The following is a 72,089-nucleotide window of genomic DNA, read 5'->3' on the forward strand; positions in this document are numbered from 1 at the left end:
TTAAACAGAAAACGGGGAAAAAAATAAACAAGGGGGTGAATAATTCAGAGCAAATTATTAGCCTGAATTATTAGCCACCCCCTGAATTATTAGCCACCGTTTATTTTTTCCCCAATTTCTGTTTAACGGAGGAAATATTTTTTCAACACATTTCTAAACATAATAATTTTAATAACTCATCTCTAATTATTGATTTATTTTATCTTTGCCATGATGCCATGATTTAAGACAGTTCTATACTGCTAACTAGGCAGGTTAGGGTAATTAGGCAAGTTATTGTATAACGATGGTTTGTTCTATAGACTTTGGTTTGCTAAAAAAAAAAAAAAAAAAAAAAAAAAAAAAATATATATATATATATATATATATATATATATATATATATATATATATATATATATATATATATATATATAGTTTAAAGGGGCTAATAATATTGACATTAAAATGTTTTTTTTTTTATTTTATTAAAAATTGCTTTTATTCTAGCTGAAATAAAACAAATAAGACTTTCTCCAGAAGAAAACATATTAGCAGACATACTGTGAAAAGTTCCTTGCTCTGTTAAATATAATTTGGGAAATATTATATACACACACACACACACACACACACACACACACACACACACACACACACACACACACACACATATATATATATATATATATATATATATATATATATATATATATATATATATATATATATATATATATATATATATATATATATATATATGGTCTTTTAAAATTGTAGTTTTTTCTACGATAACAGTACAAAATCTTAAATGGTGCGGGTTATAATATTGACCTTAAAAATTATTTTATGTTTAAAAAAAACAATAAAATTATTAATTTATTTTTAAAAAGGATATATATCCTTAACATCTAATGAAATGAACTCATGAAACGTCCAGAAGTTGTGAATATTTAAATTGGATATGCGTATGGTGGCTGAGCGAGCTCAAATGAGCTTTAAATTAAGTAAACATGCAAATAGAAATTCACTCACAAATTTGATTTGATTACAAAAGTGTTGTCACGATGCTGAATTTCGGTACCAATCAATACTGAGTTTTTAAAAAGGTCCTTTTCTCACTAACATTTGAGCGCTGTTGGGCACGTTCTTAAACAGCGCTGATTTGTCACTGTTCAAGTGCTCAACTGAAATGACTGTGATTGGCCGTGAAGGTCATCAGTTTGCTGCACTTCATTGTGGTTTATTGAGTGCAAACACAGATACATAGACCACAATGGAAATGTGTCGGGGATGCCCAAAAAGTGACGGACTTGGCTGCTTCCTGTTTAGATTCTGCAGCCCATTTAATGCTAATTGTAACTGTATGGATGTCAAAATAAGCAAAACTCTTACCTCTCAGGGTCCCCCGACACATATCTGTTGTGGTCTGTGCAATTTGCAGAGAATTTTTGTATTTGCATGTGAATTTGGATGCACGCGTGTTCAAACTGAAAATGTTTTCTCCATTTTGTTAATGTTTTCTTATTTGCATTTGTCTTAAGTTGCAGTGCTTTTGAGCTTGGTCATCATAGATTTAGGTTTCAGAATTCATTGTGGCAAAAAGGCTCATTTGTGCCAATTCAACAAAGTCCACCTCGAGGTATGTTCCATATATAGTTAAGACAAATGTAATGTCCCAACACTTACAAAAAGATTTCTTGTCTTGGAGCAACATCTGGAATGCAGCAGGAAATAAATTGTTTTGAAAATGCTGTGCAAAAGTTTTAGCATTTTTAACAAACTCCTTCAGGATATAATTAGATCAACACAAATTTTGGGCAGCATATGTTACGTTGCATTTTGTGATGTTTAATCCCAAGTACTATAGTTTTCATTTAAGGGTGTTTCTCTGACAAATTTTGATGCATCACCATGAAAGAGGACGTTGTTATAAATGAAATACATATACCACCTGACAAAAGTCTTGTTGTCTATAGAAGTTTTAGGAACACTATAATAGCTTGACTTCTAGTTGATCATTTGGTATCAGAAGTGGCTTATATGAAAGACAAAGGCCTCTAGATTATGCTCATTTTGCTAAAATAAAATATAACCATGCCTTGATTTTTAATTCTTTAATTAGGACAGCAAGGCTTAGACAAAAGTCTTGTCACTTAACAGAAATAATGTAGAGTATAGAGTATAAAGTCATGCTGCAGTGGAAAAAGAATTAATATTGTGCATGACTTCCATGAGCTTAGGATCCATACATCTCTGCAATGACTCTGACAACTCATTAATAAAGTCATCTGGAATGGCAAAGAAAGTATTTTTGCAGGACAATGCCTCTTTCAATGCCTCCTCCATCTTACCCCAGACATGCTCAATAATGTTAATTTCTGGCGGCTGGGCTGGCCAATCCTGGGGCATCTTAATCTTTGCTTTCAGGAACTTTGATGTGGAGGCTGAAGTATGAGAAGGAGCGCTATCCTGCTAAAGACCTCAGGCTGTTGGTTTTGCCATCCACTCTGCAGATCACTTGCACGCCCCCATACTGAATGTAACTCCAAACCATGATTTTTCCTTCACCAAATTGATTGATCTATGAGAATCATGGGCCCATGCATGTTTCAATAGGTCTTCTGCAGTAATTGTGATGATTAAGATGCAGTTCAACAGATGATTCATCAGAAAAATCTTCCTTCTGCCACTTTTCCAAATGATCAACTAGAAGTCAAATAATTTTTTGTTGCTCTTATAACTGGGATCGACGACAAGACTTTTGTCAGGTAGTGTATGTCCAATCTACCCCAAAATGTACGTCTACATGTCCTAAGGTCAAATCTGACTCCAAACTTAGTTTAGTATGGTTTTAATTAGAAGTTTGAAATATTTTTCATATACAGGACCAGTATTTGAGTAAAAAATATATAATTGTGAGTCAGATGCTCAATATTCATACAATATTCAAAATAATGTCCAAAAATGTAACCAGGAAGGCCATATGAAATATATATATATATATATATATATATATATATACACACACACACACACACACACACACACACACACACACACACACACACACAAATGAAGTCAGAAATATTAGCCCCCCTACCTGTTTATTTTTTACCCCAATTTCTGTTTAATGGAGAGCAGATTTTAATAACTCATTTCAAATAACAAATTTATTTTATCTTTGCCATGATGACAGTAAATAATATTTGACTAAATATTTTTCAAGACACTTCAATGACGGCTTAAACGCTTAACTAGGTTAATTAGATTAACTAGGCAGGTTAGGGTAATTAGGCAAGTTATTGAATAATGATCGTTTGTTCTGTAGACTATCGAAAAAACTGTAGCTTAAAGGGGCTAATAATTTGACCTTTAAATGGTTTTTAAAAAATTTTAAACTGCTTTTATTCTATTCGAAATAAAACTATATTTCTATAATTAAAAATATATAGACTATAAAACTATAATTAAAAAATATTATCAGATACTGTAAAAAATTCCTTGCTCTGTTAAACATAATTTGGGATATATATATATATATATATATATATATATATATATATATATATATATATATATATATATATATATATATATATATATATATATATATATAAATTAAAGGGGGGCTAATAATACTGACTTTAACTGTACGGTAGTTGTAATTTAAAAATGATAGCATGATGTCCAACCTCTTAAATCAACAACAACATTTAGAAGATAGTGACGCACTTGTGTTATTTGTAGTTGAGTGATGATGTAACTGCACAAAAGGGATGTCACTTTTACGGCTGCTTTACATGGGGATTTTGTGAGGGCAAAGATATTATTTGTTATTATTCTAGTCCCAAGAATAAAAATTAAGTATAAAAATAACTTTTTTTAATATTATATGCAAAATTCTTTATCCACAAACAAAATTTTTTTAAACCCTCTCCCTCATGTGCCCATTTTTTAAACTGAAATTGATTCCTTGCTTAAAGCTATACGTCTATCTAACAACAAAAAATTCTGCAAGTTAATAGAAACTTATGAAAATATCATGCTTCCAGTATGTTAGTAATTAATGATTTCTGTATTTTTTTTTATTTAATTTAATTTTGTACTTCCCCTTTCTTTATTTTGTTCTTTTTTCTTTCTATTACTTCTTTTTTTTACTTATTGTTTTTATCATTTTGTAATTGTATATTCTTGTATTCCAGTCTTCTAAAGATTACTTCCTGATTTATATTGTACATTTCTTCTTTTCTAAATAATAGTTTTTATAAAAAAGTGTGTTTTTATGAGGGTAACAGCAGGTAAAATCATTTACATTTTATTAAAAAAGGCACTTGTGCCAAAAACATTGCCTAAATGTTTATTTCTGAGTTCGAACAACATGTTATTATAATTGTTGTATCATTCCGCCTTCAACTTGCAAATTAAAAGTTCAGCTAAAAAAGTAAAAAGGAAAGGAATGCGAAGATTCAAATAACATTTAATCGACTCTAATTTAAAACAACATTGATAAAACAATAATGTAACAATAATGTTTGATTATTTCTCAGGTAAAAACGGGATTCATTTTATGCAATGACTCTAATGTATTATCATTAATTAACTTTATTCTTATCACAGCCTAAGTCAACACAAACAGACTTGCTTTCTTGTGTCATGAATTCATGTAGCGTACCAGTGCTTTCTAATGTTTTCCTGATGATTCAATATGTTCCCCGATGACCCAGTAATTCATATTCTTCATATGGAGAGCCAGCGATTGCTCCTTTTCCCCATACAGTTTCCTGTGGAGCAGAGAAAAGCAGTTTTAATTAGGAAAGTGTGACAGATTATATGTTTAAAGCGTATTTCATAACAGCCGTGGATATTTTTAGTTGTTTCAGTGCTATCTGGAACGGGTGTTTTGCTGAGTGACAAGTATTAAATCAGCAGAGTTGTGTGAAATGGTTCGTTTCTAGTGGCGTTAAATAGAAAAAGGTTTAAAAAAGAAGTCTGAATGTTTTGCAGTCGTATGTCGCCATCTGGAGGAGAGAGTGTGAAATGGCACAAAAAAATTCTGTGATGAAAAATGTTCAGATGAAAACGAAACTAAATAAAATGTCAGCATTTAAACACAACAATCTTTGGTTTTCATTCATTTTCAGTAATTCTAGTTTTGGTTGAGTAAATTAAATATGTTGTTGGTTATCATGCGTCTCATGTTTTTATGGTAATAAATTCATTCATTCGTTTTCCTTCGGCTTAGTTACTTTATTCATCAGGGGTTACCACAGCAGAATGAACTGTCAACTTATCCAGCAAATGTTACACAGCGAATGACCTTCCAGCTGCAACCCAGTACTGGGAAACATCCATGCACATTCATCCACACACATACACTACAGCCAATTTAGTTTATTCAATTCACCTTTAGCACATGTCTCTGGACTTGTAAGGGTAACCAGAGTAGCTAGGGGAAACTCACGCCACCATAGGGAGAACATGCAAACTCCACACAGAAATGTCAACTGACACAGTTGAGATTATAACCAGTGACCTTGCTTTGAGGCAATAGTGCTAACCACTGAGCCACCATGTCGCAATGGTAATAAATTAAATAACTTATTTATTGTGATTGTTATGTTTCAATTTGGCAAACAATATTAAATAAAAGCCCCTTCTGTTCCTAACTAATCAGATTATATATTCATTGTTGTGCTTTTAGTGTAATATTATTGAAAGTTTTAATGATAGTCATTTTGTCATTCTTCGTTTTAATTTATATCTGTTTTTTTTCTTTTAGCTGTAGTTTTTTATTTTATTTTTGTTATTTTACTTTAAAATTTAATTAGAAAAAATTACAACTAACTGATGGAACTGTTGTGTTAGTGTGATGACTTTTAATAGAATTTTTAGTTATTTTAGTTTTAAGTTAACTAAACTAATATAGAGAAATAATAAAGAACTATTTTGTAGCTGATATAAAATAATATCTAATTGTGTTGTTGCTTTTTCCCTCTCTATATGTTTTTATTAGTTTATATTTATATATTATGAGTATTATATACTCGAAGTCAGAATATTTAGCCCCCCTGTTTATTTTTCCCCCAATTTCTGTTTAATTATGAGAAGACTTTTTCAACACATTTCTAAACATAATAGTTTAATTAACTAATTTCTAATAACTTATAACTTAATAATTTATTTTATCTTTGTCATGATGACAGTAAATAATATTTGACTAGATATTTTTCAAGACACTTTTATACAGCTTAAAGCGATATTAAAAGGCTTAACTAGTATAATTAGATTAACTAGGCAGGTTAGGGTAATTAGGCAAGTTATTGTATAATGATGGTTTGATCTATAGACTATCAGAAAAAATATAAAACTTAACGGGGCTAATAATTTTGTCCTTAAAATGATTTTTAAAAAATTCAAAACTGTTTTTATTCTATCCGAAATAAAACAAATAAGCCTTTCTCCAGAAGAAAAAATGTTATCAGACATACTGTGAAAATTCCCTTGCTCTGTTAAACTATTATTAGCTAAAAATTCTGACTTCAACTGTATGTACTGTAAAATTTATTTAATTTGTTTTTTAATAGTTGTCTAAGTTAAATTTGTTTTAACTTTATAGACTTTTTGAAAACGTAACACAACGTTATCTCAAGTGTTATTACCCGATACAAACAAGCACCAAAACAATAGTAAACAATATAGCAATTATAGTAACAGCAACAAACAAAAAACAAACAAACAAAAAAAGAAAAAACTCACCAGACTAATGGAATCCGTTAGAAAAGAAAATGACATGTGAAAAGAAGAAAAATATATTAAAAAATAATAATTACAGCTACATTATAATATATATCCAAGGAAAGGACTCCATATTTTGCCATACATCTTCTGTTTGCCAAATCTAGAGAAATGTAAGCTTCCAAGCTTTAGGGCTACTTGAAGGTGTCATGGATTTCCACTCCATTAGAATCACTCTCTTGGACAGCACCATGCCAAACATAAGGGAGAGTTGTTGATGTTAAGTTAAAGCCTGGTCTGAACATCCAAACAATGCTAATTCCACATCAATTTTAATGTCCAATTCAAAAGCCTGGGTATAAAGTCCGAAGATATTTCAAGCTTACTCTTAACATTTGCTGAATATTCTTGAGATTTGTACACTGATGACATTGCTTGTTTTTCTGCAATGCACATGTTGACTATCTCCCACAACAAAGCAAAAACAATGTGACAGGCCGATAGAAACCTTTTTCCCTACAAGTAAGAGACCATGTGCTGAATTTTCAACCTCAGCACATAAACTCTTACTGTTTAGGGCTTAGGGCATCATTCAGAGATGAACACACATACACACACAACATCTCTAAGAATAATTAATTACAAAACAGACAATGTCGGCTATTTAAGCAGCAAAAGAAGCAAAAACATTTTAGAAATGATAAACACCACTGACTATCATGCATTAAAAGCAATGACTAGAACACATTATCTCTAAATTATTATCATTTTCAGGAGACCTGGAATTAGGCATGGGCTGGTATAAGATTCTGATGGTATGATAATCTTGGATAAAAATATCACGATTTCACAGTATTGTGATTACTGTTCTAAAATATTTTCTTTTAAAATGTCTGGGTAAAAAAACTACAACTTTCCCTCCTATTGAACACAATACATTTTATTTTAAGAAACATTTATAATATTTTGTAACAGTAGCTAAATAAATAAATAAATAATAAATTAAATAAATAGATAGACAGATAAAAAAATAAAGAAAGAAAAGAGTAAAAAAGAGAAATAATAAAAAAAGAAATACTGAAAGTTTAAAATAAAGAAAAAAAGACAAGAATAAAGAAAGAAATTAAGAAAGAATGAGTAAAAAAGAGAAATAATAAAAAAAGAAAGACTGAAAGTTTAAAATAAAAAAGACAAGAATAAAGAAAAAAATTAAGAAAGAATGAGTAAAAAAATAAACATTTTAAGAAAAAAGAAAGAAAAAGTAATAAAAAGGAAACGTAAATAAAAAGTGAAGAAAAAACAAAAGTGAAAAAAAAGAAAATGAAGAAAGAAAGAAAGAAAGCAAGCAGGAAAAAGAAAAGTAAAGACTTTTTTAAAGAAAAAAGTTAATTGAAAGAAAGAAGGAAAGAAAGAATGATGTAAATAAATGAATGAATGAATAAATAAAGAAAAATAAAATAAAATAAAATAAATAAATAAATAAAAAAGGGTAAAGAAAGAGAATAAGTAAATTCGAAGAAAGAAAGAATAAAAAAGTTCTAAATAAAGGAATAGTAAAACGAAAAGTGAAAAAAAGAAATTAGGAAAGTATAAAGAAAGAAAAAAGAAAGGAAATGGTGAAAGAAAGAAAAAGCAATAAAGAAAGAAAATGTAAAGAAAGACAAGTGAAGAAAAGAAAGGAAAATAAAGAAATAAAGAATGAAAGAAAAAAGGAAAAAATAAAGGAAAAGTAACAAAGAAAATGTAAGAAAAAGTTTAAGAAAAAATTGAGAAAAGTGAAGAAGAGAAAGAAGTGAAAACATTAATAAAGAAAATGTAAAGAAAGAAAAGTGAAAGAAAGAAAATAGAAAGAAAAGTGAAAGAAAGAAAAAAAGAAAGAAAAGAAAAGAAAGAAATTAAGAAAATATAAAGAAAAAAGAAAGAAAATAGTAAAAGAAAGAGCAATAAAGAAAGAAAATGTAAAAAAAACTAAAGTGAAGAAAAAAGAAAAGTGAAGAAAGAAAGAAAGAAAGAAAAGTGAAGAAAGAAAGAAAGAAAGAAAGAAAGAAAGAAAGAAAGAAAGAAAGAAAGAAAGAAAGAAAGAAAGAAAAAAGGGACATTGGCTCTTGGTACACTGTGTCCACATAAACAGGAAACCCGGGAGCAGCAGGACTGTGTTTTTGGATCAGACTTGAAATAAATAATAAGTAACTCAAACCACACTCTGCTGGACCGATTCCAACATTCCCGGGTTATAAGACACAGCCTGATGGCGACCCTCCAAAACAGAAAAAAACATCAAGAAAAACACATAACAAACCCACAACAATCCCTCAGCTCTGAATATCAGACTTTTTCCACTGGAAAATGTTTCGCTTTAAGTCTCTCTCACTGCCTGTTTGTAAATACGCACCATGTGCTTCATCGCAGTGATGTCATTGTGGTGTTTAGGTTAAATGATTTACTCCGCCCCCGCGTCCCTTCTCTCAGTGCTGAGATCTGATTGGTCAGTCCGGCCACACCAGCAAAACAGAGTATTCCAATTGACCTCTTAACCAAAACAAATTTCCTGGAATCAACCTTCATCTGCTCTTCTGGGAAACCTCATAATGCTATTTTGTTCTTGCCCAACGTTAAGTATGAACTTTCAATCAGATTCATCACTTTATATTCTACACCATGAATAAATAAATAGACAAACATCCATATTTATTTGTGGGATTGTGAGATTTTTAAGCATCACAATTAGTTGTAATACAGCTTTAAAAATGTAATTCTATAGAATGCGCCCTGTTTATTTGACTTTTTTCTGAGCCAAAATAATATTTTATTTACACAATTTACAGAAGACACCCAAGAAAATGTAATGGGCTCTATGCACAGCTAGAGTTTTAAAGCCAACGATAAACTTCCAGTGAAAGCTTAATGCGAGTATTTCCAATTTCACAAGGTTGTTTTTACAGCATAGATGTTGTAATGTAATTACTAAACATTCATTTAAATAGACTTAACAGTTCATTTAGTTGTTCAAGCGTAAATCGAAATGAAAGACCATTGTAACCGCTAGTGCTGTCAGTAGCAACAGGCTATCGCAGAAATACCATTGAAAATACTGGGGTAAAATCAAATTTTAAAGACATGGCAGGAGGAAATGGACTTTATTGCAGTGATTCTTGTCTGATCTGAGATCCACTTCATATCATATATCAGGCAGTGAAGATCGCTGATTTTTAAAGAAATCTGATCCTAAACGTGACAATGTTGTAATGGAAAGACAGCTCACCGGAAGCCCTGCCTGGCTGAAGATTAAAAGTCTGTGTGCATATAGCCCATTCAGTATATTTATATAGCATTCTTGTCAGTCATATTTCCATGCAGAAATCGTTAGATGACATATTAAAAGACTTTCATAAAGAATGTCAGAATGCACATTTGAAATCTTTATAAAATTTAGGTTTTACGCATTTGTCAATATAGTTTTAATAAGTTGAAATATAATAAAGGTTTTATTATAGTTTTTTATTATAAAATATATATTTTTATTATTTAAATTAATAAACAAGTCACATTATTTTACCCATATTTGTAAATTATTTAACCTAATTAAATATAATATATATAATAATGTAATTTATTTGATGCAAATACCAAAATGGGACTCCCACCTTTGACCCACTATACAAAGCTTTAAAAATGCTATTTAAATTTTCCATAATTATGCGCTTCAGTAAATTATAATTAATGTTTTATTCTGTAAATTACTGGTGACATTTATTTAAAAAAAACAACAACAACTTAGTTGTGAAGGAAGAAATATTATTAGGACTTTATAGAATAATACAAATGTTAACATTTTACTCAAACCCATACCTAATTCATCTAAATCATATATACAGTCATAATTACCCCCCCCCCCTTCTTTCTTTTTAAAATATTTCCCAAATGATATTTAACAGAGCAAGGAAATCTTCACAGTATGTCTGATAATATTTTTTCTTCTGGAGAAAGTCTTATTGGTTGTAATTCAGCTAGAATACAAGCAGTTTTACATTTTTAAAAGCATATTTTATGGTGCAAAATTATTAGCCCCTTTAAGCAATTTTTCACCATTATTCTACAGATTCAACAATCATTATATAATAACTTGCCAAATTACCCTAACCTGCCTAGTTAACCAAGTTAAGCCTTTAAATGTTACTTTAAGCTTTATAGATGTGTCTTGTAAGACATCTAGTAAAATATTATTTAATGTCATCATGGTAAAGATAAAATAAATCAGTTATTAGTGATAAGTTATTAAAACTATTTTGTTTAGAAATCTGTTGTAAACAATCTTCTTTCCATTAAACAGAAATTGGAGAAAAAATAAATGGGGCTCATAATTCAGGGTGGCTAATAATTCTAACTTCAACTGTACATACATGCAAACATACATACATACATATCTGGCATGCCACTGTGATTCTGGCCTGCCGTTTTCATATATTTACGATAAATCACCAACAAACGCTGCAAAAAAATTATTAATTAATTTATACTTAATGTAAACAAATGGGCATTTTTTGTCAAGTCTTACCACCATTATACAACATCTCTAAAGTGAGGCCATATGTGACTGACTGACACACACACACACACACACACGAATCCAACATGTGACCCACTAGACACCAAAAATAATCACTTCACCAAACGCATCACCCCGCAGAATCGTCCATAAGGATATATATTTCCTTTAAGAGACAGAAAAATTAAAGTAGAAGCCAATAGTCCATGTGTATAATAGTCCATAATAGCAAGTCTTTAGAATGAGGCAATAGAACGCGAAAGAATTTCACAGCGCGGGATTTATAAAAACATTCTGAAGCTCCGCCCACATTCTAAAAAACACGCCTTCATTCCTTAAAGAACACGTTCGTTTCAACACAGGATGCTGGCAACGTCCAACTTTCTACTAAAGCCCACCAAGAGTCAAAATATAGCCTGATGCTCCACTCGCACCCTTGGTCTTTTCTTACACAACGCTCTCCCTCTCACCCCTGCCCGCCGCCGTTGTGTAAGAGGATTCCTGAGGCCGGGAGTCACGGAGGAGCTGTTGTAAAACTTACTGGCAAGAAGGAGTTTTTTCTGTGTTTCTCTTCTCTTGTCTTCCATTTATCAAAACCATGTGTCTGAGCGGAGAAAGAGACACGTGGCACTGAGAGGAAAAGCCGAGAAAAACAACAGGGCGAGTGATGTGGGAAGAACTGACAGAGAGATGATGGGGAAAAACAAATTAAGGAGGGAAAGGAAAAAGCTGTGATGGGATTGGTAGCTAATTGTGTTCTTTAATGAAATGATTAGTAAAATGAAGTCTATAATGTTCATAATAGTTATAAAGTTGTCTTTTAAAAGACAGGAACAAATCAATTGACTGGGAAAACAAATGAGGGAGGGAAAATAGACAAAAACACTGTGAATTTGCCTGCCAAGATGCTACGGAATCCTAAAAGGGTCATGGTTGTTGGCTAAAAAAGAAATTAGGATGAAGACGGTGACGCTATTATTATACTCACAAATAATTAGTGTAGCCTAAAATGTGCCCTACTCAGAAAATGATGTAAATTCTAACTACTTATTTAGGGAAACGTAACTACATGAAAATAATGTGAAATTAATGTGAAATAATTATGAACTGTTGTGAGACTGTTTGTGGGTCAAAAGGTATTTGCATTTTATTGCGAAACGTTCGTTCTCCCTGAAAAATATTTTGTACTTGCAACATCTGCATTCTCTTGTAAAGGTATAAAAAAATTAGGCAAAAGCATTCATCTTATTTCCAAATCAAGTTTTGATATCTATTTCAATAATTTTGTGTTATATCATACAACTTTAAATTAACTCATACATGTTTGACTTTTCCATATAATTATGAGTTTAGATGTAAATTGGCAATAGTGGGAAAGTCAGAATTGTGAAATAAAATTCTAGCTAGCAATTTTTATTTCCCAGAACATTGTGGGAATGTTGGTTTTCAGAGCAGAGATGCCCAAAGGGCCTGTGGGCCAAAGTTGGCCCATAACCTTTGATTTGGCCCGCCATCCCATCTGAAAGGGAGAATGAGGGGGATGGTTTAGAGATTGTCAATTCAAATTTGATATAACCAATTGTTTGTTTTAAGCTTTGTTTGTTTGTGGAAAGCTAACTGAAATTAAATTCTTTAATAATTAAATGGTGTAAATTAATCAGATTTTGTTTAAATCTATATACTGTCACCTGAAAACGCAAAGACTTTTGTGAGCGAATCAAGTCAAAGGCAGACTCCATTGTGATATAAATGTGATTAGAGAGGGAGAATGATAGGGAGGTGAATGGAGTAAATATCTTTGACAATCAGGTCTGGTTTTTGGCCCTTCATAAGAAAAAGTTTGGGCACCCCTGTTCTTGACAGTTTTCTGCAGGTTAGCCAGCAAAGTTTTACAAGCAAAACAAAACAACTTTCTGGAAAGGTTTGTTTTTGCTTAAAAAACACAGAACACTGAGAGAACATTCCCAGAACATTCCAATTAGGTTCTCAAAAATAACCAAACAGAAACCATATAGGAATGTGCTGTTTTGTGGGAATGACATTTTTTATTTTTTATTTCATGATTGGAAGAAGCTTCCACAGTCATTCAATCGTTCATTGTCCTTCTGTTTAGTCCCCTTTATTTATCAGTGGTCGCCACAGCGGAATAAACCACCAGCTTCCACCATATACTACCGTCATGCATGGCCAGTATTTATGATAAATGTATTTCAAATACATATTTCAAATAAAAAAACTGTATTTTGTAATTTGTGTTTAACAGAGCTGATGAAAATGGGTTTATATTTATCAAAATACTTTAGTATATTGTATTTTTGAAATACTGTAAAATACTTTGTAAAAATCTACATCAATCTACAGTACATCATGTAAATGCACTCTTTGATTGGTGCTTTGGATGTTATTGACTTCCATTTAAAGAAGAATTGAAAAAAACTTAGGAGTAAAAGTATACTGTACAAATAATAGTAGTTTTGGATGGATTGCTGATGCTAAATGTTTGTTAAAACAAACAACATAAAAATAAGTCCTACAGTGGCGATTCCTACAATACTTCATTGGCTGTTTCAAATGCCAGTAGTTGATCTGTAGGTCTTCATAGTTAATTAAGATGAAAAATGTAAACCTTTAGATGTCACAACGTATGAAACACAAATATTTAATTATCAAAAGAGCTTGAATAATCATTGTACAGAAATGATGGCAATTTTACTGGCAATTTAACATTCTTTACTATACTAAATCAGTTTAATGGCGAAGGGATTGATGGAATAGGCCTAATTGATGGAAGATTTGCAAAGAAATGTCCTCCTTTGTAAAAGTATTTTGTAGTATTTCAAAAATACAAAAAACACCTAAAATTAAGGTATTTAGTATTTTATTTGAATATACATTTCAATGTATTTTTGCCCAACCCTGACTACTGTTTTCCTAGTTAGGCTGGCTTGTGTAGCAAGCCATACTATTGTTATCCTATTTTTCCTCTGAGACTAAAAATTAAACTCTATCTCCTCCTAGAGCTTTCAAGCTATGACCACCAAACTCACACCAGACCTCCAAACTGGTCTGACTCGTTGCTATATCTTTTCCGACTGATCCGACTTTTGGTTTTTCGAAAAACGTCCCGGGACCGTCTGAAAAATCCCATTGACTTAACATTGGACCAAACTTTGTGACCTCATAACTCTGCATCAGACTGTCCTACAGGCTTCTAACTGAGCTCATTTAACTCAGACTACCTAACTGCCAATAACTGATGAGCTTTTTACTTTCTGGCCACACCCTAGCAACCACTTTTGGGACCCTAGAAACTGTCCCATAGACTTCCACTGCAAAAGACTCTCATTGACTTTACATGGGGTCAAACTTTGTGAGCTCATAATTCTACATCAGACTGTCGCACAGACTTCTAACTGGGCTCATTTAACTCAGACTACCAAACTACCAATTACTGATGAGCTTTTAACTTTCTAGCCACACCCCTAACAACCAGATACGGCACCCTAGCAACGGTCCCATAGACTGCCATTATAGAGGTTCAGATTGATATCGTCATGCTGCAGTGTGATAGAGACATGGGTGTTGCTTTTAACTGTTCATACTGGCAAGAAGCTTTGATACATCATCAGTCTAAGCTGTCAATCCACTCCATAGCAACAAAACAGACTAACCTAGCAACAATATAACAGCAGCTATATCTTAGTATTAGAACATCGTAGAGAAGCGGGGGTTGACTTGTTTGACTTATGCTAACACACCATCCATCTATCCCTCTATCCCTCTATCCCTCTATCTATCTATCTATCTATCTATCTATCTATCTATCTATCTATCTATCTATCTATCTATCCATCTATTCATACTTTTTAAAACTGTTTAAACTAAATAAACTATTACCATCAGGCTTTCACAAGCCAGCCTCAAAGTTTGTACTCAAACTTTAAGAATCTAGTTTATTTTAGCACACCAACAAAACCACTGCATTGGGGCATTTTCACAATGGATTTACAGAGACTTAATTCTTACAGAGCTGTTTTATTCTCGTTTGCAAGAATAAGAGACGGATGGAACAAGGAGAGTGAGCAAAAAGTAAAGCAACAGTGAGAGATTGGGTCAATGGGAAGGTGTCGACGCTCTGACTGCACTGGAAAGAGTGAGTGAGAAGAGAGGAGTGCTTTCCACAAACATCTGGAAATCATCACGAATACAATCCTGCGCGCCAAACTCCCTTTAAGCTACAGGAGAACACAGAGTTCTCAATCTGCCTGAGAGACCGCGCAAACACACGGAAACTGACAGAAATCAAAATGATAAACAGCTGCAGGGGGAAAGACACTCGCTAATGCCCCCGCTGGTAACTGGAGGTACTGCATATGTTGGCATTAAAGGGACAGTTCACCCCAAAATAAAAAATGTGGATGTAGTTTATATAAGCCTCAGGCCATCAATGACTTTTGTATATTATTTTCTTTAGAACACTACAATTTAAAAGCTAAAACTGTGGTTCTTGGTGGCTGAGAAATTGCAAGTTGACAGCAACCAGGAGCCTGTACTATGAAGCTGGATTAGCTGGCTAGCCAGTTAAGTTTTAGTTTAGTATGCAACAATCTTGTTTTTAAGAACCATAAAGTAGCGCAACTTTAATCATTCTTTGTTGCCATGGTATTATGGAGCAGCTGAGCTACCTTCACTGTACCTAAAACCCAGAATTGGTGCAAACTAAAAAAAAAAGTAAATACGTTAATCCATGTGGCTCCTGATACATTGAACAGTTATGAAGTGAAAATCATTCCGGGCAAAAACAACCCCTAAATTTACACCATTATTCATTTCAAAATTTTATTATAAATATATAGTATATAATCAATTATTAAATTATAAACATACACTCACCAGCCACTTTATTAGGTACACCTGTCGAATTGCTAATTAACGCAAATTTCTTATCAGCCAATCACATGGCAGCAACTTAATATATTTAGGCATGTAGACATAGTCAAGATAATCTGCTGCAGTGCAAAACAAACATCAGAATGTGGAAGAAACAAGATTTAAGTCACTTTGATCATGGCATGGTTGTTGGTGCCAGACGGGCTGGTCTAAGTATTTCAGAAACTGCTGATCAACTGGGAATTTCACGCACAACCATCTCTAGGGTTTACAGAGAATGGTCCAAAAAAGAGAAAATATCCAGTGAGCGGCAGTTCTGTGGACGCAAATGCCTTGTTGATACCAGAGGTCAAAGGAGAATAGCCAGACTGGTTCAAGCTAATAGAAAGGCAACAATAACTAAAAATAAACACTCGTTACAACCGAGGTCTGCAGAAGAGCATCTCTGAATGCACAACATGTCCAACCTACAGCAGCAGAAGACCACACCGGGGGCCACTCCTGTCAGCTAAGAATAGGAAACAGACTACAACTACACAGGCTCACCAAAATTGGACAATAGAAAATTGAAAAAATGCCTGATCTGATGAGTTTCGATTTCTGCTGCGACATTCGGATGGTAGGGTCAGATTTTTGCACCAACAACATGAAAGCATGGGTCATCTCAGACTGAACATGACAATGAGTTCACTTTACTTAAATGGCCTCCACAATCACCAGATCTTAATCCAATAGAGCACCTTTGGGATGTGGTGGAACAGGAGATTCGCATCATGGATGTGCAGCCGACAAATCTGCAGCACCTGCGTGCTGCTATCATGTCAATATGGACCAAAATCTTTGAGTAATGTTTCCAGTACTTGTTAAATCCATGCCACGAAGAATTAAGGCAGTTCAGAAGGCAAAGGGGGCTCCAACCCGGTACTAAAGTGTACCTAATAAAGTGCAAACTGGCCAGTGAGTGCATGTCGTGTTTTGCTATGAATTTTTAAATGATTTTTATAAGGTACATGTTTTATGTTGTAATGATTTGTGATGAACGTGTGTAACTGTACTCTCTTGTGCTCTGCCTTGTGTAGTTAAGGACGAGAGAACACCATTTTGAGTCTGCACAGAGAATGTTATTATGACAGATCGGCAGCTTCAGCTCATTACATTAAATGTACACTCCATAGTTCAAGGTAAAGGTGGAAAAGACCGCTCAAACAATAGTGCAACAGGTATGTCTGCTTGGAATATACCAAGGGGGGGAGAAGAGGTGAAACCACTGTCTCTTTAAAGACTCTTTTTACATTTATATTGTGAACACAAAACAATTTTATATGAACAGTAAGTAAACAGGAGCAAAATATAGTGAAATCAATATGCCTGAAATAATCCTGTTACACGTGCAATGAACTGAAAAAAACTTACTTGATTATACATAAAATAAAATAAAAAACCTTGTTAAAATCTATAAAATTTGTCCCCACTAATACAAAGTTAATTTCAACTATAGTCTCAAATATATACATAAAGTCTGTGTGAAATCAAAACTTATTATGTTTATTTTGCTAGCACACATGGTTATCCTTAGTTAAACAATTAATATGTGCAAGTTAATCCACTGAAAAAAAAAGTTTGTTTTGGTTATCTGATCATTTGCTTTCACGTTTGTAGTGGCTGTCCTTCTGTTGACATCAATTTGACTGCTTCAGCACAATATTCTTAACCACACCCCTCTTACTGTTAGTTTGCTATAAAAAACAATGAGCAAAATCAAAGCCCCGCCCCCTACTTAATATTCAGTTTCAGTCGGAAGAACATAAACATACTGAAAAGTCTCAGCAATTTCCTATTTGCACAGACTTTAAGAGCAAAGTCAATCAAATGAGCTGAAAAACAAACAAAACAGAACTGCACATTTGTTGACAGTCTTTATTCAAGTAAACATTTCCCTGAGAACAGCATATAAATTCCTTACAGGCCTCTGAGCTACTTCATAATAGCTAAAACTCACTTATAATAGGAAATGTTTCACTGAAATCTCTTGAGGAAGTCTTGATACGTCTGTCTGTGCGAGGACGCAGCTGGAATAAAGTGTCCACCTGGATGGAGAAGGACTTGAGCTCCATCAAACGCTGGCAACAGATCCCGACTCATCTCCTCTGGAATCACACGATCGTCCTGTCCAAACACGTGCAGGGAGGGGATGGTTATCGCTGGGCCTTCGTAAAAACGCTGATGTTCTAAACAAGCGCTGCGGAATCCGGCGACTAGAACGGCGAAGCGGAAATTAAAATCTGGCTCTAGTTTTTGTTCTTGCAGTGCACACAGCATGGCCACCAGGGCGGCGCCTTGACTAAAACCAAGGATGCCACTGAAGGGGCCGAGATCCTTCAGCGCAGCTTTTACAGCCTCGATACTCTCCTCCAGACCCAGGCTGCTTTCACAATCCTGCTTGGCGTTAAAACTTCGTGCCTGGACGTCAGAAAACCACCAGCCCCTCTGATCCTCATCTCCAACACTGACTGTCCTTCCTGGCTGCTGATTGGCTGATGGTATTTAAAAAATTTGTGAGAGAAAGAAAGGGGAAAAAGACACCTTTAACACACTTTTATTTTTGTTTACATTATGGAAATATCTCAGCAAATAATTAACCTTTTCATTTATAGAATAATAAAAATTCACATGTATATCATTCTCACAAAATGTCAAAAAAGTGTCTCAGAAGGTGGCAGTCTATGGAGACTACATTGTTCATATGTGCATACTAAAACTCAATATATACCATGTATTGCCACTTAGTCGCTGACATTATTTTAGCAGGTACAACTTGAAAACTGTAATGGCAAATGGCTGCTTCTCACTCAGGGCTGTTTATGCTAATGAGGTAGAGATCATCACTATTGGATGGGACTTTTCCACTCTGATGACATATACAAAGGGAGAATGTCATTCAAAGTGTTTCTGAAGACTGTTTTGAACAATGTGATTATATAATGTGATTAAAAAATAGAATTAATTAACTGTTACTAGAGGCTGGCTATATTCACACACTTCGGCCACACAACTGCGTTTAACCCTCTTATTAAAGTTATTTTCACATAATGGGTGCTCTTTAAGATTTTAGTTTTTGAAAATGCTTTTTACAACTGACTTTTTAAAAACACAGATAAAAACTAATTTCGTGAAATATTAATACACCTAAAAAAAGAGTTTGATGCATTTTATTTCTATAAAGCTTAAAAGTCCCATAAAGTGAAATATGCATTTTATTCAATGTTTGGTATAATATGAAACCAAAACATGAAAGAGTGGGAATCACGGCCCATTATGTTAGCTGACCAATCAGAGCCAATTGAGGGCAGGCCTTTCGGAGGAACTAGGAAATATGACAGTCTTTTCATGTTAGCTGAGTAGCTGTATGTAATCAAATTAAAATATAGGAAAAAATCTAATCTTGGAATTTGTTTCTTTTATTACATGATTTACTCGCCTACAAAATCATCCTGAAGTATCAATCTAAAATGAATAAAGTATTTCCAAATAGAGCTACACAAATCATCAGGTGAAATTGTATATATTGTGTGTGTACTGCAATTTATATTACAGAAATACAAAATATTGCAATGAAATATTTTTCCAACAACAACATCAAAACAACAACAACAAAACCTCAAAACAAAAAGACATGCAAATTTGTAAATGTTTCAAGGACATTTTCGATACAATTATAATTTATTTACGTGAATGCAAATCTGATAAGGACCAGTGGTTCTCAATTTTTTTTTCACCAAGTACCACCTCAGAAAAAAAAAGTCTCTCCAAGTACCACTATAATGACCAGTATTGAAATACAGTAGCGTAGTAGACCAAATTAAGCAAAAAATAAAAAATTCCAGTTCAAAAACGTGGCAGATTAATTCTTCTTATTATAAATATTTATTATTGTCAGCAACTTTAAACATTATAAACAGTTTGAACATTAGCACTGTACTGTGTTAAAAGTTAATTATAAATGACACTGTTCATAAAGAGTAAAAAGAAAACTGCTGTACTTACATGTAAAGTATTATCATAAAGTAGCCTATTCATCAAAACATGGAAATGTTCATATTCACATAAACTCTTTTTGATACATTTTGAAATATATGATGCATGTATATATGACTTATTTGTATATCTAAACATTAACTTGTGTTTTAGATATATGAATTGGATTTACATATTTAAATTTAGAAATTAGATCTGCTCACTGCATGTTAGAGTAGGCTATTTGTGTCAGAAAAGCAAGTGACTAAGCTATAACTGTCAACAATGGGATGTAAAAATATAAGATGCGCCCAACAACCGTTACAAATATGGGGAGGAAATTAGCTTCAAATGATAGAATACACAACAAACATTAAAAATTTCTAAATAAAACAAATGGTTTAGCTTATTATAATCAATTTACTGATCACATCAGTGTTATATGCATCAAAGGGTTAAAAGTAAGTCCTTTTTTTTAACTTTAATTATTCAGCAAATTCTTAACGTCCAACAAGAAGGAAGCTTGCGTACCACTAGATAGAGAACCACTGATGTGGACAATTATTATTCAAAGTTCAAGGATTTTCATTTTATTTTTTTATCATAGTTTCTACCTACCTATGGTTCCAATTACTTGCACAAAAACGGCTTTTGTGGATGTGACATTTGCAGTAAAAACTCAACACATAAATTTGCATAGAAAGTATGTTAATGTTATATTAAAACTTTTGTTTATATTTTACAGAATAACTTACCAAAGAGTGTGGATGTGACAAAAACATCTGCGGGGTTAACAGTATACAACATTGTAGAAATTGTGAATTAAACTGCACCCCCCAAAAAAAAAAAAAAAACTATAATCATTAAAAGAGTCGGCTCTCTATGAAACTAAAATAAAATGTATTTTATTTTTATTTTATATTTTCACATTTATGAGGTAAAAATGGTCTTACGGATGTGAAATCTCTCTGTTCTGGATATGGCAGATGTGAAATTGCCACTTGTGTGACTTTGGTAAATCAAATAGAATCATTTGAGAAATTAAAATGGTCGTGCCCAACTGAGTCTGGTTCTCTCAAGGTTTTTTTTCTTCACTCCCATCAGGTGAAGTTTTTTTTCCCTCTCCGCTGTCGCCACTGCCTCGCATGGTTCAGGATTGGTAGAGCTACGCATCGATGAATTTGCTCTTCAGAGTTTGAACTCTCAGTAATGATTAAATCACACTGAACAGAGCTAAACTGAACTGAACTGAACTTAAACACTAAAACCTGAACCACACTGTTCCAGTTACTATGACCATTTATGTGAAGCTGCTTTGACACAATCTACATTGTAAAAGCGCTATACAAATAAAGCTGAATTGAATTTGAAAACATTGACAGATGTATTTCTGAAGTACTATAAAATACTTGCTTACACAAAAAACCCAGAAACAGTTTCCATATTTTGGAAAAACTTAAATCTTTTCATGGCAAGGTTGACAATTGCACAGAACTGCTCATGTGTTAGAAATTATGAATCAATATTCCCTAAAAATGCAGCAAAAGCATAAAAACTCATATTTTTTCCCTATAAATTGAATTAACTCAGCAGGACATTAAAGTAGTAATAATAATACTTAGTTATTATTACTTTAATATTACGTTAATACTTAGTAAGTATTATTAATTATTGATATGATTGACATTTGCTTTTACATGTACATTAAATTTTACCATAAATTCAAATTGTTTTTCTGTATTCTCTGTCAAATTTAATATGTTTAACTCTCATTCAACAGTGATAATAAGAAACATAAAAAGCATAAAAATGCAATTACAGTTTGACCACCAGTAAAGATGTATACAATTATTAGATTGACGAGTTTGGTTGCACATAAAGCAAAGATGACCAGATTCATACTCACTTCCACAGTTTTCCTCCTGAATGGCAGGAACTTGGTGTGGCGCACTAATAAACACCAACTCCACTTGTTTCTTTAATAGTTTGCGTAAAGCTCCAGTCTTCTCCCTAAAAGAGTTTCCATTCTGTCGATAACCGTGAATACAGAGAATTCGAAGAGGAACTGCAGACATTTTAAATTATTAATAACCTGTCAATGCTGTTGTGATTTTATAGCGGTGCTGCAAACGCTAAACACGAGCGTACTAAATCATAAGCAAGTGCAAACATACAGTGAAAAGCTGACCTAAAACTTTAGATATATATATTGTGATATATAGTTTTAAATATCAATTTAAACTCTATAGAGAAACTATAAACTTGACATGTTTCCTTTTTGTGCGACAGATTTATGACCGTGTGGAAACATAAGAGATTAAGAGTTCCCCCAATGCGAATATTGTCTGCAATTTGTTTATAAAGCTTCCTAATTACAAACAAACACTAAAGCTAAATGCGTTTTATATGTTAAGCAAAAAATTGTGCTTTCCATAAAATACTCGTTAGTTTCCAACAATTAGAAACAGAAATATAGTTCGTATTTCAAACGCCAGGGGGCAACCGTTCCCCACAGAAAGCTGTGTTGTATAAAATGGCACGTATATGTAAGCCTCTCACATATGCCAAAACAAATAACTAAAAAAATGTAAGTAAGTTTTCCCTCAATTAATACATTATGTAAATACGTTGCACTGAGACTATAACAACGAGTAATTATAGCCCACTATAATGACAAAATATGGTAAGATTGTTAAAATCAAGTGTCTTAAAATGTATGTGCAAAGGGGGACGTCTCACTGTGACACCAAGTAATGAAATTTAAACATATATATCCATAAATGAATATGTCCTGGATCATTTTAATGCAATTAAAACAACGAAAGATATAATACATGATGTCTATGCTATTTTTCAGTTAGGCATAACATTCTTGGGATTCTGCCTCTCCTGTATTTCCAAATGTTTGTTTAAGAAAAAAGAGAAAATGCCTCCAGCTTCTAAAGAATGTAAATAACTCCACAAAAAGGGAGTTTAACATAAATCTGTATGCATTCAATACTTCATGCTATCCTAGAGGGGAAAGTTCTTAATTTGGTTAGATGATTATTTCTCTCTGTTGATCTCGGCGAGTTTTCTGGATGATTGTGCCTCCTGAGCACTTGACAATTAATCTAAAAATGAGCAGCAACCCTGGAGGCCTGATGCCTCTACTTATACTCTTACACAACACCGAGTTCATCTGTTATAACAAACACTGATCTGAGTCCAGTTCTGCAAGTTCTGCTGAGACAAACAGACTGACAGAATGAAAGAACTACAGGATAGAAAGATAGATAGTTGGATGGATGGATGGATAGATGAACATGTAGGTAGGTAGGTGGATGGATGGATGGATTGATTCATTGACGGATAGATACATTAACAGATTGATTCATTGACAGACAGACATACAGGTGGAGGGATGTATAGATGGAAAGATGGATAGATGTATAGATAGATAAATAGATGGATGAATGGATAGATGGATAGGAAGGTAGGTGGATGGATGGATGGACGGATAGATTGATTCATTGACAGATTGATACATTAACAGATTGATTCATTGACAGACAGACATGTAGATGGGTGGATGTATAGATGGATAAATAGATGGATGGATGGATAGATAGATGGATAGATAGATAAACAGGTAGATAGGTAGGTGGATGGATGGATGGATGGATGGATTCATTGACAGATTGATACATTAACAGATTGAATCATTGAAAGACAGACGTATAGATGGATGGATGTATAGATAGAAAGATGGATGGATGGATGGATGGATGGATAGGTAGGTATATAGGTGGATAGATGGAAAGGTGGATGGATGGGGGGGTGTAGAGATGGATAAATAGATGTATGGATAGATAGAAAGATCGATTCCTTGATTGATATATTGATGGATGGCTTCATTGACAGACAGACCTATAGGTGGATGGATGTATAGATGAATAAATGGATAGATGTATAGATGGATGGATAAATCAAAGGATGGATTGATGTATAGATAGATAGATAGATAGATAGATTGATGGATGGAGGGACAGATATATGTATATAATATATTCAGTACTAATGCCAAGCTTATAAACATAATCTTCCCCATAACTGTTTATGACTTGTTTGTGTGTTAGCAAGTTCATCTCATCCTTGAAATGAAAGAATATTTCTGCTATGTGAAGTGGAAAGCGAGGCAGTGGAAACAGCACTAAGCAGATGCTTCAAGCTGTAATTAAGCAAGGTTTGTGGCGATCCACCAAGTTAACTTAAATGAATATCTGCGACAGAAAAAGAGGTTTAATTAATGAGAGTCCTTCTGTCTAATTTAATGACTTTTCTGTGCATATTGAGTATATGTCAGAGCCAAATGCCCTACAGACACCCAATAGCTCATTCCCTGCTTTAACACGTTTACTTAAACACATCCGAATGGATTTCCTCATTTTATTGAGCATTAAACGCTTCGGTGTGTGTGTGTCCCTTCAAGGGTCTCCCCGCATCAGCCACCCGTTCATTACCTCTGGTCCTCCGCTGTTCTCTTTATTATTCACCGTGATCAACCCGAGAGATGAGACACAAATGAGACCAAATAAATAAAACAGGCCCTAAGGCCAAGCTTCCTTTCAGCAATGTTTAAGTGATTTATTCTGAGTTGTGGCTTATTAGACAGACAGACAGACAGACAGACAGACAGAAAGACAGACAGACTGATAGTTATATATAAAGATAGATGGATAGAGTGCATCTGGAAAGTATTCACAGCGCTTCACTTTTTTCACATATATTTATGTTACAGCCTTTTTCCAAAATGGAATAAATTGAATTATTACTTCAAAATTCTACTCACAATACCCCATAATATCAATGTGAAAAAAGATTTTTTGAAATTGTGGTAAATTTATTAAAAATAAAAAACCTGAAAAATCACATGGACATCAGAATTCTCAGCCTTTGCTCAATGCTTTGTTGATGCACCTTTGGTAGCAATTACAGCCTCGATTCTTTTTAAATATGATTAAATATGATTTAAATAGGATTTTTTTTGCCCATTCCATTTAGTACCCTTTAAACAGAGAGGCTGGATGGGAAGCGATGGTGTACAGCCAATTTTAGATCTCTCCAGAGATGTTCAATAGGATTTAGTTCTGGGCTCTGGCTGGGCCACTCAAGGACATTCACCGAGTTGTTGTGAAGCCACTCCATTGATATTTTGGCAGTGTGCTTTGGGCTATTGTCCTGTTGGAAGATGAACTGTTGCCCCAGTCTGAGGTCAAGAGCACTCTGAAGCAGGTTTTCATTCAGGATGTCTCTGTACATTGCTGCATTCATCTTTCCCTCTATCCTTACTAGTCTTCCAGTTCCTTCTGTTGTAAAACATCCTTACAGCATGGTGTTGCCTCCACCGTGCTTCACTGTAGGAATGGTATTAGCCTGGTGATGAGCGCTGCCTGGTTTTCTCCAAATGTAACACCTGGCATTCACTCCCAAAGAGTTAAATTTTAGTCTCATCAGACTAGAGAATTTTGTTTCTTATGGTCTGAGAGTTCTTCAGATGCTTTTTGGCAAATTCCAGGCGGGGAGGCTGGCTTTCATCTGGCCACTCTACAACACAGGCCTGATTGGTGGATTGCTGGACAGATGGTTGTACTTCTGTAAAATTCTCTTCTCTCCACAGAAGAACGCGGGAGTTCAGACGGAGTGACCATTGGGTTATTGATCACCTTCCTGACTAAGGCCCTTCTCCCCCGATCACTCAGCTTAGATGGTCAGCCAGCTCTAGGAAGAGTCCTGGTGGTTTCAAACATCTTCCACTTACGGATGATGGAGGCCACTGTGCTCATTGGAACTTTTAGAGCAGCAGACATTTTTCTGTAACCTTCCCCAACCTGGCTCAAGACAATCCTGTATCAGAGGTCTACAGACAGTTCCTTTGTCTTCATGCTTGGTTTGTGCTTTGATATGCACTGTCAACCCTGGGACCTTATATAAAAAGGTGTATGCCTTTTCACATCATGTTCAATCAACTGAATTTACCACAGGTGAACTCCAATTAAGCTGCTGCAACATCTCAAGAATGTTCAGTGGAAACCGAATGTACCTGAGCTCAATTTAGAGCTTCACGGCAGAGGCTGTGATTACTTATAAACATGTCATTTTCCCAAGTTTTATTTTTAATAAATTTGTAACAATTAAAAAAAAAACACAATTCACATTGTCATTATAGGCTATTGTGAGTAGAATTTTGAGGAAATAAATGAATTTAATCCATTTTGGAAAAATGTGGAAAAATAAAAGCGCTATGAATACTTTCCGGATGCACTGTAGATAGATAGACAGACAGACCGACAGAGAGAAATAGATAGACAGACAGACAATAAATCCACTGAATCACATACAAGACAAGGGCGAGAGCACATTCCAGCCCACAAACAAGCACACACACGGTCATTTAAGAAGTGGACCAGTGGATCAGAATGACATGTATTGCATCAGTATTGGGATGAGTAACCATGTCATCGGCACACAGAAAATCTGGTAAACAAACTGCAACAAGCGCTTTACAGAGATAGTGTGAAAAAGAAAAAAAAAAACAACAGTGGTTGAACACCAGGGAAAAGAGGAGCTTCGTTTTTACAAACTGTTACTTATGTAGGCTACTTCAGCATAAAAATATTTGAAAAAACAAACTATAGTATCGATCAGACCCATGACCTGTGACGAGAGGATACCAACCCTATAAAGTCTTTAAAGTCAACACAAAATCTTAAGAAATACACTAATAACGTCTTTAAAAATGTGTATAAACATCATCTTATTAGAAATGACACTACATACCGTGTAACTGCAGATTAACTATGTTTATATATTGTCTATTCTATACACAACATCTTTACTTCTCTGATTTCGACTGTAATGTAATAACCTGCACCTTTTGTAAAGCTGCCTTGGAACAATATCTATTGTGAAAAGTGCTATACAAATAAATTTGAATTGAATTGAGTTAAATAAATATTATATAATCATGAAAACCATAGCTGTTATAATATTGGCTACTACTGTAATGAATTTGGTGTGGTAATACTATAGATGCTATGGTAATTTAACAACTACAGTAATATAAACAAATAACCCAATGCTAAACCACTGTCTACAACTATATCATACTACAATACACCACAGTTTAAGTATACTACATTGTTACACTTTACAGGTCCACTGTTGTTACTGTAAGCAGTAACATTCATTACCAAAAATTTGTGAATACTATAGAGCTACAGTATAATAATACATGTAACATAATATGGTTTAAAAACAGTATAAGGCCTATCATAAATTACTATAGCATTTTTTAACGTGGGTAGGTTATACTGTATCTTGTCATATGCTACGTATGTGTGCAACCATGTAAACCATGACGATTATTGTGTTAAATACTGAGTCGTTGAATTAAATAAGCAATAAATTGAGAAAATAAAATTGATCTTTTCCAGTTCTGCCTAAAGGATGACGCTAGTTTTTACATTTTCTGTAAATAAAGTCATATTTCATTGCAGCGAGTTAATGTCAAATATATTTTCTTTGTCAATGCCAAATGCATTATGTATTTACTATTCACAAATAAATGTATTATTAATGATTTTTTTTTTTTTTGCGATTATGTAGAAGTGGTCTAAATCCCCTTAAAGCAATATTTTTCACCATTAATAACTTAAATGTTATTGTAAATCAATGCTCAATGTTAAAACTACTGTGTGCTATGTTAATCTATTTTTTGGCATGTTTTATTTATGGAAGTTTTTTCCTAACAAAATAAAAATTAAAATTCTAATTCCTAAAAAGATCAAATAATACATCAAACTCTTAAAACAAGTACCCAAATGAGAAATCAAATACTCAAGCTATCAGATAATGAATCAAAATGAATTCTCAAATGAGAAATCAAATGTTTTTGGTATTAATTTTCATGATCAACTTAATATAAACCTGTAATGATTAAGTAATAAATGCTCAAACTAACATCGCAAATGAGAAATCAATTGCTAATGAGGAGTGCCTGGGTGGAGCTTTAATGCAGAAGAGTTTGGTGACAACTACCAGTAGCGCTATGACTTTTCAAGGCATCATTTCAGATTTGTGTGCCTTATCCCAAGACGTACCCTTGACTCATTTATTTGAACACATTTGGTGGTTTCTGTCTTTTTTTTCTCTCTCAACTTCTAATCTTCTTCTTTACATTTTAATATATGTTGTTTTATCAGGGCTGTTTCTCAATTGCAGGAACACTGAGAACGGACTTGTGTTCTTGTGGAGACCGTTCTTGCCAAGTTTCCTCAGGAGAACGATTCGAACTTAGGAGAACGTGAGAAGAGAGAATGCATCCTCTGAGAAATGAGATGCTGTGTTCTTCCTGATGGTCACATGAAACTTCACATGTTTATATTGAAAATTATTTAAACATTAAAGCATTTGTACAACTATTAATTGTTTTCCCCTTTTCCAGGGCCAGAGAGAAACTCCTTTTCAGCCCTGGAGTTTCAAGCCTTAGACCGTCATTTCCAATTCAGTGATTCTATCATGTCTTTTTCAAGGAAACAGCTGCTTTAGAACTTCAAATCTTATTTATAAATATGAGGGGGTAGCTAAATCTCCAACACTATTCTTTAAAACATCACACTGTCCTTTCCTGCAATATCTGAATATATATTCCGTGCAAAATTCTTTATAGATGTCCAGTCCTTTGTAACGGTGGTCACACAAAAAAAAAAAAAAATATATATATATATATATATACACCTACTGTCACAACCAGCGATCGCTCCCCAGAGGATCGCTGGTTCTCACACGAACTCAGGACTTCATTTCCGCATTCCCCAGGACTACACATTCATACATGCACTGCTCCCAAACACGCACGCCTGCTCACTTATGCATCCTGATTGCAAGCACCAGCTGAACCTTGTTCACAGACTGATTACATACATTCATAAGCCACTCTCTCACACCTCCAGTTTGCCGAGTCCTGTTCTCCTAGTAACATTACAACGCGTTTCCCTGTCTTGTTTCTCCGTGTAACGATCCTAGCCTAGTACCTTGTCTTCCTGTTTAGCTGCCTGCCTTTTGACCATTTGCCTGTTTAACGTTTACGATTTTGGACTGCCTTCATATACCTGTTTGCACCTGATGACCATTGCTTGCCTGACTATTGAATAAACTGCATAGTGGATCTTACCTCCTGTGGTCTCCTGTCACTCCACCCCAGTCGTGGTAACAGAAGACTCGGCCAGAACATGGATCCAGCGGGTATTCAAATCATACGCCTCCGTCAGGATGCCCGGTCAATTGAGGAGTACGTGGAGAAATTCATTGAACTTTCACATCTGACATCTATGAGTGAGTTATGTTTAATGATTTTCTTTCGCGGAGGACTTGCTGAACCACTGTACTCCTACATGCCACTGCACAATCCCCACTGGACACTGGCACAATTTATCGATCTGGCTCTCCAAATGAGCGGATCTTCGTTCACCATAGGAGAGGTGGACGAAAATCCAAATAATCTTTTGGGGGGGGGCTGTAGAGAGCAAGACCGGCTGGCTACGGGGCTTGCGACCCATTGTCCAAAGCCAGCTCACAAGATGGCCGCTCCCAGTCAGCTAGATCACAAGATGGCTTCCTGTTCAAAGTCTGTTCCTGCTCCTGAAAGGCCAACTCCAGAGCTGCCATTCCCTCCAGTGCTGCCAGACCGTCCTGTGCTGCCAGACCGTCCAGAGCTGCCAGACCCTCCAGAGCTGCCAGATCGTCCAGTGCTGCCAGATCCTCTAGAGCTGCCACCGCCAGAGCTACCACCGCCAGAGCTGCCACCGCCAGAGCTGCCCGAGCCGATGCCGCAACCAACGCCTCAGTCAGAGCCAGAGCCGACGCCGCAGCCAGCGCCTCAGCCAGAGCCTACGCCGCAGCCAGCGCCTCAGCCAGAGCCGACGTCACAGCCAACGCCTCAGCCAGAGCCAACGTCGCAGCCAGCGCCTCAGCCAGAGCCGACGCCGCCGCCGCCGCCGCCACCAACGCCTCAGCCAGAGTCGACGCCGCTGCCAGCGCCTCAGCCAGAGCCGACGCCTCAGCCAGAGCCACCGCCGCCGCCGGAGCTTCCCGAGTGGTCGCCGCCTGAGCTTCCCGAGTGGTCGCCGCCGCCGCCTGAGCTTCCCGAGTGGTCGCCGCCGCCGCCTGAGCTTCCCGAGTGGTCGCCGCCGCCGCCTGAGCTTCCCGAGTGGTCGCCGCCGCCGCCTGAGCTTCCCGAGTGGTCGCCGCCGCCGCCTGAGCTTCCCGAGTGGCCGCGGTCGCTGCCTGAGCTTTCCGAGTGTCCGCCGCTGCCGGAGCTACCAGAACGGCCACAGCTCCTCGCCCTGTCGGCGCCATCCAGACTCCTCGTCCTGTCGGCGCCATCCAGACAACTCGCCCTGCCGGCTCCCTTCAAGCCTCCAGCCCTGCCAGCTCCTCGCAGGACTCCAGGTCCTTCGCTGCCACGCGATCCAGGACCACTGCAGCTCCACTCTCCGGGTCTTCCGCAGCTCCAGTCTCCAGGCCCTCCGCAGCTCCACGCCCCAGGTACGCCCCAGCTGCATGGTCCTGGCCCTCCATCCCTCCCCCTGTTCTGCCTCCGCTCCGCCTCCCGCCTGAACAGTAAGTGGAGTGTCTGGAATCCACTCCTAGAGGGGGGGCTATGTCACAACCAGCGATCGCTCCCCAGAGGATCGCTGGTTCTCACACGAACTCAGAACTTCATTTCCGCATTCCCTAGGACTACACATTCATACATGCACTGCTCCCAAACACGCACGCCTGCTCACTTATGCATCCTGATTGCAAGCACCAGCTGAACCTTGTTCACAGACTGATTACATACCATTCATAAGCCACTCTCTCACACCTCCAGTTTGCCGAGTCTTGTTCTCCTAGTAACATTACAACGCGTTTCCCTGTCTTGTTTCTCCGTGTAACGATCCTAGCCTAGTACCTTGTCTTCCTGTTTAGCTGCCTGCCTTTTGACCATTTGCCTGTTTAACGTTTACGATTTTGGACTGCCTTCATATACCTGTTTGCACCTGATGACCATTGCTTGCCTGACTATTGAATAAACTGCATAGTGGATCTTACCTCCTGTGGTCTCCTGTCACTCCACCCCAGTCGTGGTAACACCTACATAAGTAACCCAAACAGTATTATGTCTTAACACTAAAAATGAAAAAGAAAAAAAAAATTACTCAGGTGAGGTTTGAACTCAGGTCGGCGGCGTCGTAACGCAATGTGCTGTTATGCTGGTGCGATTGGAATAAATTAAGTATTGCACTGTTATCTGCAAGACTCTTTTAACCTCATCATTACTTTCTATTGATGGCTTAATCTTTTTCTCCTTATTTTAGATCTCTGATCAAGTTATGTTCTCATCTGATTTTCATTAAGCAGGTGTAAAATTCATCATTCAATATTAATTATTCAAATTCTTTTATTCACTAAGGTGCTGCTGTTTGGGGTCGAATGATAGTTACGGCATCATTAACCTGCAGGCTGCATTTTGCTCATGGGGCTGCGAGAAAATAAATAAAAAGAGCTGCAAAAAAATGAATAAAATCGAGGCTATGGTCAAATAAATAAATAAATGAAAAAAGTGCGACTGCTGAGAGTGCAAGCCGCTAGGGACACCGGCCCTCCCGGCCAAAAAACGCCAATCCAGGCCTGCCCTTTTCATTATATATACTATGCACAAATCCTTTCTGTAACCACGGCGAGTGACACTGACAACAGAAGTAGGATCTGGTTTATTCAGATTCAGGCATGCAATGGTCAACACAGGTGCAAACAGATACAGAGAGACAGTCCAGAATCGTAGTCAAAAGTATCAGGCAAGAGGTCAAAAGGCAGGCGGCAAACAGAGACAAAAGGATAAACTAGACTAGGGTCAAAACACAGGAAAACAAGACTAGGAAACGCGTTGTAATGTCACTATACAGATGAACAAGACTCAGCAATGAGGGTTTCAAGGTGAGCTGTATATTTGTGTGTAATCAGTACATGAGCAGCATCAGCTGTGTGTATGCAATCAGTCAGGATCTGGGGTCCGTTCTTCGTACGTGGATTACTTAGTTAGCTGGATTTGGATATTGACGATTTGACACGATCCAGGATCGCTTCGTTCTTCAAAGCTGATCCGAGAGTTGTTGTCATAGCAACAGTTCTGCTAGGTCAAACCTGATCGGAAGCAGGTTCAATTCATATAAACAGGATTAGATTGACTTAGTTCAAGCAAAGATAATACAGAAAGTATGTTCCGAATTCTGATATTTTCTTACAGTAGTAGTTATATACACTTGGTAAAATGGTACATTTTTTTTTAACTATATATATAAAGTTATAGTCATTAATGAAATAAATAAAGTTATATACATTAATAAAACGTATGCAATCTGCACCCTCGAAATGAAAGTACAAAGACTGCCACCTGGTGGTGCAAAGTGAAAACTTATTAATATGAAGTTTTTAGATGGCTTTAGTACAAATTGTGTATAATAGAAATGCACAATATGTGACTTTTTTTTTAAGCAATAATACATTTATGCAGTCATAAACATGTTTTGATAGTTAATATGCCAGTGATTTGATGCTTCACAAAAGTTGCAGACGCCTTTACCAATATGAAAATGCTTTTGTAAACAACCAGTTATTCTTTACACCGATTAAAAAACGACTACTATAATAAAGAAAATCTTTTCTAAATGTGGAACTAAACACGTTGATTTGCATTGAAATACATGATGAATACTCTTGACACATGAAAGTGTAAAGCCTGCAGCTCACAACAAATGTGGAAGGTTATTGCATGTCATATTTAACAAGCCGTTTACTGCTATTTTGATGTAATTTTGCTCACATGGATAATTGAATATTAATCAGATGATGTCATTACGCTGCTGTGCCATCAGCCAATCTTTACATTGCTGATCATGATTTCGAGGATCGATAGATGTTTCCTTCACAACACACGCAGCGATCTCAGATCAGTTTATCCAGACATTCTAATCTGATTCGCGAACTTGTTTGAAGAACCAAATTAGCGAGAGATCAGTTATCAATATTAAAAGATCGAGGATCTGCCAAATAATGTTAGATCATTTAAGCGAGGTACGAAGAACGGACCCCAGGAACCGGTTGTGTGTGTAAAGCATTACTGGTTCTTGTAGTCCATTTATCAGCAGATTTGTAGTTCATGTGGATGTGAGTGTTTAACAGCGACCTCTGGTGGTTTGATCGCTGGTGAATATGACACTTACAAATAAACGTTGCACAATACAAATAAAAGAAATTTTAATACGAGTTTCAGCAAATAAATATCCTTAATGTTTTTATGCCTTTGTAAAGATTTTCATGACAACGTTGACTGTTTGGAACTGAACTTGCCGTTAATGATGACGTTACACGACAACACGAAGAGCGCATATTGAAAAACAACCCATGTTCAGGATCGTTACACTACCTCCAGCAACCTATCTTAAACTTGAACTTGATTCTGATTGGTCATTGCTCAGCCAATTGTTACGTGTGATGATTGTAAACAGCACAATCAGAGGGCTTGCACACCGGATGCGTCACACAGCGCATGATTTATAGGTTGTTTTCACATGATGTCACTGATTCTGATTCTGACACTGCGCGTGCAAGACTCAGATAGAGGGCAGGAAGTGGTTCTTCTACATAGGAATTGCTATCAGAACATTAAAATGTGTCTGTTTTGTGTTGTTTGTGATTGTTTAAACCTGCCAATAAAAGACATGCAGAACAGCTTTTATAGACTTTCAAAAGTTTTTGCTCATAAAGGGGAGAAAGTTCTAGAAGCGGGCTGAAAAACAGAAGAAAAAGCGGCATGTGATGAACATTCATTTAATATATTCATCTGTACAAACTTTTTTGAACTTGATAATTTGTTTGACAGCACTAATAAAGATTATATACTGGCCTAGCTTTGTGTATTAGTTGTTAATGTGCTATATAAAAATCAGATACAAACACCACCACACTTATACAAAATCCAGGAGAATATAAATAATGTACCCTGCACTTCAATATTATATTATATATAATAATTTAAAATAATTAACAAAGCAAAAAAAAAAATTCAAGTTAGACGATGGTAAACAAGTTAAAGTTAAAGTTTAAAATAAAAACTAATAGCACAAATCAATCTCTTGCTCACAGAAAAATCTACAGCATGATGTAAAATGCTCTAACATTTATCCCAGTAGCTCTCAATATCAGATCTCATGACACTCCACACATATCGAGTTATAAACTCTCCATTCCCTTACAATATTGACACATTAATGCAGTTAAAGTGCATTATAGTGAATGCAGGAATATCACATATCAGGTAATGTGTCAATGGAGAAAAAGACACTATAGAAAAGGACATTATAGAACTGAATGCAGGAGAGGAAAGTATAAAAACAGATTACATTTTAATATGAGTAGTGGAACTGGTCTCACATTAATGAAATCTATACATTTGCAAATCTACAGTATTGTTGTTGTAAGAGTGCAAAAACTAGAAAATCTCTTTACAATAAAAGCATAGTATGCTTTAATGCGAGACGAACAACATGGTTCACTTGGAAATTTTGGGCTTCTTCATATGGTGTTTTTATGTCCAGTTTAAAGAAAATGTCCAAAATACACTTTTATTTGTTTCTTTTGTTGCACTTTATCAATTTGATTTCGATTACAATTCCTATGTTTGAATGCTGAGCCATAAATCTCCACATCAGCAGCACATACATACACAAACATCACTGTTTTCCTTCATGTCTGTATTCTGAAGGAATATGTTCACATCTAAGTTGCCAGATTCATTCATTCATTCACTCATTTTCCTTCAGCTTATTTATCAGGGTTCTCCCCAGCAGAATGAACCACCAACTATTCCAGCATATGTTTTACGCAGCGTATGCCCTTCCAACCGCAACCCAGTTCTGGAAAACACCCATACATTCATACAAACTCATACACTATGGCCAATTTCGTTTACCCAATTCACCTAGCGCATGTCTTGTCCCTGTCGCCCCAAGTTGCATGATTATATACTTTTTTTTTTAATGTTGATTGTATTTTCCCCCATAAACGACTGACAAAAATAGATTCACCATGCTGTCAACCTCAACTGTCAGTGACATTTTACTGACCTGTTTATATGTATAATTTATATTTAATTAATTTATATTTAATTAATAAATTAATGCACATCATATATTGTTTGTTGTACATTATGTGGGTTAGTGGTCTAATTTTAGATTTTTGTTTTTTATCAATTTTGTACTGTTTTTCTTTTTTGAATATTTCCCAAATTATGTTTAACAGAGCAAGGAAATTTTCACAGTATGTCTGATAATATTTTTTTCCTCCGGAGAAAGTCTTATTTGTTTTATTTCGGCTAGAATAAAAACAGTTTGTAATTTTTAAAGGTCAAAATTATTAGCCCCTTTAAGCAATGTTTTTTCAATTGCCTATAGAACAAACCATCATTATACAATAACTTGCCTAATTACCCTATCCTGCCTAGTTAATCTAATTAACCTAATAATGCCTAGTTAGTCACTTTAAGCTGTATAGAAGTATCTTGAAAAATATCTAGTCAAATATAATTTATTGCCATCATGGCAAAGATCAAATAAATCAGTTGTTACTAGAGATGAGTTATTAAAACTATTGTGTTCAGAAATGTGTTGAAAAAAAAATCTACTCTCCGTTAAACAGAAATTGGAGTAAAAATAAACAGGGGGGGCTAATAAATCGGGGGGTTAATAATTCTGACTTCAAAATATTTATAAATATATATATTTTTTTATTAGTACTTTGTTGATTTTTCTTTTACTCTTGTTTGTTTAACTGTCAAGAAAAAAAATCTGAAAAATAAGTAAGCAAATAACTTTGGCTCTAATACATGACCATACAATTTTGGTGCTAGAAATGTATGCAAATTAATGGCAATTTAATGAAATAATTCCTCATTCATATATCTAAACATTGTCATTTTTAAAAAAAAATGTCAATGGAGGAGATACTAAAGAAGTATAGTAATAACTACTAGTTATTCTTTAATAATCTCCTTTTCTCTCTTTCACACACATTGGTTTTAGTGGTTTATGAGGACTCTCTATAGGCGTTATGTATTTGATAATGTAAACGCTTATTATGTCCCTATCCACAACCCCTAAACCCAACCCAACCTAATTTTGAATGTCAAAAAATCACGTTCAGGATGATTTTATCACCTCAACATTGTAATTCTTAAGTCATTCCCATGTCATTATACAAAATTGTCTTTTGTTTATAGATCTACAGTATCAGTTGAAAGATTTTTTCAGCACATTTCTAAACATAATAGTTTAATAATTCATATACAGTAACTGCTTTCTTTTATCTGTGTCATGATGACAGTACATACTATTTTCCTAGAAATTTTTCATGATACTAGTATTCAGTTTAACGTGACATTTAAAGGCTTAATAAGGTTAATAAGGGAAGTCATTGTATGAGAATGGTTTGTTTATGTAGAGTAGACAATCAAAGAAAATATTGCTTATAAGGTTTTGTCATGATCACCAGCAATCTAACCACTAGTGTTTGCTGGTAAACATTCACTTTCACACGAACTACAAATCCACCATGTTATGGACTACAGATCCCAGTCATGCAATACACACAACCGGTTCCTGATCCTGACTGATTGCAAACACAGCTGATGCTGTTCAAGAACTGATTACACACACATATATATGGCTCACTTTGAGACACTCATGGCTGAGTCTTGTTATCTGTTCTAGTGACATTGCAATGTGTTTCCTTTTTCTTGCTTTACCGTGTTTTTGATCCTTGCCTTGTTTATTTGTTTAATCCTGTTTGCTGCCTCTGATGACTCTGGAATGCCCTTTTACATCTGTTTGCTCCTGTGTAAATCGTTGCTTGCCTGACCATCCTGTTTAATAAATCCCTGCATTTGGATCCGCACCTCTGTTATCAGTGTCACATGCCTGGTTACAGGTTCAATCTTATTGACCTTAAAATGGTTTTTAAAAGAATGAAAAAATCCTTTTATTCTAGCTGAAATAAAACAAATACGATTTTCTCCAGAAGAAAAAATATTATAGGGAATACTGTGAAAAATTCCTTGAACTGTTAAACGTCATTTGGGAAATATCTGAAAAAGAAAAAAAAAAAGAAAAATCAAAGGAGGGTTAATCATTTTGACTTCAACTGTATTTAAAATGAACGATTTCAGTTTGCTAATTTTAAACAGCTATCTCATGTGGGAAAAAGTAGATAGTCCTTTAAAGAAACTCTAAAGGATTCTGAAGCATACTGCTTATACATCTGAATAGCATGACTGAGCTGTAAAGAATCTGTAAGTGTGTTTAAACTGATAATTAGGACCATTTTTAAAGTCTTCCCGGAGGACACTGCAATTAACGCTAACTACGTCATGGCTATTTATATTGAAAAACTGTCTGCGTTCAGAGAAGAGCGCCGGAGAATCTAAAGAAAATAAAGAAAGGTGTAAAGGTTAAATGAATGAAATCTTTTTTTGCTTTTATGACAGAGCAATCCAAAGAGGGCAACGACGGGTCAGAATGGATAAATGATCAATTTCATAAGTCATTTTATCAGAGGTTTCTCTTCGGTGGCTTCGCTGATGTTCCTGAATGTGTTGCGGTTGTCTAATTTTGATGTGGGAGACAGTAAAGAACTGATTGAATGAATAGACACGCGTGAGTTTGGCTTCATTCAACATCAGTTTGGTCAGACTAATGAGAAATTGATTTAGTGGCTCCAATTTAGTCTTTCAGGGCAGCTCGGGTCACTATGCCATGGATTTAGCTCAGGAAAACATCTAACTATTATGATATTTAGCCAAGAACATGAGAACAAAATCCTGGATGTCATCATTATGGATTAAAACATTAGCATTTGTCAATTCGACAATATTTTGTATAATAACTAAAAGAAGAAAACAACACAAAAAAATCTAAATCTGCCATTTTAAATAATGTATTTAAAGGGACAGTTCACCCCAAAAAACTTTAATCTTTAAAGTTAATTTAAAAACATTAAGGGATTGTTCACTTCAAAAAATTTACTCATGTTTAAGTAATTTTAAACCTTTATGAGTTTCATTATTCTGTTGAACACACAAAATATGATATTTTGAAGAATGCTATAAGCCGGTCACCACTGACTTCTATAACAGGGAAAACAAATACTATGAAAGTCAATGGTTACCAGTTAAATATGAAATTATTATAAATAAATAAATAAATATATATATATATATATATATATATATATATATATATATATATATATATATATATATATATATATATATATATATATATATATATATATATATACATGTCAGCCAACGTTTACCATCCAACCTGACAACCTTTCTTTCTTCTGTTAAACACAAAAGAAGATATTTAATGTTAATAGTAGGTCACCATTGGCTTCTATAGTAAGAAAAACAAATCCTATGAAGTCAGTGGTTATCAGTTTTCAAAATATCTTATTTTATGTGTATCAGAAGAAAGAAACAGGTTTGTGACAAGTGACGGGTGAGTAAATAATGACATAATTTGCTTATGAAATTTCGTTGTAAAATTTAGATTATGCATTGTAAAATTTTGTTGCTTGCTATAACAACTAATGATTTTTAAATAAAGTAAATAAAAAACACATGAAACAGTGGTATTAAATTATTGGTGTTTTTCAAGATTAAAATTTAGACTTAGATGATGGCAAATTTAACTTTAAATAAATACATTTTAAGTTTAAAGTATCAAATTAATTTAACTTTAAGTAAACAATTTTTTTTACACATTCAACAAATTAGAACATTTTACTTTATAAAGCTTACTTTAAAATTGTATATTATATTTATGTTTATATTTAAAATCTCAGCCTAAAATATTTAGTTGGTACACAATGTAAAAAATAACAAAGCTAAAAAAACAAAGGTGTGGTTTTACAACAACTCCATAACTGTTCTTGAATGGCCCAGCCAGAGCCCTGACTTAAACCCAATTGAACATCTTTGGAGAGACTTAAAATGGCTGTCCACCAACATTTACCATCCAACCTGACTGAACTGCATAGGACCTGCAGGGAGGGATGGCAGAGGATCCAGGTTGTATCTTTCCCAAAAAGACTCATGGCTGCATTAGATCAAAGGGGTGCTTCTACTAAATACTGAGTAAAGGGTCTGAGTACTTAGGACCATGTGATACTTCAGTTTTTCTTTTTTAATAAATCTGCCAAAATGTCTACAATTCTGTGTTTTTCTGTCAATTCGGGGTGCTGTGTGTACATTAGTGAAGTGAAAGTCTGTACATTTTAGCAAATGCCTGCAATATTTCAAAGAGTGAAAAATTTAAGGTGGGCTGAATACTTTAAGTACCCATTGTAAATATATTTTAAACTTAGGTCATCTTGAGGTTCTCCGGCAAAAAAAAGACAAATCAATGAATGTATTTGCAGAGGAATCACGTTGACACGAAAGTATCACAGCTCTAACTCTGATTATTGACTCATGTGCACAATGAACTGAAACGAGGCATGCTGAGACTGAAGCCAGAAACACACACACACACACACAGTGAGTGGTGTGATGTGCTGCTTTATGGAGCAGGTGTCAGATATCAGCAGGTCAATACATGTCATATCCTCTCTGAAGCTGCTGGCTTTCATGTTTTATGGAGACTTCCCATAAACATAATGATTTTTACACTATACAAACCATATATTCTGTTCCCTTAGCCAAACCTTACTGCTAAACCACCTCCTTACAGAAAATGTTTACACACACAAAACAGACAACACCCGTACAGCTATATTGTAACTGTATATTCTCTCCCCCTACCAAACCACTCTTACAAACCAAATACTCAAAGCCTGCGTGATTTTCCTGAAGTGGGACAACAATAAAAGGTCCCTATAAGGTCAAAATTTACTAGTATTGTTATACTTGCAGGGACATTTAGCCACCATAATGAGACAAATATCAGGTACACACACATTTATCTTTATGGGGACTTTTTATATAGATGTAATAATTGATATAGTGTACAAACTGTATGTTCTGTTAACCAAGCCAAAATGTACTGGTCTTATACTTTTGGGGACATTTGGTGATGCATATCAGGTACACACACATACACAAATGCTCACATGCACACACACACACTCTTGTTCTCATCAGCTTCATCATTATGCATGTGTTCAGAAAGTGAGTGTCAGTTCCCATTAGTCTTCTTTCTCGTTTTCTGTTCACACCTGGACACATGAACCATCTCCACACCTCTGGCTGAAACCACCAGTGGACCAATTATGACACATCACACTTATTCAATCCTCTTTGACTGGAACAAACGTGATTTTTGACCATTTAGTGAATAATTGTTTAATAATTGTTTATTTATAATCTATGATCTATGATAATAAATCAAATTAAACAGGCACAACAGCAGCAGCAATAATATAATATAATATATGTACACTGTACAGCCCAAAAAGTTAAGGTAACTCAAACCATTTAAGGAAATTGCAATTGCAACAATTGCAAAACAGGAATTGCAACAAACCATTCAAGTTCAAAAACTAATCCTAATGAGTACTGTGAACTTACTCTATTTGAGTAAATGGAGAAATTTGAGCACAGTACTCATTCATTCATTTTCTTGTCGGGTTAGTCCCTTTATAAATCCGGGGTCGCCACAGCGGAATGAACCGCCAACTTATCAAGCAAGTTTTTACGCAGCGGATGCCCTTCCAGCCGCAACCCCAAAATTTGAGCACAGTGAAATCCAATAAATGAAGAGAACTCAAGCCAACAGAGTACTGTAAAACTTAATGAGTTAATACAACTCAAACTATTTGAGAAAACAGATTGCAACAATCTATTTGAGTTAAACTAATCTATATGTGTACTGTAAACTTACTCTATTTAGGCTGAAGTAAAGAGGTATTCAATTAACTCATTAACTTCAACACTGATTTCCAAACTCTTTTCAAATGAGTGGAATTATCTTTCAGTCAGTTTTGAGTTAATTACACTCATTTCATTATGTATATATATATATATATATTAATAACATGGAATTTTTAATAATTTTTTTTGGAAAAAAATCTGTTTATAACAATGTTTCTTGAGCAACAAAGCAGCATATTGTAATGTTTTCTGAAGGGTCACAATGAAGACTGGAGTGAAGATGTTAAAAATCCACAGTAAAAATGGCTTTCCAACATGAATACAAATGTAAAACTATAATTTTTTTAATGGTAAAAATATTTTTGCCTGTTAAATATATTAGATTTTAATTGAAATATATTATTAAAATGTGTTAAAGTGTTATGCTATCTTTCATTATTTTAAAATAAAAGAACAGATTTACATGAAAATATTAAATGATAATAATAGTAATACTAAAAATAATGTGATTTAAAAAAAAAAAACATTATCATGGATTAAAACATTAAAACAAAAACATTACAAATGAACACATGTAATTTTGAATTGACCCTTCGCTTTGCCACACCCAAAAGTTTTCGATATTCACATTCAGTGATAGACGGCAATAACTCACATACCTTTTACCCTAAAAAGATCTAAACTGTCTTTCCTACAAAAATACAAAGCAAGTTATGTTTCCCAGCTGTCTTTTTTTTCACTCGATACTATGAGCACTGCTCCGTTCAAGCCCTCGCCATAGTAGTCATACTAATAGCAATCATATTTCCATCTGTTTCGAGCAACAAATATTTGGGTCCCACTTTATATTAAGTGGCCTTTACTAATATGTACTTACATATAAACTAATAGTTTGTTACAATGTACTTTTTGTGTAAATACATGTATTTACTGTGTACTTATGCTTGATTAAATACATGTGTGTAATTACATCTGTATTTAACTTTTGTAATTATATTTGCAAATACACTGTTGACCATCCCTTACACCTTAACCTACCCTTAAACCTACCCATGCCACCAAACCTGTCCATAACCCAACCTCTACCCCAACTCAAAAGCACCACAAGTGTTCTCAAATACATTATAAACACAGTAAGTACATTGTATTTATTTTTTGATATAAGTACATAGTAGTTAGGGACACTTAATATAAAGTGGGGCCAATATTTGAAATCACATATCAACAGAACAAAACCGAGGTGTAATCACAAACTGAGCACTTACAAACAATATACTTATATAGATACTAATATTTGCTGGTGGGGAAAATCTATTTGTTCACTTCTGCTATTTATACTTTGATATACATTTCAAATTATTTTTCTTATTCCACTTCACTGCAAATAGAAACGGTATAAAAAGCACACAAACATACTGGCAGTTATAAGTACTGTACATTGTTATGAGTCAATGATGCTAATATTCGGCACAAATCCATCAGTTTCTCTTTTCTGGCTGCTCTTTCTATGAATGAATTATGTAGAAGCACTGTCCATGCGCGTTTCCTCGTCGGTTAGTAACGCTATATTTCATTTCACAACCATTGTCTATCAGGTTTTTTGGCTAAAAAAGAGAAATCATGGTTTCGTTTGTTATAATCGATTATTTTTAAATTTCACCTCTTCTGCTGTGCATCAACTGAGCTGTTGAATGGTCAGCGTATGAGGCGGCTAGGCTAAGCTAGCTTCAATTTTGAAAAGTTATTTTCTAATTGGTTGCCTAATAGATGGTGAATATAACCCTGTAATGCATACTGCAGTCCTTTTTTGTCTGGCTTTCTCAGATATCTCACCTGTTCATGTCATAATGTCTGACACTGGCGCATACACACGAGCCGGGCACGAAAGCTTGACAGGCGTAGCAACAGTAACTAAGGAAGGCGGGGCTTAGCGAAGGGTCAATTGCCTACACATCAATATTGAAGCAATTTCCTTAAATAATTTTATAGTTTTAAATACTTTTTAAAAATGTAAAGGGTTACAAGGAAGACCGGAATGATGACGCTGAAATTTCACAGTAAAAATTGCTTACCAACATAAATACAAACTCAAAACTGTTATTTTCAATGGTATTTTTGTGTGCAAAAATTCACTCCAAAATGATTAACTTTACTCTTTAGTATTTATTTTAAATAAATGTTCATAAAATTAGTACTTTAACATCTGTAAATGATCAGACAGATCAAAAACATGATATTCAAAGCGCAGAACAGAAACAACCTCCAAAGAACGCGTCTGACATGAACAGAAATATACCAACATATGCCAGAGAGTTGATGACCCCAGACTTTTGAAATATGGACGTTTAAGTGAATGACTAGTTAGGTACATAACTAATTCACATGCACTTAGCAAAAAAGAGAGAGAGAGTCTGAACCAAGAGAAGGATAACAGTCGTTACTCACTGATCCAAATACGTGAATTATTTAAGAAAGTGGAATCTTCATTAAATTATTATCGTATATGCTTTTTAGTGCTAGAGAGAGAGAGAGAGAGAGAGAGAGAGAGAGAGAGAGAGAGAGAGAGAGAGAGGTTTTATTACTCATAGCGTGGTTGTTCCTTTAAAGTCTTCATGATCCGGCATCTGCTTTTTTGTGTTGTGATGCAGTTCCTAAAAACTGAATATTTAATGAGAAGCAGTGGGCGGGGCTTGTTTTTTTATATTGTGAGCTGATTGGCTGTAGTAAAGAAGGCTTTTCATTCAGAAAGATAGGAACAGTGTCATAGACATCTACATTAGATATCACATACGGTCCCTGAACATGCGTCAATAGCGCCGCCACATTTGTACAGTGCTCCCAGGACAAATGTCATTCAACCACACTAGTCAAGACAGTGTGCCAATGTGAAGATGCTGGACTTTAGCGCTGCTTACGGGTGTAGTAACGAGCAAACAAAGAAAACAAAGCAGAAAGAAAGAACATTTCACAGGTAAGATTTCGTTTTTTACGTTTTTGAATGTTATGAATTGTGCTAAACAAGTAATGTTATTGATGATAATACAGTCACTTACTGTCCTAACCATAGGGTAAAGTAACACCAACTTGCCCTAATTACCGGGCTTATGCTATTTATTATTTTTTTTTAACAAAATAAGCAAACAACGTAAATAAAATATGACAAAATGCTGTGGTGCCAGAAACTTGTATAATTGTCAGCTAAGAGAACGAGTGGTATATAACGGAGAGTCATTTCCCTCTGTTAGCATGAGAAGTGAAAGCAGGAGAGGGGGTGTGTTTCAGGACACAGATTACATCAAATTAAACAGGATGGGAGGATAATACATGTCCATGTACACGAACACATGCTCTTTGTCGGCAATGCCCAGGCGGTCACGTATCCGTCGATGTAAAAAAAGTGATGTAAAATTATAATATTCGTAATTTAAAAAAATATTTGCTTACTGACCACCGGGAGAACTCTCGATCATAGCATATTTGTGTATATCTAGCTCTAGATGGCTAGAGTCCTCCACAGCAGCTTGGTCCCTCATTCATTTCAAAGGAGCGCTACCCTGTACTAAAATGGCGACTCTATTGACGCATTCCTTCCAATAGACAACGACAAGGTAGGCAACATCTAATGTAAATATCTATGCGGGACAGTTATTACAACCTAACAGACACCTCTGCTTCACCATTGCCAAAACTGACACTTAGAAGGGCATGGGTAAGTAGGTTATTCATTCCCAATACCTCAGACAGACCTAATCAAAGACTATAGAATAAACAAGACATATCACTTGTATTATATTGAATGGGGAAAAATGTAACTGTCAATATGGCGAATGAGGCCCCGCCTTCTAGTACAGGAACCAATCAGCAATCGCTGCAGACTGACATTTCTCCGGGGGAGGGGCTAGGACAAGATGTGAATTACTACAGATTTTGTGTGACTCAAACTTTTAGAAACGAAACTGAAGAGACAGTTGTTGCTTAATGTAATTGTTTCATAATATGAAATTTAATCATAAGCTTGGTAAGCAATTTTGGAGAATTTGATGTTTCCCCATTCAAACAGAATGCCTGAGCATACTGCCTGAGAGGCGTTTCAAAGATGGCCGCCGAGTGAAATGACTTGCTCTAAAGGGACTGACCTAATCTTAGGGTGTACTCACACTATGCTATCCGAACCGTGCGCAGGCCCATTTCCCGGATCGTTTGAGAAGTGTGAGTGCTCTGAATAGGGCTCAGGCATGGCTTACTTGGCCGGCCCTGGCTGGGTTGGAAAAGATGCGCCAGAGGGTGGTTCACTTGGGCCCTTAAAAGTCATGTCTCATCTTTAGTTTCGGGCTTAGGTGCACTTTGCACTCACACAAGCTTAAGCTTGAAACTGAAGACGATACGTGACATTTAAGGGACTGTTTCATATGGATTCATTAATCATTCTTACTGTTCAATTAACTCAAACTGTTGTAGATTATTAAAGACGCCAACCCCTCACTGCACGACAGCTGCACCTTCAGCAAACCTCCTAAAACTTGCAGCACGAGGACTTTATGATTGTTTATGAACGTCCAAAGTGGCCGAGCTGTTCGGTGAAATATTTGACGGCGTGTCATGGCATACCAAACTACTAAAACGATAAAGGAAATCTCCACTATGCTGAGGGAGAGCGCTTCTCTAGCTGAACAGCGCATCATCCAGGCACGTGCACACATAGGGCTCAACCTGTGCAGTGCACATGCCCTTTTTAGTCTTGGATAGAAAGTGCCCTTCCAAAATGATCAAAAGTGCCCTCGGGACGCAACACACCCTCGGTCCCGCCCTTCAGTAGGCGCGCGACAACATCGAATCCCCCCCCCCCCTCTTCAAAAAATTTAACCTGCACATGCCCTTTGGACAGTCTCTGCACGGGCCTTGCATCATCAATGATGTAAGCATGCCCAGGCCCGAATGCGATGTGAGTGCGGGCCATCAGGGGAAACGGGAGGGGGGACAAGTGTGTTTCGGCCCGGTTCAAGGCAACTGTACATGGTGTGAGTACGCCCTAAGAATTTAACTGAAAACAAACAGGAAGTGCATTTTCAGATGTCAATTAAAGATTACAAGGGCAAACTATTTTTTTTCTCAATGACATGCACAGATGAATTGTTTACGACAAAACTAGCAATGTAAGCTCATATAGTTAGCTTCGATTTCATTTGTACATCACGATTTTTTTCTAAATTTGAAAGATTCACTTCATGTCAGGATGGAAACCCAGCTACTGTTGAATAGTTAAACTCACAACTTTACATAGACACTGCTTGTGAAATCTGCATAAATCCACATAATAAAAAAAGATGTTGAAAACAAGTCATTGCTAGAAAGCAGCAAATGTATTGAAGTATTTTCATGTAAAAGATAAACCTTTTATTGTATCTGGTGATCTATGCAGTGGATAAAGCTCCCTTATACAGCATTAGCTGACAGTTCATAATCTCCACTGGCCTGTAATCAATACGCTTGTATGATCGATCTCTCAGTCAATGGTGAGGACGAAAGCTAAGCGAGTGTGCTGCTCTTCATGTTGCTCCTTTAATTTTTTTGTAAGAAGGCTGACCATAAAATCACATACATTTTTTTGCATAAATAAACAGAAGAAATAAATTACCGGTTTAATTAGAAACTTTAAGAAACATCAGCAAAATCATGAAATTCCCCAGCGATGACACTTGTCGGTATCTTAAAGTTCATAGTTTGCTTTCCTAAACCATTTACATTGATAATCAATCACCTCAACCTTTACTCTGAATATTGACATGTTGTTCAGTATTTCTCTTAATCCATTATTAAACCTAATTTGGATCCAGAAGTTTGCTTTTTTTGGCACACTGGTCTTAAGAGCAGAGGAAATACAGAATGTAATTTGCAGCACCATCTGTTCTGCAGTACAGTATGTTCATGTGCGAGTGCTAACAGGAAGTAAAGGTGTGACAGGACAGATGCTACACTTCGAAATAAACAAGAATAAACAAGAATAGGGTAATAAAGTTAATTAGCAATAAAAATAGATATGCTAACGCTAGGGCTTTTTCATGCAATTAATTAAAAATAATGATGTTTTATTTTTTTGTTAATGTGGTGTTGCTTGTTGATATTCGATGTGAACAGTGTAAAGGTATGATGCACTCGACAAGGCAGGTACCATACATGCAACCAAAACCTCTCAGAATATCTTTAGGTATGTAAAAAACGTCTCAATGGGATTTTAAATAAAGTTAAAGTCAGTGCATTTGAATTTTTTTTTGGTTGAGCCATACAGAACCAAGTTTGATTCATTAAAAGCAATCATCACTTGAGTCATTTGTTTGAATATTAGACCTCACTGGAGGCAATGCTTAATGTGATTCACTAAAAGGGCTGGTTCTAAGACTTGTTCTTTCAAATAATTGAACAGCACTAGTTTTGTTATGTGTTCTTGATTTACAAGAAATAATTGGTTCATAAGAGTCATTAGTTCAAATCAGATTATACAGTATTGCAGTATATTTTGATTCACACACAAAAAAACTACACGATTCAGAAGATTCTAAAGATTTGGGAATTAATTTTGGGGATATATATATAACTAAATATACATATAAAAGTGTATATATATATATATATATATATATATATATATATATATATATATATATATATATATATATATAATTATAAAAAATAACAGTATTATACAATTAATATCCTAAATAAATAACAGAAATTATCCTAAAGGTAACTGGAAAACAATTTAAAAGACACAACTGGAGAGATGCTAAGATAATTTAAGAAATCTTTTGCATGAATATTCATTCATTCATTCATTCATTCATTCATTCATTCATTCATTCATTCATTTTCTTTTTGGCTTAGTTCCTTTATTAATCCGAGGTCACCGCAGCAGAATGAACCACCAACTTATCCAGTACATTTTTATGCAGCGGATGCCCTTTCAGCTGTAACCCATCTCTGGGAAAAATATTAATTTCATTAGAATGAAATTCTATAGACAATTCTATATTATACAACAAAGATGTTTTATAGAAATATCTGTTGTGTGCTGTCTTAAACCCGAATCACGATCGAGAATTAGCTTTATTAAGTTTTACCTCCCTGATCTATCAGGAGTCATGCTTAGTCTAAATAGGACCACCATCATATTATTTAAACTCTGTTTTGTTGACTTGCAAAACTCACAGCGTGCCGACACCTCCGCATAAAAGACTGTTTCACAACATATGAGCGTCACGTGAGCAGCGCGGCTGTTTTTTCGGCATGTACGTTAACAACCGGGACTTACACCCGGGAGCAGAACAACATGTCAGCGTCAAGCAGGAGCTGTGCATGAGGCACGCGGGTATGGTTTTTTTCTGCACAGATGATTTGTTTTTGAGTAAACTACATTGCTTTCATTAGCGTTGGTTTGGTTGCACATAGAGAATAACATCTTTATTCTGGGATAACCCCTCTTAATAAATACACCTGCATATAAAGTAAATCGTATCTCAAAGCATTTACTGAGGCATGTGCCACAGTAAATGGGGTCTAGCGACGGCCCTGCGCCACTATCTTGATTCACAATAAAGATTCTATTTATAATAATGATTTTAAATCAGACAGGACTTTTTGTGCTGTATATTTTGATTCACTTAAAAGGACCAGTTTATAAAAGTCATTTGACATGGATTACAGTGCTCGGCTATATATTTTTCATTCATTCATTCATTCATTCATTCATTCATTCATTTATTCATTTTCTTTTTGGCTTAGTCCCTTAATTAATCTGGGGTCACCAGCGGAATGGACCATCAACTTATTCAGCATATGTTTTACGCAGCGGATGCCCTTCCAGCTGCAGCAATATATTTTTATTTACTAAAAATAACTGATTCTTAAAGGCCTTGACTTACAAATCTAACACTGTTCGCATTAAACATTTGGTTCACTATAAGGAAGCATTAATTCAAGAATCTGACAATTCATGCTCCATATTTAAATCCATTTTAAAAACCCAGCTTGATGTTAATGTAATTCAATTCAATGTTAATTTATTTGTATAGCGCCTTTCAAAATAAATGGCGTTTCAAAAAAGTGCACATTATTATTGCATTGCAGTCAATTCAATGTGTATTTTGAATTTGTTGAAAATTGATTCAAAAGAATAATCATTCTTCAAATTTGATGTATAATTTGATTCACTACAAAAATACATAATTCATAAGAATAATCCTATTATGCATTTTGAGTCACTATAAAGATCTAACTCAATTAAGAACAACACTGTTTATTTTTTAGAAGGACCAGTTCAAAGGAGTCATTTGATTGAAATGGATTACAGTGTTTGGCTGTATATGTATCTGATTTACAATGATTCAGACTACAGTACAAAATTTTGATTATCTGACTATTTGTGCTACAATTTTTGATTCAGAAAGACCCAGCTTGATGTAAATTCAATTCATAACTGTGCATTTTTGATTTGATTAAAATAAATCGGCTCAAAAGAATCACTTGTTTTAAGTCACAATGTATTTGCATCTGCAAATCAGACTGTTCTGTATAGTTTGCTGTACAGTTTGATTCACTACGAAAATACATGATTCATAAGATTCACTGTATATTTTGATTCACTATAAAGATCTGACTTGATAGAACCGTTCATTCAAAAACCACAATACTTAAAGAGGACAGTTCTTTAAAAGTTCTTTAAAAAATTGTCTCAAAAGAATCACTTCGTTTGAATCATACTACATGCGCATCTTCAAATTAGATTACACTGTATAGTTTGATTCACTACAAAAATATATGATTAAAAAAAATGAGAATGGTTACACTATATGTTTTGATTCACTATAAATATCTAACTTGTAAGAATCATTAATGTAAAAAAATTCCAATATTGTTTGTAGTGTGTATTTTTGATTCACTTAGAGGACAACTCATAAAAAACTAAATTGGCTCAAAAGAATCAATTGTTTTTAATCACAATGCATAGTTGTATAGTTTTTGTTGTATAGTTTGATTCACTACAAAAAAACATGATTTATAAAATTCTAAAGATTCAAGAATAGTTACACTTTACATTTTGATTCACTATTAATATTAGACTTATAAGAATCACTCATGAAAAAATTTCACCTTTTTGATTCACTTAAATAGGACAGTTTAGAGTTAACGAGAATTGGCTCAAAAGAATCACTTGTTTGCATATCTATCTGCAAATCAGATCAGTACTGTATAGTTTGATTCACAACAAACATACATGATTCAAAAGATTCAAAAGATTTGAGAATAGTTACAGTTTTGATTTACTATAAAGGTCTGACTTGTAAATCTATCATTTAAAAAATCCGACCACATTGTTTGCTTTGTATATTTTTTGATTCACCTTTGATTCATTAAAAATTCAACTGGCTCACAAAAGAATCACTTGTTTTGAGCGGTTTTGAGTCACATTAAAAATATCGTGCATGTGTAAATTTCTGAATTTATAACATGAGCATCAGTAGAATAGATGTGCAAAAAAGAAACCACAATCTTTAGACATAAGATTACATGCTGAGAAAATTGACATTAAAATTCAATGTATTTACAGCGGATATGAATAAATGATAGGAATACATTTCAAGAAAACGAACAACACATACGCCTATTTAGTTTAATTTGTTAAAAAAAATGCTGCATGTGTTAATTTGCCGACTCAAAGAAATGTAAATGTCTAATTACAATATTCATTAGAGCCGCTTATCACACATGTGTAAAGTTCAGTGGTTTATTTCTTTGAGATCCGCAGTGCACAGACAGCTCAATACATCACCTCTGACAGAGCATTGCTTGCGCTTCTGTCTCTTGGCATCTACATCAGATGACTGAATCAAACTGAGTGGATGTGAAAAATCAACAAAAGGACACAGAGTTTGTAAGTTCTGACTTGTTTTGTATCAGATGTTTGAAGGAGCGACGCTGAACAGAACTTAAGACGAAATCAAAAAAAAAAAAAAAGAAGAAAGATGGAAGAAGTCAAAAGTGAACCGTAATGTATCTGGGCCACTGCATACGGGTGTGATAGGAACACTGCTGTCAGTGTGATTTATGAAAATAGCAAATGTACATATTATAATGTTCTTCTGTTCTCTCTCTTTCTTTTTCTGTTTGTGTGAGAGAGAGAGTTTGAGAGAGGAAACGAGGTTTATACATAACAGCCTACAGACAACAAAACAGAATCAATATCCTAGACCCCTTCTGACCTCATGCTTCAAACTAAACTACTTCTTTCCTCTCTTCCATTACTATTGTAGTGATTCCATTGTTTATTCCATTACTACTGTGAATAAAACCAGACCCCTCTTCTCTCCCCCATCTCACCACACGCCAACCCCAAAATGTTACAAATTCTGAGTGTGTCTCATACAGGTGAGTGGGCTTGACAAACCACCTGTAGAAATCACACACTTCCATCTCTCAGACACATTAGCCCCTTTCACACAGTGATACTGGTAAATATTAGGAAAAGTACCAGAACGACTTTTACATTTGAATTTAAATGTGCTTTTCACACAGGCAAGGACATTTCGGACGTTTTCCGGAAAAGACTATTCACACATTCCAAGCCTGGCCCTAACCAATTTGGCGCCCTAGGCAAGATTTCAGGTGGCGCCCCGTCACATCGCTGTAAATTCCACTGCTAGTGTATAGTCATAAGAAACTAAATCGCTTTTTGATCGACTACTACAAGCTGGGAAAACATCAAATAAATATGCCAATGCAATTAACGTTATTGCTGAATAGATCTAATATTTACACACTTGCTTGAGGAAGAATGATGGGGGTAGTTACATTACTATTACTATTTTCCATAACATCTATGCCCTTCCATAACATTATCTGACATTAAAACTAACAGATAGCACTATAGCTATTTATTGATTAGCAATCTGTCAACGTTGGGATGTAAAAATTATGGGACAACAAATAGCTTTAAATGATAGAATACATAGCAAACATTAGAAAATATTGACAATAAAATAAAAGGTTTAGCCAATTAAAATCAATGACCTATACAGAAATTAAATAAAGCTTTATAATATATATTTAAATTTTAATTGTATTTGCATATTAAATAAAGTTTCTATAGTTATTTAGTGAAGAGCAGCAACTGAATCACTCATTGTGTTTTGTTTGATAACAGAGGTGTTCATGTGAGAATGCACAGACCTATAATGAAGCATTCGACTACTTTAGTAACTGTTTGTGCTCATTTAAGAGAAAATTAGTTGTGTTTAAAATAAAACACGCAGGACGGAGCAAAAAAAAAAACGAAAAAAATAAGCACTTTTCCGACGGTCCCCTAACTGAGAGCTCCACTCCGCGCCAGCTCTCCCGGCTAAACGGAGCAGTGGTCATAATGTCGAGAGAAAAAAAAAAGAAAAAGACAGCTGTAAAACATAACCAGTTTTGTCTTTTTGTAGGAAACACACTTTAGATATTTTTAGTCTAAGAGGTTTTTGAGTTATTGCCATCTATCACTGAATGTGTCAGGAATATCGAAAACAAAACCAACTTAACCGCGCTCAATTCTGGCGCCCCCCTGGATGTACAGCGCCCTTAGCATTTGCCTATACTGCCTATGCCACGGGCCAGCCCTGACACATTCGTTACATTACGATTTTTAAAAGGAAGCGTGGCACCCAACCCCACCCTAAACCCAACCATTATTGGGTGATGCGCAAATCATAATAAACAGCATGAATTAGATCGTACAAATTAATACGAACTAGCCACTAAATTAAAAAGTTACAAATTTCAGTGAGATTGAGTTGAAAATAGCGGTAAATTCTGACATCATTAACCAAAAATGAACTTTAAATGGCCGCGCTAGTATTAAACATGTAGGGGGTCAGTCCTTTCCTTGATGGTTTCACGTTTTCAAGTATTTAAAACTTTAGCAGTCATGTAGCTGCTTTTGTCACAGGGACGAACCAAATAACTAGGAAATATTTGTTAACGTTACTATCCAGAACCGCTAACTGCAGCTAAAACAGCTTTGTTTACACATTTGACAACATTACAAACTCAATAAAAAGACATGGAGGAAAACTTTCGCACATTGAGGTGTACATTTGAGTTTAAGCTGCAGCTTGTGAGATGTTGTAGGCTACCGGTGTTGTAGGCTACTCAAATCTGACTCACACTCCTTCACTAGAATCCGTGTCACGTAACTGAACGTAGAGCTTTCAGGTAAACTTACAGCGCTTTAGCATATCATTTTATCTATCATTTTTTCCACGGTTGGCACTAAGAAGGAACATAGAAATGTTACCTGACTAACAGGCAAATAAGCCTTTAAATGTCACTTTAAGCTGTTTAGAAGTGCCTTGATAAATATCTAGTCAAATATTATTTACCGTCATCATGGCAACGATAAAATAAATCAGTTATTAGAAATGAGTTATTAAAACTATTATGTTTAGAAATGCGTTGAAAAAAATCTTCTCTCTGTTAAACAGAAATTGGGGAAAAAATAAAAAGGGTGGCTAATAATTTATATATATATATATATATATATATATATATATATATATATATATATATATATATATATATATATATATAAAATAGACAGACAGACAGACAGACAGACAGATAGATAGATAGATAGATAGATAGATAGATCATAGATAGATAGATAGATAGATAGATAGATAGATAGATAGATAGATAGATAGATAACATAAGATAATAATAAATAAAAACCCACCCACATAACAAGCCATTCCTAAAAACTTGTTTACAAAAACCTGTTTGAACAACAGAGTATGATGAAAAGGAATATTAAAACATTACCTAAAATGATCCATAGGCCCACAAGGTTTTTGTCAAGGTAACCGAAAAAAGGATGCCGGATTCAGTTTCCATCATTCTTCAAAGTGTCTTCTATTGCGTTCAACTAAAGAAAAAACAAATCCCCTAAACATCTGAAACCACTTGAGGGTGAGTAAATGATGAGTAAATGTTCGTTTTTGGGTGAACTATGTCTTTAACTACAGTACGTTGTGTTTTGAAAGTCATCCTGGAGAATTATTTTTAAAAAAAGGGAAAAAAGTGACTGGTGAAATGAAAATTGATTTAAGTGCTTATTGTTTCTCACCAAATGTATGCATCACATATTTAAACTCACCAAAGGATTTATTTTGTTTATTTTTTCTTAATTTACCATTTTAGGAAACCAGGTTGCTTTTTGATATCACTGTACAAATAGGATCTCAGAAAAAAATAGCCTTTTTAGAGCAAATCCTGATGAATGCTTAATTTTTTTTTAAAGGTAATATTTAACACACTGTGTGGTTTTCAATCATCTTAATAATGTTGCACCTTATGTTGGAGAATAAGTGAGTGAATTAAACATAACAGCAGTGCGGGGTCAATCTGAACCGTCATTGCCAATAGTTGTATATTAAGTAAGCGCAAAATGTTAACAATGACATTAGATGTGTTTTTTCAGAACAGAAACTTATCCTTCATCAGGATGTCGATAATGCACCAGCCTAATCTCAATATGAAAGAGTATATTTTTGGACTATAGTGACTGGCTATTCACAAATAAGCTAATGTATAGTCAGTAAGCTGATTCAAGCGCATTTTCTTTCTTTCTTTCTTTCTTTCTTTCTTTCTTTCTTTCTTTCTTTCTTTCTTTCTTTCTTTCTTTCTTTCTTTCTTTCTTTCTTTCTTTCTTTCTTTCTTTCTTTCTTTCTTTCTTTCTTTCTTTCTTTCTTTCTTTCTTTCTTTCTTTCTTTTGCACAGATAATAAATAGATACCTCAGGGGTTATAGTTGACTGTGGACCACACATTTCATTGATGGGTTTGCATGTTAATCCTTGAGTCCTTGAGTTTCAGATGGACTTTCTGAAGTCAAAGTGCGAAATGCTGTTCTATTTAATGTGATTGCCAAGAATAATAATAATAATAATAATAATAATAATAATAAAAGATGCCAGATTTTGTCAAATTTTTCTAGTTTTCTCTTCAAATATCACCTAATTCACTCCAAATGTAATGTAGAAGTCATTTCTCCAAGCCACAGTTTACATGTAGGCAACTCCCTTTTCTTCCAACAGTTGCATTAATTTCGTGGCAGTAGTTAAGCAGTATGAGAGCAGTTTGTGTTGTGTTTTTGACAACAAATGCGTTTGTTCAGAAAATCTCAGAATTAAAAGCATTAGTAATAGAAAAATGTGGCTTTACATGGAGTTGATGATTTAACCAAAGTTCAGTAGCTGGGTCACGCCTAAACCAATCAGCTTCCCTCATCTACTATTTAAAGGAAGTGGACCCTCGCTAAACCATTTGTCTCAGATTCTCGCTCCCTCCCACCCAATTTCCCACTAAACTCATTCACTCGCGCCCCCCCCCCCCCCCCCATACCTCTTAACATTCCTCTCCTCTTCCACTGGCTGCATCGAGGGGGTCTTCGAAAGGTTCCACTTTAACCTACGAGACAAAGACCCCACTCTAAGTCTCCCTGGACAAGACTCCCTGATCAGCCGGTTCAACGATCATCCATACATCTCTTCTCAATCTTCATAACTATTACCTACTTCTCTCAAACAACTTGTAATAAAGTTTCTCAAGCAAAGGTTCTCTAGCGTGGTCCTTGATCGTGAATTCACTTTACAATCTACAGTGGAAACACATCTTACACATGGCAAATCCTTAATACACAGCAGGAACATACAGGTACTGCGCTGTAGAAAATGCTGGGTTCCACACAATCGATTTGCGTTGGGACAACATGAAGGAATTAAGTTAACTTATTAGTTTTTACAAATTTAAGTGGTTTGAACATAAAACAATTAAGAAGTCCCAACAAAATCTCAAGAATTGTGTTGTTTCAGCTCATTTGAAATAAGTAGTTTAAACAAGCAACAACACACAATCTGTGTGTGTTCATTAACAAGGGGACACTAGTTATGTTTCCAACAAAGATGCAAAATTAAATTTATGCGCATAACTAGAATATCGTATAAAGGACGTTCGAATAAAGCAGCATTTCCATCCAAGTCAAAGAGAACAAAATCCTCACTTCCTGATTAACTAGCACCAAATATCAACAGTGGAAATGGGATTTGCTGCAGTAGGAGAAGCTGCGTCAATCTTTTCTTTATTTAATAAATTCCTTGCGCCTTAGAAGACAATGCCAACACACAATGAACTCTCGGTGGCGTTTAAATGCAAGAGATGCAGAGCACAGACCTTCTTGACTATTCTAATAAGTGAAGTTTATTTATAAACTAATTTCGAGAGGATCACGCGCTTATGATTTATCCCAGCCGGTCTCACATTAGCTAATCATGATCTCCCAATTATATGATTCCTAAGTCACTATAAATAAACACAGTCTTCAGTCCACATTTATCTTTGTCTGAAAGAAACCCCCCCTCTTCCCCATTCTCCTCCTTTACCATAGACCGGGCGGCACGGTGGCCCAGTGGTTAACACTGTTAGCCCCACAGCAAGAACACAGCCAACCCTGGTCCCCGCCAGGCCGGTGTGTGTTTCTGTGAGGAGTTTGTATATTCTTCCAGTGTCCATGTGGGTTTCCCCCGGGTTCACCGGTGTCCTCCCACCACCCAAAGATATAAATAATGCAAAACAGATTTAGCAAATAAGGCACTTGTCTAGCTCCCTTCTTCTCAAGTGTTCCCTTAGCTACTGCAGCCGGGGAATTTTTGAGATCCATTTATGTGTGAACTCTTGAATATAATAACACTAATACTTGTAACACGAGGAGTGACACAGACAACCAATTTCGGATCCAAATGCAGGTTAAATGAGTGAGTCAGGCAGGCAATGATCAACACGGGTGCAAACATATATGTGAAGGGAGTCCGGCGGAGATTGGTAGGCAGGCGACAGACAGGGACAAAAGGATAAACTAGGCAACGGTCAAAACACGGGAAACCAAGACAAGGAAAATGCGTTGTAATCTCACTTACGTAAACAAGACTCGGCGATGAGAGTGAGTGTGTGTGCTGCTTAATTAGAGTGTGTAATCAGTCCTTGAAAATCCTCCAGTGGTGCATGTGTAATCAGTCAGAATGATGAACTATGTGTGTGCGAGCGGAGTGCATGTATGAAAATGTAATTCATAAGTGATTGTGTGTAAATTCCAGCGATCTATGGAGTTATGATCGATGGTGATCATGACAATACCAATAATAATGGTTAATAATAATGGCATTTTAGAATGACCAAAACAACATTTTAGAAGTTTTACAATGTGCTCAACCTGCTGGTTTGTCCATTCACACACATTTTCATCATCACACGATCTTATAACAAAATCACATGACCTTTTTAGTGTGCATGGTGGAATTTGTTTGGTAAAAGTGTTTCCATCATTGTTTATGCGCATCTTTTCTTATCGAAAATTTTTTTATCCTACTCAGTTATGCGCGTATGTTTTGATGCGCATTTTCAAAACTGATCCGCATCAATCATTTTTTATGCGCATATCCAAAATGCACTGAAAAATAGGTGGATGAAAACAGGCCTGGTATTTGTAATACAGAATTTTTGGATGTTTTCACGGATGTGTAAATGTAGGTCAATTTGAAAATGTTGTTGTGGTAATTTTTTAAAAATGCAAGGGAAAAACGTTTTAGCTTTCTGTAACATAACAGGCTGTGAGGATGGCAACTCAGCTTGTTCCAAAGTGAATGTGCACATTCATTCCAGATTGTAAATGATCTAAATGTTACCATTATGTCTGTTACTATGGTAACCCAGGCCAGGTTCTGCTTGGGTGTTGTGTTTCCCCCAGCCTGTTTAAATATAACAAATTATTGTCTGATCTCTCCTCAGTCATTGCAATGAAACCGCAAAAGCATCATTCAAACAGTATAAAATGTCATTGTTGAGTATTCATTATCATGTCAAGACCAACAGTATATTTTTGCTACCAGTGGATCACTTCAGATTCATTCAGTTTCATTAAATGGCCTAAAAGTGATCCAACATGATGATACGCAAGCGAAAGTGATAACCTTGATGAGCAATGTGTGATTGCACTATTTATATCCGGAGTCTATCTCTACACAAACCCAAACAAGCATAATATCACAGCTGTCTGAGAGCAAGAGTATAATTACACTGAATTAAACAAAGCAAATCGATCAGAATGCATTTAGAGTCAAGACTTTGTTCATCTGCAGCACAAACTTCAATATCTTGTTGTTTTAGCATACTAGAGTGTAAACACCCTTCAGAACACACTCCTGCCAAGTCTTTCATTTCATGAAATTGTACAGCTTGCTGAGGGGCCATTGCTATAATTATGTTGTAAATGATTGTACTAATAATTTCCCTGGCAAGCAATAAAAGAGAACACTTGTATCAAAGGGGGAAACACAGGTATGTCTAGTGGCAAAATGATCAGAGAGTTTGTTAAACTTGCGCAAGTATGTGACAACTCAGAAACAGTAAATACAAATGCTAACAATCCCTCATAACTAAGCCAGACAGAATCTGTGGAAATCAAAAAAAAAATCTTTTAAACTTTTATTTAAAACTTTTTCATTTACACCCTAGCAACCATACAGGAGTCAAGACTTTGTTCATCTGCAGCACAAACTTCAATATCTTGTTGTTTTAGCATACTAGAGTGTAAACACCCTTCTGAACACACTCCTGCCAAAGTCTTTCTTTTCATGAAATTGTACAGCTTGCTGAGGGGCCATTGCTATTATTATGTTGTAAATTATTGTACTAATAATTTCCCTGGCAAGCAATAAAAGAGAATACTTGTATCAAAGGGGGAAACACAGGTATGTCTAGTGGCAAAATGCTCAGAGAGTTTGTTAAACTGTCGCTAGTGTGTGACAACTCAGAAACAGTAAATACAAATGCTAACAATCCCTCATAACTAAGCCAGACAGAATCTGTATAAATCAAAAATAAAATCTTTTAAACTTTTATTTAAAACTTTTTTATTTACACCCTAGCAACCATACAGGAATGTAACAGTCATACAAAGCATATAACAACTGCCAATACAGGCTCATTCTGAAAACGTAGCCCTATATACATTTCTGGAGATTGCGAATTATGTAACCAGAGGAACGTATGACTCCATTTAGTTTTTAAAACGAATGCTACGGGGAGGTATGACACCGTTACTTTTCGTGCTTACCAGCTGACCGCTTACCTCCATATGGAAGGCTTTCTCGCTGTTACCAGTTTGTCCAGTAGTTTGCCATGTATGTCGGCCGACTTGAGGTGCAGAGAGAAGTTGACCACAACGATGGGGTTCAAGTCCTGTGAAGAAAAGTTCCAGAAAGCGGGTAAGAGACAAATAGAAGCCATTAAATAAAATAAACAAGTAAATAACAGGGTGAATATGTGGTACAATCTGAAAACGTGGTAATAATCAGGCAAGGGCTTTTCTTTTTCTGGATTGCTTTTTAAAACTGTCGGTTGGGTTTAGGAAAGTGGGTCAGTCAATCGGCGCTTTGGAAAAAACACTTTTGGGAAAGAGGAGGGTTGGTCAGATCTGTCAGTCAGTCAGTCAGTCAGTCGACAATGACCTCTAGTGGATTTACGTAACACAGGAGGTGCAAGTGGCAATTTGAGATCTTAAAAAGTGTACACAGCGGCTTCTGTTGGATTTGTGAAAACAACAAATCCAACAAACATTTTATATATATATATAATCTTTTAAAATATTGTATATGAAGAAAAAACATCATATATATATATATATATATATATATATATATATATATATATATATATATATATATATATATATATATATATATATTTTGAATGGTCTGAGTAAATTAGCAGCAAAGGCTATTTAAATTTTTTTAAACTGTACCTTAAAATGACCCTCATTTTTGACTAAAGCTTCAATGGAGTAAAAAAAAAAACACTGACAAAACTTTAACTTCCTCAGCTGAACTTTTACAGTGATTTAAGTCTCAGATGCTTGGTTTTCACATGTGCTCTGCATCGACACAGTCCATATGGTGATAAGTGTGTCAACTGGGTGAAGGCGACAGAGAAATGGGACACGCGATGCTTCTCAGACCTGCTGTTGAGTTTTGGGTCGTGAGCTGGCCTGCCGTCTCGGCACACACATGCTGGGCAGTGGGGTGAATCAGAAATTCACACGGTCACAGAGCTTCTAGCAAACAACCCAGCTGACTAAACACTCACACAAGGTCACGGTATCAGTGCAAATGCCTGAGGGCCAGAAAGGCTGTGGATGGAAAGAAGGTATGGCAGGGGCACAAAGCAAAAGCGAGAGAAACTTTCTGGCATCTTAAAGAAGACTGATGGTATCTGAGTCATTCTGAGAGTTTATTTTGAATGGTATACTACAATACTATTACTGGTAAAAGTTGTATTTTTGCAGTGCTAGACTAATGTTTCCCAAACCTGTTCCTTAAGGCACACCAATAGTACACATTTTCAACCTCTCCTTATCAAACACACCTGAATCAACTCATAAGAACATAAGAAGAATCCAAAACCTGAAATGAATTGGTCAGATAAGGGAGGCATCCAAAATAAGTACTGTTGGTGTGCCTCCAGGAACAGGGTTGGGAAACACAACATGTGAATGCAAAGTGTGCTTGCAATACCTGGATATAGTGTTGTGGAATGTTAATGTTGAATGTAGTCCATTACAATATTGAGTTACTCCCTAAAAAATAACATTATAACCCTATAACTCCCTATAAATAACATAACCCTCAGTTATATCCGCGTCTAGGGCAGCGTCCGTGACACTACCCTCACCACCCGCGCCCTCAGTTATATCCGCATGTAGGGCGGCGTCCCCGACACAACCCTCACCTCTCTCGCCCTCAGTTATATCTGCATCTAGGGCAGCGTCCGCGACACTACCCTCACCACCCGCGCCCTCAGTTATATCCGCGTCTAGGGCAGCAGCCGCGACACTACCCTCACCACCCGCGCCCTCAGTTATATCAGCATCTAGGGCAGCGTCCGCGACACTACCCTCACCACCCACGCCCTCAGTTATATCAGCATCTAGGGCAGCGTCCGCGACACTACCCTCACCACCCGCGCCCTCAGTTATATCCACGTCTAGGGCAGCGTCCGCGACACAACCCTCACCTCTCCCGCCCTCAGTTATATCCACGTCTAGGGCAGCGTCCGCGACACAACCCTCACCTCTCCCGCCCTCAGTTATATCCGCGTCTAGGGCAGCGTCCGCGACACTACCCTCACCACCCGCGCCCTCAGTTATATCCACGTCTAGGGCAGCGTCCGCGACACAACCCTCACCTCTCCCGCCCTCAGTTATATCCACGTCTAGGGCAGCGTCCGCGACACAACCCTCACCTCTCCCGCCCTCAGTTATATCCACGTCCAGGGCGGCGTCCACGACACAACCCTTACCACCCGCGCCCTCAGTTATATCCGCGTCTAGGGCAGCGTCCGCGACACTACCCTCACCACCCGCGCCCTCAGTTATATCCACGTCTAGGGCAGCGCCCGCGACACAACCCTCACCTCTCCCGCCCTCAGTTATATCCACGTCTAGGGCAGCGTCCGCGACACAACCCTCACCTCTCCCGCCCTCAGTTATATCCACGTCCAGGGCGGCGTCCCCGACACAACCCTTACCACCCGCGCCCTCAGTTATATCCGCGTCTAGGGCAGCGTCCGCGACACTACCCTCACCACCCGCGCCCTCAGTTATATCCGCGTCTAGGGCAGCGTCCGCGACACTACCCTCACCACCCGCGCCCTCAGTTATATCCGCGTGTAGGGCGGCGTCCGCGACACTACCCTCACCACCCGCGCCCTCAGTTATATCCGCGTCTAGGACAGCGTCCGCGACACTACCCTCACCACCCGCGCGCTCAGTTATATCCGCGTGTAGGGCTGCGTCCGCGACACTACCCTTACCACCCGCGCCCTCAGTTATATCAGCGTCCAGGGCGGCTTCCGCGACACTACCCTCACCACACGCACCCTCAGTTATATCCGCGTCTAGGGCAGCGTCCGCGACACTACACTCACCACACGTGCCCTCAGTTATATCCGCGTCTAGGGCGGCGTCCGCGACACTACCCTCACCACCTGCGCCCTCAGTTATATCCGCATCTAGGACAGCGTCCGCGACACTACCCTCACCACCCGCGCGCTCAGTTATATCCGTGTGTAGAGCGGCGTCCGCGACACTACCCTTACCACCCGCGCCCTCAGTTATATCTGCGTCTAGGGCGGCGTCCGCGACACTACCCTCAACAATCACCCACGCCCCCCCCCCCTTCACTTTAGGGTTGAGGGCGGCATAACCGTCCTTTGCCTAGAGCGGCAGTTCTGCTTGCTCTGGCCATGTAAGCAATGCGTTATGTTACTTTTCCGTTCTTTTTTCTTACCTGGCTGTGACTTTCTACCTGCTGTGATCTCTTTCAGAACTTGCAGTTTTTTTCTTCTTTTTTTAAGTGGTGGAGGTCTGCAATTAACAATGCAATGTATAGCCTTCATTTACTTTACTTAAAATAATAGTTTAGGATAATATTATCTTCTGAGAACTTCCTGACCCCATAGCTATACAGGTCATATAGGTCAAATAACATGATTTAAAAAACAGTAAGGTTGCGGGGGTTTTCAATAAAACTAGCAAACAATGGCCTTATCAAAGCAAACTATGTTGTAAAACTAAAAATGACACAATGGACAAACATAACTAGCCCATGTTTATGTCGCTACGCCATGACGGAATCAGCTATGTATTGTCCGCGAGTGTTGCAGTTGATAATATTTTTATTGTAATATTTAATAATATTGTGATTGAATATATGGTGAGTAATTTAGTAATACTAGTAGCTATTTTTATACTTAGCCTTTTCAGTACATCATATTAAATCTTATTTGGTTTTATTTCAGTCAGCAACATATTTAATTCAATAATTATTTTCATTAAACATTAGAAAAAACAATCTGAAAACAGCAGAAACAATAAAATCAATGTTATTTAGTATTGCTATATTTTAGCTTAGCATTTTCAGTAGACTACATCCTACAAAATCTTATTTGACTTCATTTCAGTCAGCCAAGTTTTAAATCTAATATTTATACTCATTAAACACTGTGTCTGAGAACAGCACAAACATTAAAATCACAGGTGTATAATTATTATGACAACTATCTTTCTGAGAGCGAGTCCGACACATACCAAACAATGTGTGTGTGTACTGTGTAGCTATGTGTGTGTGTGCTAGTATGTGTGACAGCGTGTCAAGCTGAATGCATAATTCAGCTGGACAGTCCTCAGTGATGATGGGTAAGCAACAGGCAGGTCAACACAGACTGAAACATGACAGGAAAGTAATACAGCAGCAAAGCATATTTTTCAGCCTGACAGGCCAAAGTTTGTTTGCGTGCGCAGAGTTACATGTCATGAGGAACTTGATGTGCCTGACACGCAGCGCTTAAGGTGAAGGTGGACTGGATGACTGGAAGTGGGAGACAAAAATTGTACAAACCTGAGTTCGGATATCTAGAAGACTCCGCTAAGAAAAACAAACTATTGAATAGATACCGTTTTCAGAGACACCGATTGTAAACGTCAACATGAGCCATCTAAACATTGTTACCTTGGCAACAGTGACACTACAAAACGTAAATGTCAGCCTAAAGTATGCCTTTTCTCCTTTAAAAATGCATATTAAAATTTGAATTAATGTCATATGCTTATTAAAAATAAACTTCCATTTATACTTCTGCATTCTTTAGCAAGCTAGGCAACGTCAAACATCTTACTGTAGCCCTTTTTATGTAAATAGCTGCTAATGAGACATTTATGTATGTATATTAATGCTCGCAACACATTTTCCTGAAAAAAATGATTGATGGAAATTCTGTCATCTGTGTGTGTCGGCTAGTTCTTCTGCAAGTAAGTTGTAGTTCCAAACTAGCTAAATGTAATAACAATAACAACACCTGAACTAGCTAATCAAGCGGTTTCTAGGTATACAAACAACATTCAGGCAGGTGTGTTGAAGTTGGAGCTAAATTATGCAGTACACTCACTGACCCTCCAGGATCAAGCTTGGATACCCCTGCTCTACAGTCAACACCAGAGTCAGTAGCAAATACCAAAGTCAAAACTAGAACTATCTAACAAAATAAGTAGGTCGAGATCCAGAAAAAAGTACACCCACATAGTATATGTTTGGGGTAATCATTTAACAAAATTTTAATAAAGAGGAAAAAAAACAAAAAGTATATTAAATTGTTGTTAATTTTGTAGTGCGTCTTTTTTTTTTTGCCAATATTTAATTGAATTTAAATTTTTCTATGTTGTTGGGATTTGAATGTGCAGGATGATTCATCAAATAAAGTGTTTTCTTTGTTATGGCACAAAAAGTTAAATAAAAAAAAATATATATATATATATATATATATATGTAAAAATGTTACAAACAATATCCCATTTGGTTGTGGTAGTCCATCTTACCTCGATGGTCTAATTTACCATACCCCAAAATAAAACTATATTTTTAACTTCACAAATTACCCTGTTTAAAGGTTTACACTGGTTAATATACTTTTAAAACACATTGTCCATACCACTCTATCACAGTGAACAAAACCGTCACAGCAGAGACCACCCCGTCACACTGTCATTTTCTTAAAAGTTTATGGAAGGGAAATGAAATGTTACATAAATTAATGTTGAATGGTGTTCCTGCTGTGTGGACTTTATTAAAAATGTAAGTTGATTTGTATTTTTTAAGTGAGTTTGTTTTTTTAGGGGAAAATATGAGGCAATTAAGATATTAAATTTATTTTTTAAGTTAAAAATGTAATAATACAAAAAATGATTTAACTGCAGACTTTCTATTGATAACAGCATAAAAGAGGACATTTCATTATTTGGAAAACATTTGAATTTAAAAAGCAATTTGCTATTTTACTACTAATATCATACATATTGTCTGTGACGGGGTGGTACAAGATAGGCTCTCTTGCCTACAGAAAAGAAATATAATTAATCAGGATTTTGTGCCTGAGTTGGGAAAATAGCTGTTTTGGAGGGTTAAGATTTCTTTCATGCTGTAGGTTTTTTTTTTTTTTTTTTAAAGTTTGTACTTAATGAGAATATTAAAAAACTGCAATGTGAAAATGGCACCCGTTTCATAAAATGACTCTCGCAACACATTTACCTGAAAAAATGATTGATGGAAATTCTGTCATCTGTGTGTGTCGGCTAGTGCAGAACCCATGTACTGTAATTGCCATAAACAAGTTCTTCTGCAAGTAAGTTGTAGTTCCAATATTTTCCCTAAATGCTCATTTTGTATTCAATAATTGTGAGGTGACAATACATCCTTTATTTTGGGAGCGCACTTACTGTAAAGTTTTTTGGGATAACTTCTTTTTCAATTTCATTAAAAAATTCTTATTTTTATACTTTTGTATTTCCCCAAAAATTGTCTTCTTTGGGTACACTGTAAAAATAAATCGTTGAGAAAACTTAAAAAATAAGGCAACTTGATGCAGTAAGAACTTTGAGTTGTCTCAACAACAGTTTTTTAGTTTATCTCAGTAAAATATTTTTGTTCAGCTAACATAATTTTGTTTATTTATTCAATGTTGATTATTGTATTTTACTAACAAAGATATTCTTGTCACATCAATTGAAGCAACAGTTACTGCTATTGAGTCAATCAGTTTTTTTCCGTTTAGTGTTTAGTTATGATTTTTTTCAAGTTTGCAAAATAAGTAATTAGTTCCAGTTAGCATATCATCCTGTTTTTAATCATTTTACTTAAAAATGAACACAAACTTACTACTTCATCTATTAATTAATTAATTAATTCATTCATTTTCCGTTGCCTGAGTCCCTTTATTCATCAGGGGTCTCCACTGTGGAATAAACCGCCAACTTATTCAGCATATGTTTTACACAGCGGATGCCCTTCCAGCTGCAACCCAGTACTGGCAAACACCCATTCACACTCAGACACCTGTACCTCATGTCTTTAAACTGTGGCGGAAACCGGAGCACCCAGAGGAAATCCACATGAACACAGGGATGCACAGGGATGCCAACTGACTCAGCCGGGTCTCTAACCAGCAACCTTCTTGCTGTGAGGCGACTGTGCTGTGCCAATGTGTCACCCATCTTTCAAGCAACTTTGTTGACATAACATTTTCTTAGTATATTCTTAGTATATATGACAGAAAACGTACAGTGTGCTGACCAAATGGTGATTTAGTTTTTTACAGTGTACTCTCTGAATGTAGATCCCTTTATCATTAATTTATTGCTATTTTGGCTAAATTTTACATCCATAAATGTAAATTTTCAAAGAAACACCCTTACTTTTTTATTTTCAGAAAGGACTTTGATTTAAGTGCGAAGCAGTGGCACAGTATAGGTAGTGCTGTCGCCTCACAGCAAGAAGGTCGCTGGGTCGAACCTCGGATCAGTTTCTGTGTGGAGTTTGCATGTTCTCCCTGCGTTTGCGTGGGTTTCCTCCACAGTCCAAAGATCCAAGTCCAGGTGAATTGGGCAGGCTAAATTGTCCGTAGTGTATGAATGTGTGTGTATGTGTGTGTGGAAGTTTCCCAGAGATGTGTTGCGACTGGAAGGGCATACGCTGTGTAAAAACTTGCTGGATAAGTTGCCGGTTCATTCCGCTGTGGTGACCCCGGATTAATAAAGGGACTTAGATGACAAGAAAATGAATGAATGAACTTTGATTTAAATATGTGAACTCTTTAAAATATTCTAACAGTTATATTGCATGTAAAACTCGTTCCTGGTGTAAATCATTTAAATTTAATTTAATGCTGGAATTTTATTTATGTAACCCTTTTTGTCTCTTTGTTCATATTGTATCTTTGTAATGTTCTTCCTTGCATAATAATTAGAAATTCAATTCAATTCAGCTTTATTTGTATAGCGCTTTTACAATGTAGATTGTGTCAAAGCAGCTTCACATAAATGGTCATAGTAACTGTAACAGTGTAGTTCAGTTTTTAATGTTTAAGTTCAGGTCAGTTTAGCTCAGTTCAGTGTGATTTAAAATCATTACTGAGAGTTCGAACACTGAAGAGCAAATTCAACGATGCGCAGCTCTGCCAATCCTGAACCATGCGAGCCAGTGGCGACAGCGGAAAGTAAGTTGTAGTTTTATGCTTTAACTATCAGTATGGTAAGCTGTTTAACAATTAATACACACAGTATTCTGTTTAGTGTACAATTTGATATCAATATCTATTCCAGCAAGTATTATTGTAGCACTTATGGTCAGAAAATTCAACTTTGTCTTCTCTTTAAATGTTAATACCGTTATAAGGTAATGAAAATATATACATAGAAATATACACGAGTTAATAAATAAATTTTTATATAATCTTGAATGATTGTTATTATATTTTTATTCATTCATTCATTTTCCTTTGGCTTAGTCCCTTTATTCATTCATTCATCCGCCAACTTATGTTTTACACAGCGGATGCCCGTCCAGCTGCAGCCCAGTACTAAAAAACATCTATACACTCTCACATATACATACATACAGCCAATTTAGTTTATTCAATTCACCTACAGCGCATGTCTTCGGACTGTGGGGGAAACCAGAGCACCCAAGGCAACACGGGGAGAACATGCCAACTCCACACAGAAATGCCAACTGGCCCAGCCGGGACTCAGACCAGCAACCTTCTTGCTGTGAGGTGACAGTGCTAACCACTGAGCCACCGTCATCTATTTAATGTTCTTTTAAAATATACATATTGTAAATATTCATTCATAATACAACATTCATGTATACATATTTAGAATATAATAGATTCTACAAAAATTAGTCACTGTTATTTCTTGATACCCAACACTTTTAAACTAATATCAATGACATTCATCGGCCACTACTTCAAAAAGCAATCCTTCAACATAATGAAACTGTTTGTATGCATGCATAAATGTGAAGATCCTAATGCGAGTATTTTTATGCAAATGTGTAAACAGTCTCAGCTGCGGGGTGACACCTTTAAAACAGAGCTGTGGAAAATGTTACCGTTTTGTCACCTCTTTGTTGTATTATTAAGAGGTCTGGTAGAGCAAACTTTTTGTAGTGTGAAATAACAAGCATTTTCTCTCCCTTTCATTCTCTTCCTCTTTTCCATTCTGATAAGAACAGTGTTGGGCTAAATTATGACACACTAATTAAATGCTTTACATTGCCAATCCTTTCCAGACAAAGTAAACCTACACAGAGAAGTTTAAAGTAGGGAATTGCAAATAATCAAATGGCTGTAATTGTATTGTAATGTGTATTTATGTGCATTTATTGTGTATGGCCATACACCCAAAGCGATTCACAAGCATGAGGAGGGAGTCTCTTCACACCACTACCAGTGTGTGGCATCCACTTGGATAATGCAACGGGACAACCGTGGCACACCACACACCAACAATTTAGGTATTGATACAGACAATTCGGTGAATGGGGATGATTGGGAGGCCATGATCAGGCTGATGGAGGGAATTTGGCCAGGACAAGAAGTGCCATGGGATTAAAAATGATCACAGTGAGACAGGACCTCGGTTTAACGTCCCATCCACAAGACAGTGCTCACTGACAGTATAGTGTCTCCTTCACTTTACTGGGGGATTAGGACTCACACAGACCATAGGTTGAGCCTGAGCTCCCACTGCTAGCCTCACTAACATCACAGACATCCAAAGTCTTCCAGAAGTTCCGGGAGTCTCTATGCATTTGCCCGCAAACGAATGATAATCTCCCGGAAATCGCGCGTCTCCTGCCTGTCCTTAAATAGTCGACACTGCATCCTTTCCAGCTCTTCAGGTATGTCGGGCGCAACTCAACCCCACTGCTCTTCAGGTACGTCGCACGCAATTCACTCCTACCGCTCTTTAGGTACATCGCACGCCACTCACCCCTACCGCTCTTCAGGTATGTCGTGCGCACACGCCCCCACCACTCTTCAGATACGTCGCATACACGCACACACGCACGCACGCACGCATGCACTTTTAGTGCATTATTACTATTTTCCTTACAATTTTTTGGGTGACACTTGAGGAGGTATTCATAAGACTTTCATTAAATAAATTATAAAGATCAAATGACACGTCATGAATGTGAGTGAGACTTTATGCATGCTTAAAAGAGCTATCATTAAGTGTCATTCACTGAGTTATAACATTTTAAATCCAATGATGACATTGATTATTTTAACAACTTGACATGAACAAATACATCACAACCTGTTTTTGTCTTTGCCATGACAACTTAACATTATAGAGACAACAAAACTTGTCAAAAACATGATTGTCATAAAGCCATTATAAATGTCATAAATTTTATAACAGCCATATTTCTTTAGACCTTAACTACAGTGGTACAAGTTGAATTATTACAATGTCATTCAATGTCAATGTTGCTACTATTTTACTATATATTTTGACAAAGTAAAGACACTTTTAATGAGATTTTAATACAGTTTGTTCCCCTAAAATGTGATCATAAAAATATCAACAACACAATTATAATCATGTTTATGACAGATTTATGACAAGTTATGTTGTCTTGATAATGTTAGGATGTAGACTGGCTGTGATGTATCTATTTGTTTCAAGTTGTCACAACAGACAATGCCATATTTGCATTTAAAAGAACATAACTGAGCAAATGATGCTTAATAACAGTTTATAAATGTTTCATGTTTTATGAACACCCCTTCAAGTAAAGTGTTATCTTTTTATCAATGGTTCAGGCTGTTGGTGGTGGTGTAATGGTGTGGGGGATATTTTCTTGGTACTCTTTGGGCTCATTAGTACCAATTGAGCATTGTGTTAATGCCTACTTAAGTGTTGTTGCTGACCATGTCCATCTCTTTATGACCTCAGTGTACCCATCTTCTAATGGTTACTCATCTCAGACTGGTTTCTTGAACATTACAGTGAGTTCACTGAACTCAAATGGCCTGCACAGTCACCAGATCATAATCCAATAGAGCACCTTTGGGATGTGGTGGAATGGGAGGTTAGCATCATGGATGTGTAGCCGACAAATTTGCAGCAACTACGTGATGCTACCAAGTAAATCTCTGAGAAATATTTCCAGTACCTTGTTGAATCTATGCCATAAAGGATTAAAGCAGTTCTGAAGGCAAAACCGGGCCCAACCCGATTCTAGTAAGCTGTACCTAATAAAGTGGCCGGTGAGTATATAACTGATGTAAGCTTCATTTTTAAATTGCAGAGTATAAGGTGGAATTATTTTCACAACGTAATTCTCACTACTCTTTTGTACTTTAAGAAGGGCTACTTTTCACTCATACTTTAAGTAGTTTACAACAGATGCTATTCTACTTGAAATAATGTTGTTGTTTTTTTTGCAAAGTAATGGTACTTTTAATTGGGTAGGATTTTTCAGAAGACTAGTCTTCTCTCTACCACCTATACAGTAAGCAGTGACTCAAATTTTTCCATTTTACTTGACATCCACAGACCTCTAAATCCTGGACCCTCTGCTAAGCCCCTAATCGCATTTGGAAATCAACAAGGAACCCATGATATATGACATGACAACTACATTTAAATGCATTTGCTAAGTTGCACATCATGCTGACCTTTATTTCGAATGAGATGTCAAAACAAAAAGCTGTTTAGCGGTTGCGTTATGCAGTGAGATGAGCTTATGACTCAAGTGTTTGCTGTATTTTTTTCTTCATATTTAATGATGTGGCCCTCTGGTAGCATTCAAAGTTCAGCGGGAGAGAAACTCCACGTCCCAAGAGTCACAGAAAGCAGCGTCGTCAGCAGTCTGCTCTATCTCCCTGTGTATTCATTATCCCTCTTTTCCTGGCAATTAGGCCTGATCTCTCACCTTTTCCTGCTTCTGCACCCTCCTTCCCTCTGAGCGGAGGCTCTCACGCCTTCCTCGTGTGTCAGGACTTTTTGAATCCCTGCAGAATAAGAGAAGAGAGCTGATGTTTACAGATGTAGCCATATGCAAATACCCTTCCTTCCTTCCTTCCATCTATCTGAGCATACTTTATCTGTCCATCCATCCCTCTGTCCATCCGTTCGTCAGTCTATCCGTCCGTCCATCTATTAGAGCATACTTTTGTCCATGCATCAATCCGAGTATACTTTTATCCATCCACCCACCCATCCATCCATCCATCCATCCTTCTGTGCATACTTTTGTCCATACATCCATCCATCCATCCATACAACCATACATCAATCTGAGACATCAATCATGTCCTTCCTTCTTTCCATCCATCCATCCATCCCTCCCTCTATCTGTGCACTTTTAACCATACATCCATCCATACATACATCCATACATCAGTCCGAGCATACTTTGATCCATCCATTCCTCCCTTTATCCATCCATTTATCCATCCGAGCATACTTTTGTCCATACTTCCATTCATCCATCCATACTTAAGTTTACCTATCCATTCATCCATTTGAACATACTTTTGTCCATACTCTTATCCATCCATACATCCGTATCTATGCATACTTTTGTCCATCCATCCATCCATCCATCCATCCATCCATCCATCCATCCATCCATCCATCCATCCATCCATCCATTTATCTGAGCATACTTTTGTCCATCCATCCATCCATCCATCCATCCATCCATATATCCATCCATCCATCATCCATCCGAGCATACTTTTGTCCATTCTTCCCTTCATCCATCCATACTTTTGTTCACCTATCCATCCATCCGAGCATACTTTTGTCCACTTTCATCCATCTATGCATCCGTATCTATGCATACTTTTATTTATCCATCCATCCATCCATCCATCCATCCATCCATCCATCCATCCATCTATCTATCTATCTATCTATCTATCTA

At 36.0% G+C, this 72,089-nt stretch overlaps 1 protein-coding gene and 1 long non-coding RNA gene across 2 annotated transcripts; both read right to left on the reverse strand.

Moving 5' to 3' along the window:
* Positions 1-18,056: 18,056 nt before the first annotated feature.
* Positions 18,057-22,454, reverse strand: ovca2 (OVCA2 serine hydrolase domain containing). The gene is given in 2 exon segments (NM_001020555.1): positions 18,057-18,687; positions 22,074-22,454. Coding segments are annotated over 2 exon segments (687 nt in total). The 5' UTR covers positions 22,243-22,454; the 3' UTR covers positions 18,057-18,169.
* A 2,897-nt stretch (positions 22,455-25,351) lies between these two features.
* Positions 25,352-34,355, reverse strand: LOC147842152 (uncharacterized). The gene is made up of 3 exons (XR_015501379.1): positions 33,471-34,355; positions 31,346-31,916; positions 25,352-28,945 (listed from the first exon to the last, which is right to left on the reverse strand). It is a non-coding gene; the product is annotated as an uncharacterized LOC147842152 (long non-coding RNA).
* Between the last annotated feature and the right edge of the window lie 37,734 nt (positions 34,356-72,089).

This window comes from Danio rerio, chromosome 10, assembly GCF_052040795.2.
Source record: "Danio rerio strain M-AB ecotype USA chromosome 10, GRCz13ab, whole genome shotgun sequence".
In the NCBI taxonomy this organism is placed as follows: Eukaryota; Metazoa; Chordata; class Actinopteri; order Cypriniformes; family Danionidae; genus Danio; species Danio rerio.